Genomic DNA, 72,089 nt, shown 5'->3' with positions numbered 1-72,089 from the left:
ATTTGATTTCAGAAGTAGCTCAATCTCTAAACTGTTTATTCATTCAACAACTACTTATTAAACAAATTTTTTTCATTAAACAGACATTTACAGGAGGGGTGGTAAACTGGGTGGAGGGGGTCAAAAAGTATAAACTCCTAGTTATAAAACAAGTAAGTCCTGGGGATATAATGTACAGCGTGGTGACTATAGTTAATAATATTGTGTTGCATGTCTGAAAGTTGCTAAGGGAGTAGATCTTAAAAGTTTTCATCACAAGAAAAAAATTTTTTGTAGCTATGGATAGTGACTGATGCTAACTATACTTATTATAGTGATCATTTTGCAATACATACATATATCAAATCATTATGTTGTATACTTGAAACTAATATAATGTCAACTATAATCTCAATTAAAAATTTTTTTAAACAAAATAGAACACAGACATTTACTGTGAGCTGACTATGTGCTGGAAAGTAAAAAAGATGCTGGAAATTAAGGTAAAGTAAGTCCAGGTCTCAGTGCAGAAATCAGTCTGGAGAAAGCAGAACAAGTCTTAGACCTCTTTATATTCACCTTCCCCTTGGCATTGTGGTTGGCATCGATTCTGTGCTCAGTAGAAGTGCTAAGCATATCACAGGCACTTTGCAACTAAAAGAACTAGAACTACAAGTCCCAAGTACAGTCACGGGTGTTATAACTAACGGTGAAAACAACAGCAGAAAATAGTTCCAGTGCAAGAGAGATTATGAGGGGCTTCTGAAGGCTACATTTTCTAATTCACCAAAATATTTAACAAAAAAAGGACAAACAAAATTGTTTAGTGAGGTACATAGTATTCAGAATGTCACAAGAAGGAAAAAAGATGAGATAGCCCTTGTATTTAAAGTTTGGGTCCCGAAACAGGGCACTTGCCACTTCTTTCAAACTACAACAATAATAATTCAATAACTATGCTCAGAGTCCAGATATGCTAAATGGTATGTTAGGTGTAAATTCATTGAAAAAATGTATTAATTCAGCCATAATCTAGTTCAAGGTGTAACCTATCAGTTCTAAGGTGATAAAAATTAAATAATATTGAATCATTCCAGATTCAAGGTCTTACAGCTTCCACATGGCTGATCAAAAACATGCAGAAGCACATAATAATTTAGGAAGTTCAATAACATACAAAATGACCACAATAAAATTTAATTCAAATCTGACCCTCAGGATTTTTGAAGATTATATCTATTAGTCTGGACAGTTAAAACAGAAATTATGTTTTCAGATGTTCCCCCAAACAGCCCTCTTTTAAAATAAAAGAAACATAGGTTTATGATTGCTAGTCATAACGAAAGTAGGTCTTTGGAATCTCCATCCTTTGATGTTCTGTTTAGAGATAGTAGGAAGTAAATAGATTTGAGTTTTAGCAAATTTTCAGACAACTTGCACGTTAGGCTGAATGATATCCCTTCCCCCAAAAAATAGCATGTCCTAATCCCTGGAATCTATGAATAGTGCCTTACATGGCCAAAACAGACTCTGCGAATATAATTAAGGATTTTGAGATGGGGGAGATTACCCTGGATTATCTGGGTGGATAACTTTTATTGTTGCCATAATTTATAGTGTTATCACAGTAACACTTTGTCAGTGTAACTATTTCATTTAGAGACACAATGGATTAGGATAAATCCTGCAGTCAGATTGATGTGAAAGACAAGATTACCTGGATTATAAAAATCAACATTCTCTGCTCCACCTTTCTTGAATGAACCAGAATTCCATTATTCCCTTCTTTGGCTCAAAGGCCAGACTGTGCCTATAGGCAATCACAAGCAGTTACTCACACAGTTACCTTATTGATTCCCAGTAAGTAACTCATATGCTCTGAGTTTTAACTAGATCTAATTCAGAACCTGTCAGACTGTCAGGCCAGATTTCCAGCATGCAGCCCCTGAAAAGAACATTTAAGGATGGAGATCCCAAAGACCTCTTTTATCCTATTTTATTTAACAAAGTTTTGGAATAAGCCCTCCACCCCACACCACTTCCTGGATAGCCAGGTAAGTTCTGAAAGGTGTAGCTTTGCTTCCTGAATTGCTTTGGATGATCTGATCATCTAACATATTCTCAACTGTCCTCACTGTCATCAATCCATAGCTACACAATTTAGACTGCTAATTAAATCTCAGGTATAAACTTTAACTTTAATCTTTGTAATTGAGACATTTTTATACACACACATGCCAAAAGTCTTTTTAATTAAAACCTTTTGTGGAAATATTTTTACTTTCCATTTTGCAGATGGTGAGAAGTATATGAAACGTTTTGATTCTGTGCAGGGCATTCCTGTTTTAAATCAAACTAATTTTTCCATAGAATATTCTGTGATTTGCCCACTCTTAATACACTTCAGCCAGACACATTCCCTTTGAAATTAATTCCAGTTTGTGAAATTCGAAAGGTGAAGACTAGAAGGAATGTAATTTCATATTGGTGGTTTCTGTTGCTGGGTAAACATTATTAATGTTTTCATAATGGCATAGTAAGTGATTTAATTCACTAAGCACAGTAGACATATGGTACCATGTTCATATTAGCTATGCCCAGTACATGAAAATAAATCACTAAGTATAATCCATATGCCTATTTTTTTTTTTTACTAACCTACTGCATTTGAATATGAATTTGTCACTAGCAATGAAGATCTCCAGTTAATATGAACTATGGCAAGAAAGAATATACCATTAGATGTATAAGTTAATAACTAGAATATACAAAAAATGGTGATTAGCAATTCAGTTCTACAAATACTGGGATCATACCATGCGACAGGCCCTGTATTCTAAACTGGGGACAGAGGAGTGAATGAACCAAATCCAGCCCCTGCCCCACGGAGCCTAGTGTACAGACCAGGTTCCACTCTTGCCAGACTCACGATGCAGGTGATTGTGGCACATAGAGCAGCATGTCTTAATACGAATTCCAACCTCCTTCCTGTACTGCAGTACTTTCATGTCCTACTCAGGTTAGAAAGCTAAAAACTACACTTTCCAGACTCCGTGTAAATGAGTTTAGGATGTGATTTGGATTCCACTAATCAGGTGCATTTATCAAAGACCTGGATTAAAACTAAATTAAGTGGAGACCGGGCTAGCTACAGAATTCGTGGGGCCCAGTATAAAATGAAAGCACGAGGCCCCTGTACAGAAAGCAGGGGGTGGAACTTCTACCCTCCTTTTGTGGTCTTTTCCACAATTTAACAAGGTAGTTTCTTTTTTCTTTCTTTTTTTTTTTAAGCCCCTCTTTTTGTTTGCTATTTTGTGGTGTGATCTCAGAAAGCAAGGACACTCAGATACGCGTGCAGACACTCACCGGGCCCAGGGTCCCTGCCCACGACTGGGCGTGCACTTGCGACCCACTGGCTGCTGGGTTTCCTCTCCCACCGGCTGCCGGACTGACCGAAGCTTCCAGAAGTCCCGTCAGACATCTCTCTTTCCCAAGGGCTGGCACCCCAACCCACGGAGGATGGATGACTCTGAAAGTACTGCCATCTCCACACCCAGATGCACTAGGCACCTGGATAGAGGCAAGTAAGAACCTCTCCCTGCAACTAAGAACGCGCGCTGCTACCCGCCAGGAGTAGGAGAGCGGACCGCGCGGCGCTGCCCTGTCGGCGATCGAGGAGCGCATGCGCCTGACGCGAACCAATCCCAATCCTCCTCGCACACAGGGCCGGGTCAACCCCAGGGCCGGAGAGGCGATGGTCACTGGGCAGTGGCAGGGAAGGAGAGCCCTGGGGTGCTAGGTCGTAGGGGACAAGCTGGCCGAGAACCTGTCACAGGGAAGTGGCAGGAGGAGGGAGCTGAGGCTCGAAGCTCCCCGTGAATAATCCACTGTCCCAAAGGACTTCTCCTCAGAACACAAATTTTAAATCAAGAATTTTAGGATGGAAACCTCGAAGTGTTAAACTACAAAAGTGGCGCCCTTCTAAGGGTGGGACCTCGACTGGCTGCACAGTTTCTGTGTTCATGAAGCTGGTCCTGAGCGGAGAGAAAAGGTGGGAGGCTTTCATTTTGTGCCTGCGGATTTGGGCAAAGGCATTAAGGTTCTCCTGTCATCAGTTTCCTGCAAATTTCAAGAGCTTGTGAAGTTCCTGGCCACGCAGAAGCTGTGTGATTTTGGAAATTGGGAGTTGTTCCTAGAAACTCAGCCTAGAGCTTCCTCCTATAGCCCTTCAATAATTTTACAAACCATCAAATAACTGGCAATAATTCCCTTAGCCCAACCAGGAGAGTTCAGTTGCAAACAACAGAAACCACAATGGGTACAGTAGTAGTATTCTCTCTGGAAAGGCATGAAATAGGAAGATTCCAGGAATAAACTGACTGCAGTGGCCACTGTTCAGGCACAAAAGAAAGCACTTCATATTGGAGAAGTTCATTCTGTGCTAGAAGAAAAACCAGTTATACTAAGGGAGAAGCATTATTAGAATAGCTGTGCCATTCTTCACTGCCCTTTTATATCACAAGAGTTGGAGAGGATTGTTGAAGCAGAGCAGTGATTAGATATGAAAGTGGGGAATCTAAGTAAATTGTGTCTTTGCTAAGAAAGAAGTACAAATTGTCCCCCTGATATGGTAAGAAAACATGAAAAAAATCTACTTTAGATTTAAGTAGATCTACTTGCTTTATTACCTTGAGTAAGTAAATTAACTTCTCCAAGTCTCAGGTTCCTCTTACTTTCCTTCCAGGGTAAAGATAATATATAAAAAGAACCTGGAATAATATCATAGTATATATTCAGTATATAACGCATAGTATATATTCAGTAAAACTACTGTTATTATTATAATAAAATCAAAATTTTGTATAGAAACATGTGGATGGCTTTCCCAGGTCACATTACCCAACCAAAACTTTAAATAAAGCAACACCACTCCGATTCTCTATTGGATTCCTTGGCATCCATCTCCTATCCTCCCACCTGTCCATGCTCCAATCCAGTCAATTTACCCATCCACCCTCCCACTCACCCCTCTAACCTTTCTCTCTTCTAAAACTGGAACTGTTATGAGTTGGAATTTAATATTCAGAAGCCTTAAGATTGCCTAGTAGCCATCTACCACAGCAAGCCATAGAGTAGAGATTTACTCCAAAATATAGTCTAAAATCCATATAAAATTTTCTCCTCAAAAAGTTGCTTCAACTTTATAACAATCACAGGGATGCTACATATTTCTGGTTGGCTGGGGAGGTGAACAGTGGAAGGCCGGTCTTCATGTCAGCTCTATCCACCATACTGAATATTGATGAGAAATCTTCCTATACTTTTGCATGTGCTATTACCTCAACTTGGGATTTCTTTCCCTGCTTTATCTGATAAATGTAAGGCCTATTTCATATTTTTACTCTTCTTTGAATCTCCCAGCACCCCCAGACAACTGATCACCCCCCCCACTGCCAGTTTGTACCTTGTGCACACCTCTGCATAGCACTTCCCATAATAAACTGCTAGTGCTTATTTACACATCTATATATTTGATGTATATATTTTTTAATCTGACACCTAACTCAGTTGGGCACATGGGGGTGCTTGATACATGATGAATTAATCTAGAATTTTAAGAGGAAGCCCAAGCCCTTTGCTCCCAACTTCACCCCATGTAGGCTCAGTCTGAGGTTTCCCTCTTCAGTTATAATCAGCAGCTCCACCCATCCTTCCCTCCTCTTACCAGAGCTCCTGTGAATCCAGCTCACTGTGTGGGGCAGTGGCACGTCACCCAAATCTCATCCACCCATTCCCATACTCCTGTTCTGTCCTGGACCCTCTCAGACCTGTCCTAGCATTTTAAAGGTATGAGCAGAGAAAGACAAAGAAGTGAAAGAAAAGAGAGAGAGAAAGTTTCAGAAAGAAAAGCATGGTCAACAATGACAAATGTAGCACGAGGTAAAAGAGCTGTTGAAGTGCCTAACGTATTGTGCCCTACCGTGCTGTAGTCTCAAGCAAGACGTAAGGGGTAAAAACACCAACAAGGCAGATGAGTCCCTTGTCATTCTGGACCTTGCCTCCTACCATGCCACACACAGCAATCACAGCTCATAATTGCGACAAAGGAAGAAAATAGGGAGATGACAAAAATGTTGCCCATGATAGTAAGCAGCTATCTATAATTAATCCTAAATTACTGCTATAGGTCAAGGCTTGTTCTAAAGACTATGTGTATAATTTCATTTAATCCTTATAACAGCCGTAGGGGAGAGGTACAATTATTTCCTCACTTATAGACGAGAAACTGAACCACAGAGAGGTTAAGTGATGTTCCCAAGGTCACACACCATGTGTTGTTCAGGAAAGGTCTCTCTGAGAGTGGATATCTGAGCCAAGACCTGAGGGATGAGAATGAACCACCCATGTGAGAGCTGGGGGAGAGACTCTCGGGCTATGGGAAGAACAAGTACCCAGGCCTGGAAATGGACAAGGGTTTGTGGGGTTTGAATTATAAAAAGGAGGTTGGTGGGCTGGATGAGCCGGAGCGAGTGGGGAGAGCACAGGAGATGAGCCTGAGGGGAAGCAGGGGCTGGAACACGGGCTGGCAAGCCTCATGAGGAGACAGCTGGAGCGGCCAGAGTGGCTTGAGCAGTTGCAGTCGAGCCGTGGTAGCAGAAGGCAGGCTTAGCTGGCTGAGGAGAGAATGGCAGGTACACAAGTGGAGGCAAATATTCAAAACTGAATAAAGAAAACTAGCTTTAGAAAGGGGAGAGAGGATGGTGATGAGAGGCAAGGCGTGGGATTGACCAACTTTAAATACATTTAAATGCTGTAGAGAATGAAGTGAAGACAGAGGAGAGAGGAGGGGTGATGTCCTGAGCAAGGTCTGAGCATGCACCAAAGGGCTGGGATTCAGGGCCCAGAGGGGGGATTAGGTTCAGACAGGGTGAGGCAGAGTGATTCCAGTGTGGTGGAAGTGCTGCAAGGAAGGATGAGTTGGACACACGTGAGCTTATGGGTGGAATGGAAGAAAGCTGGAGAGTTCTTATCTCATTCTTCAGTTCTCTCTGTGAAGTTGGTTCCCCAAACACTGTATCCAACTCACCTATTGAACACTCATGTCCAAACTTTACTGCAGTTAGGGCTGAGACTCTTACTTCTCTTGGCCCTCATCCTGGGCTTGCCTGCCCACCCCCAAGTCAAGCTCTTTATGTGACTCACTGCTCCCCGTCCCTTCCCTGCTGACCAAGAGGTGTTCAGTACAACGTAATGCTTTGTGCTTGTTTTCCGGAGACCTAGTAATACCTAAACTCTTAAAATGGCAGTAATATATGCTCAAGAATTAAAAATAATACATGAGAATTGATCTATCAAGGACCTTTATAACAAATGGCTCACCATATATGCAAACCTCACCCCATGAGATGACGCCAAAGGAATTTCATAGCTCCTTTATCAAGGAAACATTTCTGTAGAGGGTGGAGTGCAATCCTCTGAAGAGTCTCCTCTGGCATCACTGATATTGTCGACCTATATTTCACGTAGACTGAATGGGATCATGGATTCTGACAGATATAAAATTCCATGGGTGCAAGACATCAGTGAACATGTTCTATAAAGCTCGTATGATGAAATGACATGTTCATTCAAAAACACCTGACCACAGCTTACCCATCTCCTTTGAGAAAACTGTAATGGTTGTGTTCCTCTCCATCAATAATCCAGATAATGACAATCCATATAGAAAAGGATGAGTTACTTACATCGATCAAAACGTGTTTTATATACAGTTTACTCACTTTTGAGAAGTAAAGTCTCTCCTCTTATGAAAAGGCTGAAATTGTAGACTTGTAACAATTATATAAGAAAACTTTCTCAAACTTTCAGCTGTAAGATGAATAAGGTCTGAGGCTCTAATGTATAACACAGTGATTATAGTTGATAACACTGCAATGTATAATTGAAATTTGCTAAGAGAGTAGAACTTAAATGTTCTTACCAAAAAAAAAAAAAAGATAAATGTGTGAGGTGATGGATGGGAGGAATTAACTAGAATAGATGGGAGGAATCTTTTCACAAGGTATATACATTTTAAATCCCCATCATGCACACTTTAAATACCTTACAATTTTATTTGTCAAGTATATCTCAGTAAAACTGAAGAAAAAGTCAAATGATTTGTAAGCATCCTTCCCCCCGACCCCTATTTTTTTTTCTTCTTCAGCAGCAAGCAATAACAACAAAAAACAACTAAAAGTGGTTGAATAATGAAGGGGCTAATTTTTATGTAATAAAATGTCTCATGTAAGGCTGTGGAGAGCTGGTACATGAACTCCCTGATTCCATCAAGAACCCAGGGGACAGGGGCTTCCCTGGTGGTGCAGTGGTTGACAGTCCGCCTGCCGATGCAGGGGACACGGGTTCGTGCCCCGGTCCGGGAAGATCCCACATGCCGCGGAGCAGCTGGGCCCGTGAGCCATGGCCGCTGAGCCTGCGTGTCCGGAGCCTGTGCTCTGCAACAGGAGCGGCCACAGCGGTGAGAGGCCCGCGTACCGGAAAAAAAAAAAAAAAGAACCCGGGGGCGGTCCTCCTCCTCCTGCCCCACCATTCTTGGCAGGTGGCTTTTCCCCACATGGTCCTGAGATGGCTGCTGTACCACCTCATTATTCATCTGCCTCCGGAACCAAGGAAGCTTAGTTTATTCCTTTAAAAATGCTGTTTCCAAGTTTCATCCAACGACTTACATCTTACTGGCTAGAATTGGGTCATACAGTCAGCTCTAGTGGAAAGATCGTTGGAAAGGTGAATATTCTAGCTTTCAAGCCACTGTGTAGAAAAAAGCAAGAACGAAAGATTGTGAATGGCTTTTAAGCCGCCTTGTCTGCCTCTGTGGGCAAGGAGATGAGGAAGGAAGTTTATTAAAAAAATATTACTAGGCCATCCAAATATTCTAAATCACAGAAAGAGAACATTTCCTTAGCAAATATTGACTTTTATAAGTGTTACTGTTTGGCAGTACAAGGCAGATTTTATTGATTTAGCGAGTCAACGTAACAGTCATTACTTACTACTGAGCTGGTTTCTCAATATGCTAAGGTCCTATTATGATTTGACCTTCAGCTGAGTTCGATTCTTCAAATGCTTTTATTTAAGCCCTGGACACTTCTAGACACTCAGACTTCAGGACAGCACAGATCTCAGCCCCATTATTCCCATTCTAAGCTGTCTCAGGAAAAATAAAAAGGTTTGTCTAATTCTCTTAAGTATCAGCTAGATAGGGAAGCAAGATGCTAAATGGGCTCATTTATAAAGTGATTCTACATATTAGAGTCACCTAAGAACCTCTTAAGAAATTCTGATAAACTGATTTTTTAAGACCTCTCTAGATAATTCTAATGTGCAGCTAATGCTGGGTACTGCTGCATTAGAACAAAGAAGGGAAAAAACCAGAAATAGCATGGAAAACCATGAACAAGTTATTGAACCTCTATAGGCTCAGTTTTCTCATCTGTTGATTAAATTAATTAATTCACATAAACATGTAGTTTGATGCATGGCATAGAGCAAACACTTAGATATTACTGTTTTGTTGATGTTAATATATTTTTGAAAAAAAATCATTTTATTTGTGATCAGATGGAGTTTTTCCAAGGTAGGCAATAATATATAAGAGCATAGATCTTGAAGACAGCAAAATTTGGTACTTAAATCCCAGTTCGGCCACTTACTAGTTAATTTGACATTAAGCAGGTAAGCCATTTGATCTGAGTCTCAGTTTTCTCACCTATTAAATGTGAATAATACCCATCTCTCAGGTTGTGCCTATTAGAAGATACTATGTATGCAAAGCATAATTTTCAAAAGAGTAAAATCATGACTCATATAAATATAAAATGGACATGTATCAAAGATTTTATTCAACTCTTCAGTTACTCAGGGAACCAATAAGATGGTAAGACCTGTTCAAGTGAGAATCTGACTTAACAAAGCTTTATAGTTTACCAGTCAAACTGCATTTGCCTTGTTATGAACAGGAATTATTTGCATTGCTATTTGTTTTTCACAATTTAACAGCTACCCCTATGGAACTGTAAAATAATCTAGTCAATTGAAGGTACATATTCCTGGAATCAGATAATGCCCTGAGGGTCGCCTGGCCAATGCCTAGCACTCCACTGAAAGACACCAGTAATTCTCTTTGCCCACTTCCAAGTCCTGACATGTAGACAAAGTGCCCGGCAGGGTGTACCTGCCATGCAGTAAGTACTGATTAAATGGTGGCTCCAGTTCTTGTTATTCTTGAGTCATATGATTATTTACCTAGAAAACCCAAGCAAGTCAACTAAATGTATTAAGACAGATTTATCATTGCTATGACACTATGCATTTGTGCTTTACATTCCTCCCTCTACTGTAAACATAGCAATGATAGATTTTTTATGTAAAGAAACATCATAGTCACATTCAAAAGCAGGATAAGAGAGAACCTGCAGCAATATGCAGGAGCCGAAGCCTCAGGCAGCCCAGCGGTTGGACTTGCGTGGGGTGACAGAGCGTGGTCCCCTTCCTAAAGCTGGAGGCAAGGACAGTCTTATCCTTTTCCAGCTCAATGACTAGATCTCTGATTATCTCCAGTCACGGAGCGAGGGACAGGAGCTCAAGCTACAACTAAGACCATATCCTGGGCTACAGATGGTGGGGGAAGAAAGGGTGCAGGCAACCAAAAAACTGATAAACATGGAAGCTTGGAGAGGAGGAGGATGAAACACCCACATAAGATAAACATTCAACTAAAATTTCAAAGAAAATGGGGAAAATTAACACTAGGAAACACAGCAAATAAACTTAACAACCAGAATATTAATAATTAACCAAGAATATGATGCAGCCATTAATTGTGGAAGACTATTTAACAACGTGAAAATATTCACATGTGAAAAACGTGTTAAGGGAAGATATATGTTTTAAAGACTGGTCTGCTTGTTGGCCATTCGCTTGTGGTTACATTTCCACATTTCTATGCTTCCCACCCCCCTCCGGAAAAACTCTGCCACTGCAGGAAGCCAGAAGTCTGTATATGCCAGTCTTTTCCATATTCCCTGGCAGAGTGGAAATGTGGAGGATTTCCCTTCTTCTGGAGGCAGCTCCCACACACAGCAGCAGCAGGTAAGCCTGAGCTCCTGACAAGCAACAGGGTTTGAACAGGAGGGTTCCTAGAATCCTGTAACATCGGCAGGATGTTTTGTTTCATTTCATTTTTAATTTTAACTACATTTCATTTCCATCCAGGTCAAGGGATAATTGAGAAAAAGGTTCTTTCCTAAATACATAACCAAGGAAGCGTAGAAGGGCTCTCGATGCCATTGTTTTGAAGTTAGCCTATCAGTAATCATGATTGAAACGTAACCCCGATGGCTTGCACAAGCGGAATAAAATGCCTCGCGTTGTAGGATGTTATAAAGGCTGCTTAGCTTCATTTCCAGTGCTGCACAACTCCCTGCTCCCTGTACATCAGCTGCAGTGGGGTTCCAGCAGCCTCAAGGCATGTGACTGTGGCTGGGGTCTGGGCAGCAGCATCTTCCTTCCTGCTTCTCCCGTCTTAGGCATGGCAGTGGCTGCCAGCAGTTACTATTCTTTAGGTAAACTTAACAGCTTCCTTTTTTTGCTCCTCCAATCTTTCCAACCACTCTTCTGCACTGTAATCCCTCTACTGGTCCTCACTGCCTGAGCAGACAATGACTGACAGTTGGCTTCACCAGCAGAATACAGATGGCATTCAGCAGTGTCATAAGTGCCGAAAAATTGGAGGAGCAATGATACTTGAGGAACTGTGAATGCCAGCAGGAACTGACCGTTTTTTCTTTTTTTTTTTGGCCACAACTCACAGCATGTAGGAACGTCCCTGACCAGGGATCAAACCCGCACCCCCTGCAGTGGAAGTACGGTGTCTTAACTGCAGGACCACCAGGGAACTATTATGCTAAAGAAGTAAGCAACTTACACAGTACAACTGTTTTAGCATATCTACAGAGAGGAGGCCGGTTTTATCTGGTTAGCAGGATTACAGGTGATTTTTATGTGGCGAGAAGATCACAAATGCTGGAACCAGCCTATCTATAGACTCAAATCCCAGCCCTGCCACTTCCTAGGTGTGTAGCCTTGGGCAGGATTTTTAACCTCTCTGCCTGGTTTCTCCAAATGCAAAGTGGTTGTGGTTGATATAATATCTCAAAAAGTTATTTGAAGAAAAAAAGTGGGTTAATGAAGTTGAAGAACATAGAAGAGAGCCTGACATATAGTATTATATAAGTGAATTTTAGAAATTATTTTTTAAATTTTTCTTTATTTTCCAATTTTAAAAAAGGATATATAATTGACCAGAAAACATGTCATATGTAAAAAGAAAAATGTGACATACGTAGAAAGTAAATATAAATGATCTTAAAGTTATTGTTAAATTTGTCATTTTTACCGTGTCACAGAGCTGTAGCAGCGACTCTGGCAGACTGTGGGAGGGGACTGCACAAGGGTGTGAAGGAGGCGGGGATCATTGTGGGCCATCTTGGAGACTGGCCACCGCAAATCTGGAATATGAAGACCACTGTCATGCTTATTGCCAAATTAAATTTTTCCTTGAGTCAGTTAGTAATGCATGCAGCTAAGAGTAATAGGAGTCCCAGCCAATGGTGATTTAAACAAGGAAGGAGTTTCTTTATTTCACATCACAAGAAGTCCCACAGTAGGCAGTCCGTAGCTAGTATGGTGGTCCAGGATACCTTCAAGGACCCAGGCTCCTGGCTTTTAGCTTTATCACCCTTAGTGATGACAGCAGCACTTCCAGAGCCCTTTGGCAGAAAGAGACCATGTGGCACCAGCAGCCTTCCTTCCCTTTACACCTCATTGGCCATAATCCCATCACGCAACTTCTAGCTGTAAGGCAAGCTGGGTCACTGAGTTTTTAGATATTCTAGCCTCTATAGTAGATGAAGGCAAGAAAAGCCAGGAAAACTGTACTGATGGAGGTCACAAGTTTCTAGCATGTTTCCTAAGTTCAGATTTTGAATGCTGCATTTTCTTTAGATCACGAGGTAAAAAATTATAGGAGCTACATTATGACATAAAAAAAGCACAGGGCCTTACATGTAACAGGTTCTTATTAATCATTTCTTGAGTGGATATGTTAGATAAGCATTAACCCTATACAAGCTTTTCCTGAAATGACTCTGTATTCTATTTGCATTCATTGGGAAAAATAGATTTTCCATCACTAGGAAGTAAAAAAACACACTAATTCTATGTAGTCTACTTTTCTCTTAATTTTAGGACTTTATTTCAGGCTTTGATCTGTGCATGAAATGCTAAGCCCAGCTACACTTCAGCTCTATGCTTCCCCTGCCACCCCCGGGCTTCCAAATCTTTTCTGCTACCCTACAGCCCTGTCCTCAGACATAAGTTCTTTTTCTATAATTGTTCTTTTTGGTTCAGAATTTTCTTTCTTAAATAACATAAAAATAAAAGTGATAGGGCAAGATGATTAAATATATTCCCTTCAGAAAAACAAAATGTTAGAAGAAACTAACTTCGTAAATAGACAACCTGAAAAACAAACTGCATTCTGAAAAGACCATGAAAGGCCAACACAGCATTTTTGTACTTCAAAAAAATGTCTTCTACTTTCATACCAAAATTGACTTTAAAATTGAAGCTGTTAAAAATACACATTTAATTTAGTAGCTTTTAATTCACAGAGCTTTTTCATGGGTGGGGTGCAAAGTGGTGAGCTTAATTTTGCCACAGAGGAATATACTGCCTGTGTACAAGTCAGGCTGTTTACTAAGAATAGACTGTGGGCAGCTGGATAATTAAAAAGTGCTTCACATAATTGAAGTTCTGGTGAGGAAGTGATTAAAGTCATGGCCTTGTCTGCTGGGTGTATACAAACTACTTTAAAACCTGGATACTGGAATGTATGGCCTTAAAAGGATTGCATTAAGATGAAAAACATGTAAAAGGCCACTGATAAACCATACTTTCATTTTTAAATAGAACTTGAATCACTAAAATTTTACACTGATTTTACATGAATAGTGAAACTTGCTACACCTATTAGAAATATAGAAAAACATCTTTTTAAAAAGGGTAGCTTATGCTTTTACTCAATACAAAGGAAAATAAATTGCAGACAAATTTTTACTTAGCCATTTCAGCATTAACAAACATTTTAAATATTATTCAGTAATCTCTAGCTTTGTGAGTTACTAAAATTTAAAAGTATTGAAAATTAATTTTTGTTACTTGTAAAAGAACCAGATACTGTTTCTTTCTTAGACTAAATTACTTAAAGAATTAGACTATCTTTTAAAGATTAAACAGTATGATTAGGCAACTATTATCAGTGGCTACTTTGGGGAGTGGAATCTGGGATAAGAAGCAGCTGAAATATACTTTTCACATCATATTCTTCAGTACCCTCTGAATTTTTTTTTAAACAAACATATATTATCTTCATAATTAAATTATTAATGATAAAATTAAGTTAAAAACTGTGTAAGACCAACAATCACTGAAGAAACTGAAAAAGAAGTCATGAAAAAGAATTACCTTGACTGAAACTTGAAAAGGAGCTTCATATATAACAAGTTTCAAAACAGTAAGGCCCAACCTAGATCTAGAATTATCTTAAGAACAAACAGAAAAACTGAAATGATTACATGTTATTTTATGTTAGTTTTTTTTTTTTTTAAATCTATCCTAAAAATCAAGAAGCCCCAAATTCCTTCTTACTAAATGTCAGTTTACCTGTTAACAAAAGGAAAGAGCATTTTCCTCATCTTCTTCATAGTAATTTTGAAGTCTCATTAGCATGCTTTTATTACGAGACTCAGGGTTTCCAGGCTAGGTGTGGACCCCTATGAAGTCAGTTAAAGATAAAAAAATAATTTAAATAATTATTTTACAACATTAAGCTTTATTTTTAAAGTAATTTTATATTGCACTATCATAAAACCAATAAATGATGGAGTTTACAGTCCCAGACTAAATTATCAAGGACTGAGAAGGGGAGAGGATGGGAAAAGTAGCAAATTCCTTGTTTCCATGAAAAGTCACTGAAACAAAATAAAACCAATGGAATAGGCACAATTTATCAGACAAATATGAAGAAAAAAGTATGCAGAGGTACATATTTATACCATCTAATTATAATTCAAGGCAAAAAAAGCATAAAATAAGACAATGAAGCCTATTTAAATAGTATAATTTGTAATAAAGACATAAGTCATCAGCCTTGTGGCTACCCTGAAAGGATTAGAAAGTGAATGGCCTTAGCCATCATTTAACAGGCATAGATAATATCCAAATAACAACATTAAATTACATAGAATAAAAATATTTCATGCAGAAGGAAAAATGGACAGAAGTAGACATGCAATAGAAGACTTTAATATACATCAGCATTACTCTATGACAGATAAAATGGACAAAATAAGGAAGATTTAGAAAATTAATAATGAAGTAAAAAAGATACTTAATGAATTCCCAACAGCAGAAATTACAAAGACCATATTTTTACTATAATATAAAAATGAAAGCAAGGAAATCTTTAAGAACACATATATGAAATAAGAAAAATACAAACAAGCCAAAAAATGAAAACCAGGCACACACACACACACACACACACCTACACACCTCACTCACTAGTACAGGAAATGGCCAGATATAAATTGAAAGCGTTAGAGTCTTTCATTACTTAAATAGAATAAAAATAAATTACTGCAATGGGTTAAAATAAACATATATATACATATATAATCTGTCTGTAAGAATATACTGAAGAACCCAAAACCTTATTTGTCACTTTTGGAGGCTGCTAGGCACTCACTCATTATTCTAAAAATTGAATCAAGCATTTCAGCTTTCTGTGTCAGGATAATTAAAGAGTTGACGAGGTAAAGTATTTTTTTTTTTTAATAGAAAAGGTGTAACGAATAAATGCAGAGTAATAATAGAATTAGAAAATCGCCATATTAAGATTTTCTAATAAAATAACAGACTTGTCAGTGATCATCAATGGCTGCTTAAAAGCATTTAATAAAAAGTTGATGTAATTATTTTTTAATGAATGAATCAGTCTGACATCATCTGAATCCACTGATCCATTTTAATGTTAATAGTAAGACAACCAGATATTACATTGCTCCTAATGTGATGCAATTGAAAGCATACAGCACCACCAATGAAGTGTTCTTGCCAAAAACACTGAAAGCTGAATTCAATCAAGATTTTGGACCTAACTACTGGTTTACAGGAAAGACAGGAGATGGAGAAACATGTTAAATAATGTCATGAGGATATAATCAGCCAAGTACAGACTGTAAGAAATTCTCTAGGGCAAATGACCCAATGTATTCCATAAATAAATGCAAATGTTCCATAAATAAATGAAAAATAAAGGAAGGGAAACTGTTATAGACTTAGGAGACATGCCCACCAAATGCAATGTGTGGATTTTGTCTGTATCCTGATATAAATAAATCATTTGTAAAAAGACATTTTAAACACAAATGATACTTAACAAAAGTACAGCGTTAAATAGTAATACTGCTAATTACAATCTTATACTGCCTATTTAGAAAAGGCAAGAGTATCAGCTGGAAAACTAACAGAATTAATTAGTAACGTGACTAAAAACAATATAAAAATTATTACTAATAGTATTCGTATATACTATTCGTCAGTAGTTAGAAGCTAACAATTCTTAATAGCTACACAAAAACTCCAAATACTTAGAAATAATTTTACAGAGAAATATATGTAAGCAGTTTGAAGAAAACTATAAAACTTATACTGATAGATACAAATACTTAAATTAATTGGGAACTAGGGTTAAGAAACTCCATTTTATACTCTCTCCCATTGCCTTAATAATCATTAAACATTAAATGTGCTCCATCTTACCATACACCTCATTCTTTACTCTTATCAATCCATTAATCAATAACATATGATAGGTAACTTATTCGTTTCTTTTAGTAAAAATGTCTCCCTTTACTTGGGAACCCAAAATCATTAACTGAAGTAAATGGTTACAGAATTGCCTCATTATTAGCAGTTGGATAGAGAATCGTAACTGGATCCTTTTGCCTTTAACGATTTGGGATTTGCTAATCTATTTCTGAACTATTTATTAGGAAGTTATTGCAGGCTCATAAAGCTTTATCATGGGGGCCAAAGTCTTCATTATTTCCTATGGCCTAGATTCATTAAACATAGCTCTGCTTGGCTAATGCTCACAACTAACATACACATAGCAGCCCATCATTTATAATGCTCCCACCATCAGCACCAACCCCATGACTGTAAATCAGCTTAGGGAATCTTGTTGTCCTAGCCATTCCAGTTACCCCCAACTGAGCATTTACGGTGAATTACTGTCTCATTATAATCTACTTATAGCAGGAATTAATGCCATAATCATAGGCTATTGCTCTCTTTACATATTTATCAAGCCATAAAAGGACATCGCATTGAATCAATTAAACTCTAATGTGTGAATACATTCTAATAATCTTGCACATCATCAGCTATCACAATAAACTCTCAATTTATTATTGGTTCAATTATTTATAAATTAAATAAAACATTTGTGACTAGACATAAGCTTACATTTTTAATAAAGCAAGAGGTTTTCTGAGAACTGTAGAGAGAACCTGCATTTATCAACTGTAAAATACTAAAAAAGTTATCCACAGACTTAGAATTTAAAAAGTTAATAAAATTACAAATAAGTGTAAAACTCAACCATACATATTATTTTGCTTCAATCATTTTCCCATTGCAAATGATAACTTTACCCCCGCTATTTCAAAGCCAAACCACACTGCTCACCATACAATGTAAACTATGTGTTCCTCTGGAAGAGAAAAAAATATGGGAACTTCCCTGGTGGCACAGTGGATAAGACTTCACACTCCCAATGCAGGGGGCCTGGGGTTCGACCCCTGGTCTGGGAACTAGATCCCACATGCATGCCACAACTAAGAGTTCACATGCCACAACTAAGGAACCCACAAGCACAACTAGGGAGACCGCCTGCCACAACTAAGGAGCCCACGTGCTGCAACTAAGGAGCTAGCAAGCTGCAACTAAGACCCAGCGCAACCAAATAAATAAAATAAATAAATATTTAAAAATATATGTAACATGCAGAGAGAGAACAGAGGAGAAACTGAGGTGGTAAACAGGCTAACAATACACCAATTTCTGCTTCCATATAACAGGTTATAAGTAGTCTGGATGAGCCATGGATTAGAGAGCCTGATTGAGGAAGGGCACAGGGATTCTGGCCTACCCATCTACCATCTCAGATCCAAAGGCATCTGGAGTTAGTACCAGTTCTCCCCCAAGGGGCATAAGAAGAAATTCACAATGTCTTTCACAAGAGAAAGGCTGGAACATAAAAGCAAATACCAGCTCAGCATGCATTTCTTAAGGCAAAGGGTCCCAATCAGTGCCACAAGTGGGTTACAGATATGGAGATACTGATCTTCTCAACCCGTAAAGTGATCTGGTCAAGACCTATGTGGGCTAGAGCTCTGGGCCAGAAACTTCTGGCTATAAGCACCCTCCTCTATTTACTATAATTTCACATAAAGAATATTATTTTCCATATGTGTTATGGTTTTTAAAAGGTTAGGAAGCACCGTTGTAAGGGAAGGAAATAGGTCTTAATCATCTTTGTATGTTCAATAAGTCATATTTTCTGAGGGGGCAGTTGCCAGTGCTGGACATGGCTAGACACTGAGAATTCAGGCTTGGCCCCTGGCAGAAGACTGCTTCTGGGGGTCAGAGAAACCAGCAGAGATTTGGGTGGGTTGGTGAGAAATGGAGGAAAACACTGGAGACTTAAGGGTCTCAAACATACAGCATGTTTGCTCATAAAGCCATTTCCTGAACTCTGAAGCCTAGGTGGGGCAAACTGGCTAAAATCTTAACCTGAAAATCTGTGAAGAACAGAATTACCTGCACTCAATCAATGCTGAAGAGAAAAAGACCCATCAGATTCTTAGTTCAAAGTCCAAAAGAGACATGTCATAGAAAAAGGGATGACCAGAGGTAGACTTGGACTGAGTCTTACCAAAACAATAGCCCAGCCTTGAATCAGCTGATTGGATTAAGGCAATTGGCCTGTCCTCACTCAGTCTACTTAACAGAAAAAGGGTAGACCTTCTTTGGTGAAATATAAAGCATCTTTAGCTTCTACAGCTTTTTTAATAGAAGAAAATTTAGAATAAATGATATTTGACTGATCTAGAAGAGGAATCAAAGGAGAGAAAAAGGAACATAAAACAGGTGGATCAAACAGAGAAAAAAGATCAATATAAATCCAACTATATTGGAAATTACATTAAATGCAAATACGCTAAGATATTCAGATAGGGATTATCAAACTGAAAAAGCAACAAGCAAACAAACAAAATATATTTTGTGACTTACAAAATAAAATATAAAGCCATAGAGGGGTTGAAAATAAAAGCATGGAAAAAGATACACTATGTAACCACTAAATGAATGAAAGCTGGTAGGACTACACTAATATCAGACAACACAGGCTTTAGGGCAAGAAGCATTATTAGAGATCAATAAAGACACTTAATAATGATAAGAGGAGTTAACCACAGGAAAACATCACAATTCTAAATTTGTATGCATATAGTAACAAAGGTCGAAACAGAAACAGAGAAAACTGACAATTAAAATGAGAGATAGAAAAATATACAATAGTAGGAGATTTTTACATACCTTTACTATTAGAAATTTGATACAACTGGGAGATGTAGAGAAAACTGCTTTCCTGACTTACTTCCTACCCCACCTCCCAACACACAGATAAAAAGCAGAATTTGGCTGCCATAAGGAGGAAGAAAAGGAACACTGATAACCCTCCCCACCATGAGGCCCTAAAGGACTGCTGAAGACTGAGGCAGGACCAGCAAAACTGAGACAGCCTCTTGCTTCATCACAAGCTTAGCACTGGGTAGCAAACAACAGTCTATTGGGGAAGGGACAAGAGAGTGGAGAATGACACCCTCTATGGTGCAGGTGTGCAGGGACTGCTGAAAGTTGAGAGGGGAGGGGCATACTGAGAAAAACTGTTTGGCACCCCCAAACCCCACAATAAACACAAGGTAACTGCTGGAGAGATTTGAAATTTGTGGGCTCTGAAGGTAATCACAACAAGGATACTCAAACCAAGTTAAACTACTGAGTACATTGATTCATCCCTCCACACTAATGGCATGACAGAAGAAGAGTTGTACCCAATCCTGGGCATAAATACTATGTATATGTCTACTATTCGTCTACCCACAATGTACATTGTTCAATCAAAAATTATAAGATGCAGAAAAAAGCAAGATTAAAAAAAATCCATTGTCAAGATAACAGAACTAGATCTAGCAATGATCTAAATGTTGGCATTATTAGACAGCAACTTAAAAATAACTATGATTACTGTGTTAAAGGAACTAGTGAAAAAATGGAGACAATATGCATAAACAAATGGGAAATTTCAGCAAATGGAAACTATAAAAAAGTTAAACAGATATGCTACAAATTTAAAAAAAAGCACAACATCAGAGATAAAGAACTTCTTCAAAAGACTTATTAATAGACCAGACCCAACCAAGAAAAGAATCAGTGAACCGAAAGATAGATCAATAGAAAGTATCCAGACCAAAACGAAGAAAAAAGAGAAAGAGACAGAAGAAAGAGAGACAGAGAGAGAGAGAGAGAGAGAGATGGGCGGGGGGGATGGGGTGGGGAGAAAGGAAGGAAGGGAGGGAGGGAGGGAGAGAAAGAGAAGACAGAGCATCCAAGAGCTGTGGGACAATATCAAAAGTCTAACATACATGAAATGAGAGTCCCAGAATAAGAAGAAAGAGAGAACAAAGCAGGAGAAACGTTTGAAAATGCAATGGCTAAAAATTTTCTGAAATTAATGAAAGACAAAAACCCTCCAAGATCTAAGAAGCCTAGAGAACACTAAGGATGATTTTTAAAAAATAAAATAAAAAGGAAAAATCTAGACACATCATAGTTAAACTAGAGAAAATCAAAGATAAAGAGAAAATCTTGAAAGTAGCGGGGTGGGGAAAAAAAACAAGAATCAATACAGAGACAAAGATAGGATTGACACTTCTCTTCTTGTCAGAAGTTATGGAAATCAGAAGACAATGAATTCCATTAGAGAAATGAAAAACAAAAGTCAACCTAAAATTCTATGCAAAGTGAAAATATCTTTCAAAATGAAGACTAAACATTTTTTTTCCAGAAAAAGATAAAGTGGGAGACCTTACTTCTAACAGAATTACACTGCAAAACACATTAAAGGGTTTTTCAGACATAAGGAGTATGATACCAACTGGAAACATAGATCAAAAAAAAAAGAAATAAAAAGTGCCAGAAATGGTAAGAATGAGGGTAAACATAAAACACATTTTTTCTTATTTTTAATCACTTTGAAAGATAACTGTCAAAGCAAATATAGTAACAATGTATTGTGAGGTTTATAGCAAATACAGGAGTAAAATGTTATAACAATAATAGCAAAATGGATGGGAGAGAGACAATGAAATTATACCATTTTAAAGTTCTTAGGTTATAGGCAAAGTGTTATGTTATTATGTGAAGGTAGACTGTAAGGACTTAAAGATGTATGTTTTAAACTGCTAAAACAAAAAAACAAAAAACTAATAAGCCAATAGTGGAGATACAAATTAAGTAGTAAAACAATATTTAATTAATCCAAAAGATGGAAGGAAAAGAGAGAAAAAGGAAACTAAACAAATGGGACAATTAGAAAACAATTAGCAAGATGGTAGATTTAAATTCAACCATATTATTAATTATATGAAAAGCACATTGTCTAAACACCTCAGTTAAAAAGCAGAGACTGTCATATTGCTATCTACAAGAAAATTCCTTTAAATATAAAGGCACAGATAGCCTAAAATAAAAGTATTAAAAGTAAATATAGCATGCAATCACTAATCAAAAGAAAGCTGGACTGGCTCTATTAATACGAAACAAGGTAGACTTTAGAACAATGAATATTATCAAAGATAAAGAGGGACATTATATAATATTAACTGTCAATTCAACAAGATATAACAATCCTACTTGTATATACACTTAACAATAGAGCTTCAAAATATATAATGCAAAAACTGATCAAATTGAAAGGAAAAATAGGCAAATTCCCAATTATAGTTGGGGACTTTAATACAACTCTTTCAGTAATTGAAACAAGTAGACAGAAAATAGCTAAGAATATAAGAAGACCTGAGAAATACTATCAACTAATTTGACCTAAAACAAATCAAAACAAACTTCAAAGGACTGAAACCATTCAAGGTATATTCTCTAATCACAAAAGAATTTAACTGGAAACCAACTACAGAAAGATATCTGAAACATCTCCATGTGTTAGGAAGTTAGAAATTAGATAAGTAGAAAATAACCAACTGCCTGGAAACTAGGATTACATTCATAAATAATCCATGGATTAAATATTAAGTCAAAATAGAAATCTAAAATTATTTTAAACTGAATGATAATGAAGATATGATATACCAAACCTTGTGGGATACAGATAAACAGTGCTTAGAGGGAAATTCCATATCCAGAGCATATATAAAGCAGACTGTCCTCTCCAGTGTAGGTGGGCATCATCCAATCCATTGAGGGCCAGAATAGAACAAACACAGTGGAGGAAGGGAGGATTCATTGGCTCTTTGCCTGACTACATGAGCTGGGACATCAATCTTCTTTTGCCCTCAGCACTCTTGGCTTTCAGGCCTTTAGACTCAGACTGGAATCTATACCACTGGCTCTCAGGCCTTTGAGGAATGCCACTGGCATTCCCAGGACTCCAGCCTGCAGACAGCAGATCATGGGACTTTTCAGGCTCCATACATAATCACATGAGCCAATACCATATATATTGTTTTTCTGGAGAATACTAACACAACCTAGAATCTGTCATACAGAGTGAAGTAAGTCAGAAAGAGAAAAACAAATACCGTATGCTAACGCATATATATGGAATTTTAAAAAGCGGTACTGATGAATCTAGTGCCAGGGCAGGAATAAAGACGCACACGTAAAGAACAGACTTGAGGGCATGGCAGGGGGGAAGGGGAACCTGGGATGAAGTGCAAGAGTAGCACTGACATATATATACTACCAAATGTAAAATGGATGACTATTGGGAAGCTGCTGCATAGCACAGGGAGATCAGCTCAGTGCTTTGTGACGACCTAGAGGGATGGGATAGGGAGGGTGGGAGAGAGGCTCAAGAGGGAGGAGATATGGGGATATATGTATACATATAGCTGATTCACTTTGCTGCACAGCAGAAACTAACACATTGTAAAGCATTCATACTCCCAAAAAGATGTGGAAAAAAAATTTAAAACTCTGATTAAGAAGGACAAACTTCCAGTTACAAAATAAATGAGTCATGGGGATGGAATGTACAACATGGGGAATATAGTCAGGAATATTGTAATAATTCTGTATGGTGACAGATGGTAACTAGACTTATTGTGGTAATCATTTTATAATGTATAGAAATATCAAATCATTATGTTGTATACCTGGAAGTAACATCGTTTATAGGTCAATTACACTTCAATTAAAAAAAAAAAAAATCTGGACTTCCCTGGTGGCACAGTGGTTAAGAATCCGCCTGCTAATGCAGGGAACACAGGTTTGATCCTTGGTCCAGGAAGATCCCTATGCTGCAGAACAACTAAGCCCGTGCGCCACAACTACTGAGCCTGCGCTCTAGAGCCCACAAGCCACAACTACTGAGCCCACATGCCACAACTACTGAAGCTTGTGCACCTAGAGCCCGTGCTCCGCAACGAGAAGCTGCCACAATGAAAAGCCCGCACACCATAACAAAGAGTAGCCCCCACTCGCCGCAACTAGAGAAAGCCTGCGCACAGCAACGAAGACCCAACAGAGCCATAAATAAATAAATAAATAAGTAAATAAGTAAATTTATTTAAAAAAAAAAGTTGTACACCTTAAACTAACACAGTGTTAATAAAAAAAAAATCTGTTACTCAGGCAGTTCCAAAGTAAATGAAGGAGGGGGAAAAAAGAACCAGAGATATGACTAAACCCCTCATGACCACAAATATTATTGATATTTATTTTAAGACTGGTTAGTTCACATCTTAATAAACTTCACGTAGAATTAAAAGACCAAACAAAAATACTGATCAGCAAGTCCTAATTAAGAAAGTGAAAAGGCAATTCACAGAGAAGTAGAAACTATTTTATATAACTCCAATGAAAATTCATATCTGGAATTCATTTTATACTAACTACAACCTAACCTGACTTTTAACAACAAAAGAAAATTTTAATACAAATGGATAATACAATAAATAGAGATGTGGGAGAATAAACACCAGCTTCGGGTATTACTTAAACTGCTAACAACTAAATATTAGCGAAAAATAAAAATATAGCCTTCTAAAATTATGAACAAATATTAATATTTACAATTACAGAATTCCATATAATTTTCAAAGCATGTTCACATTTCTACTTGACAGTTATAACTAAATCGAGAGATGATGTGACCAAATTTATATTCATTTTAATGTCGAATGAGAAGATTTGTTTTTACTAGATGCCAGGCACTGGCTAAGCAATGGAATGGCATAACAGAAGTAGTTCTGCCAGCATTGAATTGTTACTTCAGGATAAATGGCTAAATTGCAGATTATTGTAGCAAATGGCATGAACAATTCTGTGTTTCAAGAACCTTGAAATTTCTCATGGCATTTGATACAATAATTCACATCTAGGCATTTATCTTAAAGTCATAATTTGATGCAGGCAATGAATTGTACATCATGATGATATTCACTGCAGAAACATGGAAACAACTATGCAACAATGGAGCAATAATTATTATGATGTATCCAGAGGTAATGGGACAGTAAGTTTATTGGTAGTGCGTGATCATTCTCATTTTACCCTATCTTGTCAATACTAGGATTACCTCTTTTAAATTATTGTAGGGAAAAAAGATTAGTTTTCATTTACAATTCTTTACTAATAAATCTGAACATCTTGTAAAAATGTTCATTGGTCATTAGTAATTCTTATTTTATGAGTTGTCTGTTTTTATCCTTTGGCCATTTCATCTGATGGATCTTTATATTTTATTAATTTGTAACAGCTCTCTATATGTTGGGCAGGAAAAAGAAAGTATAGAAATCTTTGTGTCTGTTTTACCCTCAAGTGTTACGCTTGGAGTTTTAGCATGAATCAGATCATTAGAAATTACAATTCCTGTTTCTTAAGATGCTTCAACTTCTGATAGTTTTCAACTTCATGGATACTATCAGAAAGGTTAAAATACAATTTTTCAAGTAAGATAAGTTCAAAATAGTAAAAGCCAAGATAGACTTCTAGCATAGAAATGAAAATTTATAAAGTTTTAAGGTAATTAAGTGTGCTTATCTGTAGAAGTGAAAACAAATCTTTTAAAAATAAAAAAGTTTTAGGTAGTATTACATTCAGGTAACATTCAAGAAGTTTTATTATTTTATTATTCAAGAAGTTTAATTATTAAGATGAAATTATTTATTTTTACTTAAGGACCATTTACACATATCTTACCACCTTGGGTTTAGATGTCCTCTTTAGTTAGTTCTTTTTTTTAAATGATAGGGAAAGGTATCTATTTTACAAAAAAGCTGCAAAAAATAAACTTTAAGCTTGCCAAAAGCATTCACAGTGTATAATTAAAATGTTTCTAATCAAATAATGTATGATAGTTAATCACAGGTTTACTTTTTATAGTTTTAGCCATAATCAATTGTCAATATTTTCATCTACTAATAACAAACTAGATATAAAGGGCTCCTAACAGTTCTTCCCTCCAGTGCCCACCCCAAACTATGCCTACATAAGAAGAAAAGAAGAAAGATACTAAAGTTATTTTTAAAAATAAGACTAAACTTTAACATTTTAAGGAAATCTTAAATTTCAAGGAAAATATTATTTTTAAATGTTTGTGTGTGCATCTGTGTGTGTGTGTGTTATCTGAAAGTACTGCAACTAGTTGTAATGATCAATAAATCAAAACTACTAAGTTACACTTGGGATTTAATCAACTTCCCAATTCAGTAGCATCAAAAGAAAAGAAGACAACATATGGGATTTTTTTTATTAATTCTTAGACAAGAAAAGAAGAGCGAAATTCCAGTTAAATTATCTGAAGCAAACAGCTATTAAGTGAACCCATTCTATTGAATACCTTCCCGACTCCCAATACCAGCTCCCTCCCATTTTCCACTGTGGCCTCTGGAAAGTATATCTGATTATAAACAAGGTCTCTACACCCTAGTCTATTCAGTCTCTACCTCTGCCTGAACAGAAACCTGACCCCTCACCTAGGAAACTGCTTCCCTTGCAGCCCTCAGGAATGAAAGCTACTCATTCTCCCAGACTCCATATAATTTCCCTTTAGTAGGCAAATCCCCTCTCCCTACTTTGAAGATCAGATCTAGTGGCAATATCACTAACCCATCATCTATCTGTCCATCCAACAAATACGTACTTAAGTGCCTGTTACGTGCCAGGCACTGTGTTAGCTATAGGCTACAGAACAGTAAATCCTCATAAGGGTTAAAATCTAGTGAGACAAATATGAAACATAATTACACTGAGGAGGGGGACAAGGCCTTAAGGCCATGAATGTGAGGGCCAGGACATGCAGGGCCTTGAGGGTCATGTTGAGGACTCTGGATTTTATTCTACAATCAGAAACCACCGATAGAGTTTCAAGGCTTCATTCCTCCCTGGAGTCATTACTCATCCACTCACATTTAACCAGGATGCTTGTCCTTCAGCTCTACCCAACGCCTTCTGCATCCCAGAAAGCTTCACACCCAAGGCTTCTCAGCTCAACATCCTGGACTCCAGTGACCTCCAGCTCCTCCTCAAGCAGGATTCTCTCCACTTTTTCCTTGTCCCAAATTACTCCACCTCTGAAAATCAAATTCCAGTATTCCATTCTCAGGCCATAACCTCTCACCAAGCCTACTCTTCTTCCACTCTATACCTATCATGCCTGTCCTTCAACCTTTAAATTATTATCTGACTAGAAAAAACAACTGAAATATAATCTCATCAGAATAAGTGAAAAGTTACTACTATTTCCTCCACCCCTACCAAGGCATGTAGGCTTTTCTACGCCTTCCTCCATGCCCATATCAACATATGTGAACTTATATACACAAATGGAGAGATGCTTGTTTTGATTACAAAAAGGGAATCATACCTAATACAAAATTCTGTGACTTCTTTTACCCTAAAAATAAAAATCATGCACAAATCTCAGGCCAGTAGATATAGACTGAATTCATTCTTTAAAGTGCTGCACATTGTTCCAGGTACAGATACTGCCCGGGGTTCCCCTCCAACGTGAACTTCACTTGTTTCTGCAACAAACTTGCTGACCCCAGAAAACCTCGAAGGAGACTCTTCAGTGGAGTAAAGTGCTTCCATTACTGGTAGTTGGAAAAACACTGATACTTGTGACTGAAAAAGTCTGGGAGCAGAATGGCTGCTCACAGCACCGCAGCGGAGGGTAAGAGGTTTCAGGCCCACGAGTATTGAAGCCATCATGCCTTTCACCACTTAGTTTGATACTGCCCCAGAAATGTGCAAGGCAGGCTGCTGGCAGGTACTGAGGGAAACACAACCATGAGCAGGCAAGGAAAATTAAAACTCACTTACGGCTCTCACTCTCGGAAAGAAAGATGGCCAACACAATAGAAACAGGAGATGCCTGCTGAGGTAGAACCAATGGAAGAAACAAGAGAATTTTAATGAACACAGAATGGAATTACAGTGCTGAAAAACAAAAAAACGAGAAAAACCCCACCACTTTCGGGAACTAAACATCAATCCTGACTTATTTAGAAATTCAGTACCCAACAGAAAAAGAGAATGACTGCCCTTGAGAACCATGTAAGTGGTTAGAAAAATCAGGTGGAAGAAATACCTCACAAGAAACCCAGTGACAAACACCCTGAGGGAAAAGGTAAGCTGCGTGGAGGTCAGATCCAGGAGACAAATCAAGGAAGAGGAAAGGAACATGTGGAGAGGTAATAATCCCATAAATAATGGAAGGAAACTTTTAGAACTTAAGAAAGTCATGAGGCCCTGAGTATCAAGGATAAAGAGAAGATCCTGCCAGCCTGTTAGTACTGTGGGAACAAGGGCTTTTGGGGATGATGGGAAGTTGGAAGCAAACACTACTTGGGGACTCCAGGAGACTGACTCTGAACCTGACGCTGAGCTTGGTTCACACGTCAGAAGAGCAGAATGTCTGTGCTTAATGTTTCACATGGAAACATTAAGCACACAGATTGTTACAGTTCTCCTGGCTCCCACAAACTTCCTTTGTTATTCTGTGTCACTAGCATCTGAGTACTAACCTTAGGGACTTTGCAGTAAGACTTTTCCTTCCACAGTCCAGATGACATATTGCAGGGACCAATTTTTAAACGCCATATGCACAAATTACTTTGATAAAAATTAAAAATATAAAAAAGAGAAAGTATTCATAGATGAAGCAATGCATGCTTGTTAAAAGAAACCATTACCTTTATTTATGAAATATACATGAAGGTAGTACGGTCATAGTTAAGAGCAGAGACTCTGGATGCCTGCTACTTACTAGCTGTGTGACCTTGCGCAAGTTACTTAACTTTTCTGTGTTTTGGTTTCCTGAAGAGTAAATCTAATTAATAGCACCTTTCTCATCAGACATAAAGATTAAATGAATTAATACATGTACTACACTCAGAACTTTGGCACAGACTAGTACTCAATAAATAACAGCAATGCTGCTGCTGGGCTACTGCTGCTGTCACAGCTTACAACAGGAGAAAAGTATTGTACATAGAACTTTTAATTTTGGAGTCAGAAGGCTTGAGTTCAAATGCCAACTTTAAAACCCAAAGAGTTTTATATCACAGCCACAGAAGTTAATCCCTCTATGCTTACATTTTGTCATATCTAAGGGAGGAATATGAATACCTCCCTCTCTTAACACCCATCTATCTACCTATTCACAAACATCAACTGAGTATCCATATCAGGTATTCTGTGGTGGCTGAAACAGAATCATAAATAAGATACAGTTCTGCCCTTAAAGAGTTCACAGTCTAGTGGGATATACTCAAGAACCTTAGTTTTCTTTCACGTGAGTATTTCCTAAGGCTGTCTTTGCCGTAGGAGATGAAGAAAGGACCACAAGGGTCAAGCATGTGTTTTAGTACCACAAGTACTATGATTTAAAATTAAAAGGCAACTCTAATATTGTTGGCAATTGTTGGGAAAGAAATGTGGCCAGTTTCTGAAATTACTGTATTTTGCTATTTTAAGAAAAATACTATGAAGCAGTTGGGTCACAGGGTAGTAAGCCCCTGCAGATGATATGGCAGTCTTAGGAGTGAGGGGACCAGAGATAAGCAGGCCCCCATTTCTGGTCAGAAGTGGATAAAACACCTTGGGGGGACTGAGCTCTGTTCATAGGCTGGACTGTGTAGTACACAACTTGCCTCTTTGAACAATCTTTTGAGACCTGAGTGTTCTTTGAATAAACAGCTCTCAAGCCTTTCTCTGAGAGAAGTCACTACTACTTGATCCCTTGTCAATTACATCCATCCCCTTTTAGAGTATCCTGCCTTGACACATAGGCTAGGAGATTACAGAGAACATGTTCTTGGTAGCTCTTCTACGTCATCCCAATAACAAACACCTTATTCTAAAGCTTCCTGGGATTAAGAGTGTTTATTTTGATCATCCCATGTGAGCTGGCCATGCGTAGGGGTCGGACAAGCTATTCCCCTTTAATCTTTCACTTAACTCAGGGGTTTCAGAATGTCTACACTAATAATATCAGACAATCACTAACATAAGATGAAGAACAAAAGAGACTATGAATTTATAGGAGAGCCTAAATGCCTATTCTTTATAAAGAAACAATGCATGCCAACATATTTTCACCTGTTACCGTCAGTTGGCATTTAGTAGCCATGACTTAAAATTCTATATTTAAAACCTCACAGGAATTATAATGGCATCTCTGCATATTTGAAATAATATTAAGTACACTGAGACCTTTGGTATCTTTAGAAAGTATGCAATTATATCATTATTAAAAATAATATCCAGAATATTTTCCTTTATTATATTAATATATAAATATACAGCACCATAATGTAAAACAATTATATACATTATTTAAAATCATGTATTTGGCTCATAATTGGCCTAGGTTTATTACAAATTCACTTGAATGGTTGCTACAAAGAATGATTCTGGCTTCTTTTCTGTGTGTAAAATATTCCAAAAACCAAAATAAATTAAATAGATATTAATCCAGAGCTAAGTGAAGATTATCCAGCAAAAAAGGAATACTAACATGTATCTTGTTTTAAAGTTTCAACTGGATAATAAATTATGTTTCAAAAATCTTTACATAAAAACCCTAATAGTACCACCCATAAATCATAAAATATAGCAACAGATAATATATTTATTTAATTTTTATCTAATTACTTTTTAGACTCATAGTAAAAACCTATTGCTTATAGAAAATAAATCCAACAATTTATCCAAACATTGTTACATAAGAAGTTTTAAGAAACTGTAAATAATTCTTAATACTCTCATTTTGATTCTCCGACTTTTCAAGACTATGCTGTATTTCTTTCAAACATACTTCCTGATGTTGTGCTTTCTAAATAAAAAAAGAAATAAAGATAATTAATAATGACATTCATATCAAAGGACAGTCATAATATAAAATTTATATACACAATAATTGAATACATGGTTTTTAATTTTTTTAAAGAAAGAATCCTAACATCTGATGTGTTGATTATTAACTTAGAGCTCACTTTTCTTTAAAATCTAGAATAAAGCACATACATGGTTGATCTCTACTGTGACAGTTTGTTGTAATACACCTTCTCTTAGCCCCAAATTATTACATATTTAACATGATTAACTCAAATGAATTTTACTTAAAACTATTAATTTCTATTACATTTAACATGACATATTTTAATACTAGTTTTTGCCATTTTCTTTGCCTAAAAGAATGACTTTTGCTATCTTAAAAACTGATAGAATTCTAGTTTTGATAATATGAATATTTTATTTTTAGAATCTTTTAAAAAATAAAATGAACTCAATATCATAGGTATTCTTTGAGGAAAAAATTTTAAATGTAATGTATTTTTAAAATATTCAGCTGCATATAAATTCCCAAGAGATCTGTTCACTGAAAATACTTTAGATAGACAGGCTGCAAATATCATCTAGCTTCCAACTAAAATGTAGGCACCTTGAGAAGAAAAATCTTTTATATCCTTCCTATCAGGTGTTCAATGACACCCAATACCTTGTGAAACTGAGCGATGCCCCCAGGGGAAGTGTGGTGGGTGGTATGAAACAACTTGCTAGGCTGAGCTACACAAAGTCACAGAATGGATATAGTGAATCTTTGAGGAACATCGATTTTACTTAACAACTTGGGAGGGAAAAATATTAATACAAACACACATACTGTAAGGTAGAAAGCAAAATATACATGGATTTTAGTATAATATATAAGACTCCAAAGACATGTCAGGCTTCTTGGTCTGAGGTAAGCTGCTGAGGGTCACCCTTGGGTCTGTGCAAGCACTCCGCCCTCCCCCGGAGCACCTGGGCAGAAAATCTGTAGAGGCCTGCCACTGTGGGCAGGGCACCCTAGAAGACACCAGCATACAATTAACTATGAGACAGCCTCTCAGGGTGCTTACAGTTCAGATGGAGCTAAGCCTTGTATACAAAACAAATACTGAATTGCCAACTAAACTGCCCTCTGGAAGGGAAAGAACTCATAAACCCATTTTTCAGCAATGTCTAAATCTATGGTTAGAATTCTAGTTTCTTACTACTGTAAAAATGATCAGGTTTAGCAAAACATCAGATCTTAAATCTACCTATTTTAGCAGCTTTAATATTCCCAAGTACTGGGAATATTATAGCAAACACACCTCATCTTAATACTTATTTTATTTTTTCAGAAGTTTCAATTACACAAAGAATGTCACACATATTTTACAACAGAAAGTCTGACAGTGAGTTAAAAAAAAAAGTTTTGAAATAAAGGGAAGGCCTGTGCTAAATTAAAGATGAGAAATGTTTTGTTCTGATTAAATTGCCATGGAACTTTTGATGGCAATAAAATTAAAATATTGCACGTCAAAACTCATTTAACTTTTGAACCTTTCAGGTTTTCAATGATTTAGATGCTTGGGAATGAAAAAATAGTTTTCATGGAGTTTGGCTCCTGGAAAAAATAAAGTATTATTTCCTGTGTCACTGTTAAGTAGATAGTTTTCAAGTAATTCAGTCCCAACTAGTGCCAGCTTTCACAGTTTGTTATGCCATCTGACTGTTTCATGAATAGTTAGGAAAAAACATTAGAAGACTAATTAAACACAGCCAATTTGGTATTCTCATCTCATGGCTGAGTGGACCAAAGTATCCACTTCACATGCAGATATAAAATGTTTACTTAACACCAACTTATAACTTTCTAAAATATAATATGCATTATTTAAGACATATCAAAATCTAACTCATAATAAGTGTTTATCTTAAAAACTGAAAAACTCATATTAGAAAGAAAATAAGTCAATGATATCTGTAACTTTCATTAAGCATTTGTCATGTAAAAGTAATACGCAGGGAAAGGGCCTGATGAGACTTCGGGGGAAATGTAATAGATGCTACCAAGGATGCAGGATAATAATTCTTTGCCCAAATGCTGACTTTCTTTTTTTTTTTTTTGCGGTACGTGGGTCCCTCACTGTTGTGGCCTCTCCCGTTGCGGAGCACAGGCTCCGGACGCGCAGGCTCAGCAGCCATGGCTGACGGGCCCAGCTGCTCAGCGGCATGTGGGATCTACCCGGACCGGGGCATGAACCCGTGTCCCCTGCATTGGCAGGCAGACTCTCAACCACTTTGCCACCAGGGAAGCCCCCATTTTTATTTTTTATGATTTATATTATTTGTTATTTTTAATACTATCAGTAAAGCAATAGCCTTGATTCCCCTCACTTTGTATTTTAATTGTTTATAACTAAACTCCAAGGTAAGAATGCTAAATGCTAACTTATTTTTAATGAAAATACATTAAGCCATACTAATACTTACACTCTTCATTTTGCAAATAAGTTGATTTTGTTCTTCATTTTTCTTTCTAAGCTCAGTTTCCAGATCTAATATTTTAATTTGTAAAGCCCTTTCTCTAGATGACATTTTCTCTATTTCTTCAGAAACCTGTAATTTTAATTAAAAGAAAAAACTAAATGTGCTTTCTTTAAAATATGATTTAAAGCCTTGACATCGTTATACTGTATCACTTCTTTCCAAACAGGTATTATTTGGATATTAGACAATTTAATTAGAAAGTGTTTAAAGATGTTCTATCTTGAGAAACGCATAGTGTAAGCATGTATTCTCCTCTTTGCTGTGTAAGTACCTGAAAAATTAGCTTGAAGTGGAAGAGGTATACGTATTTGCACTGCTCTGTGACGTTGGTAGGTTTTCCCCAATACTATATTTCTATAACCTGTTGACCAATTGCCATGTTTTACAGTATTTATATTTACCATGGTGTCTGGAGTGGTGGTGGGACATATAAAGTCCACAACCAATGCTGATTATAGACTTGGATGGACAGAACTGGGGGCAGGGTAGGTGATATTTACACCACACACACACACACACACACACACACGAGATTGGTTTTTCATTCATTCACTTCCAAAATGTTCTGAATTTGAGTTTTCATATTTCTCCGATGGCTTATTTTAGCAGAAAGTCTAGCTTAGCTACATTCATCCAAGGATTCAGATACTTGGGAGCCTATCTGCAGGAATGCTGGGTTGGATCCATAAGAATGACAGTGGACGCAGGGACTAGTTCAGGAGCAAGGAGCTAGTAGAAAGGACTGCCCTCTAATCTCACTCCCATGGACTAAGTTCTAAGTTATTATAAAGTTATTTACAAAGATTTCTTGTGCACAAATTCCAAGGGTGATTGTGAGGATAGCAGGATTTGAAGCTGTGGGAGAAAGGGCCCTCAGGACAAGTATCTGTGTCCTTTACAATGTCCAGCAGTGTAGACAATGGTGACAGTGCAGTGATGGCACTCCTCATGTGGTAGGAACTAAAGACAACCCCATATTCCATTGTAGCAGGAAAGAAAGGAGAGGGCAGACACATCTCTGGGAACTGAACTCTTGTGAGAAGGAATCTGAGAGCACCTAGCATTTCCAAAGTCCATTTAGTCTGAACCCAGGATAAAGTCGCTTCTTATTTTCCTCCCAAAGGTTGGGACTGAGAAATCTGGATTACACGTCTATCATTGGCAGTACATTTTACTACTTAGCTTTCATTCAATGATGTGTCTTTCAAAGTCAATTTAAATTGCTTTCCTGGAGTTAAAAAAAAAAATCAAAATATATCTATGACACTTACGATTTAAGAGCCACATTTCAAGGATATCAGATGTTATCTCACCCTTGTGGAACTGCCTTTAACAGGCTTGGGAAAGACCATGGGTGGAAGAGAGTCTAGACAGATAGATTCAAAATTTGGTGCTGGACATGTTAAGTTTGAGATGCCTATGTTAAGTGGAGATGTCAAATAAGTAGCAGAATATATGAATTTAGATGTCAGGATAGAGAAAAGTCTGGGGCGGAGATATACTTCTGAGAGTCATCAGGGTATAGACAATCTCCTTTTGGCATCATTCAATCCTATGAGGAAATTCATCATCCCCATTTTATCAATTAAAAAACTAAAGTTTAGAAAGTAGCTTGCCCTGGGTCAGGGTATAATGTGTCAGAGCCAGAATTCAAATCTACTTCTTGTGGATTCCAAAGCCCACCTCGTGTCTTTCAAGATTACATTTTCAAATCACTTGATAAATTTACCTCTTCTTTGAGATCTTCCTGAATCATTTTCTCCTCCTCTCCAGATTGAACTAACCACACTCCCTTGGTGTACCTTGTATCTTCCCTGCATTGTAGCACCTACTTGCTGGATGACATTTGTTTGTTCACATGTTATCTCCCTACTGGACTGTGAGTGTCCTGAGAGCTGAGGCCAGGTCTTATTCATCTTTGCATCATAAGCACTAGCAGAATGCTTGACAGACAGTGAGATATGTATTAAATGCTATCCAGATGGATTTAACTGGAAATTAATTCTTGTCTGTATTTATTTATACAACAACATTTGCCAAAAGAAAAGGGAGTTGAGCTTTATAGCTCACTGAATCCTGATCAAAACCAAAGGTTCAATAATTTGCATATTTGCTGTGGTTTCATTTAAAAAAAAAAGAGGGGAGACTTCTTTAAAGTGTTTTCCATCTCTGCCCTTTACTCTGCCACATCATCATTTATTTAGTGAAGTAACTCTGGACCAGTAATCTATCTGTTTAGCTCCAAAAGGGAAAAGCAGGTAAAAAACAAAAATGTAATTGCTCCCTTCACCCTGTCATCAGGATAAAAACAATAACTGTAGGTTTGGCAAGATGAGATATTGTCTGTTTCAAAAGATGACTCTTCAGTAAACTAATTAAAAAGTTTCTGAATAAAGGCCATCTGTACCTTTTGTCTTCCTTCTTCTACAGCAGCTTCCAGCTGTCTGGCCAATGCTCTATATTCTGCAGATTTCTCTTTAAACTCAAGATTGGTATGCTTAAGACATCCTTCTTGGTTTGCCAGCTTCTTTTCAAGCTCTTTATTTTCTGCATCCATCTGTTCTAATTTTCTTTTTACAGAAGACATATATTTTAAAATTATACTGTGTAGAAAAAAAGGTAACACCAATTTTAAGTCAATTTAATACTTACTGTTTAAGGTTTTCACATTTCAACTGAATAAGATAATTTTCCTCTTCCAGAGAAAGCTTTGTCAGAAGATCATGATTTTCATCAACCTAAAGGAGAAAAAAGTTTTCTTGGTTATTTTCTTTATAATCAACTTCCAAAGAAATCTATATAGTTTATCATTAGAACAATTATAAAAAAGAAGAAAGTATAAATATTATTATTACTCCTATACAGAGAGACACCACGAAATATTACATTGTTAAAATACAAGTTCTTAAATTCCTGGTTAATTAAAAAAAAACTACGTTGCCTCACGGAAAATCTATGAAAAATTTTACTGAAAGATGGCAATTAAAACATTCTGAGTAATGTTTTATTGAAAAAGAACATTTATTAAGTAAATGTCAAGATTTTAAACAGTAATCTCCTATTGTTGGATACTTAGGGTTACTCTTACAGTTTTCTGTTTCACTTACAGATAGTGATTGATAATTGAATATCTGTGAAGTTGTAACTCTGAGTAAAAATCGTATTTGTGAGAAGCAAAATAAAATAGATAAGCAAATCAACAAAGACACACCTGCCCATGCCAAGACAGAATATTCTTCCCATTGCTTCAAAAGCTATATTTAAATAGTTTAAGATGTTTTGAAAAATAAAAATAGAATTTTTCTCATAATTTCAATTAGTAATTTAGGTTATCTATGTGATCTGACATTTTCCTAGAAAGATCTCTTTTCAGGAACTTAAACTCAGCAAAGTTTTGTTTGCCTGTTTTTAAAATGAGGATGCATTTCAATATTAAATCCAGATTACATTTGAAAGATAGGGAATCCTTCCTAAAATTATTCTGCAGATAAAGAAAAAGACTTGCCACCACCTTTGAACAAGCTTCTTTGAAAAATAATTAAAAAAAATATTTATTGTTTACTATGTGCTAGGCACTGAGTTAAGAGATGGCTGTATGGCACCCACGATCTCTCTTCTGATGGAGTAAAAAAAGTATATGTTGAAAAAAATAATTGAGAATAATACAAATAAACTTGGTACATAATTCTAATTGAAATAAATTCTAGTTTTTGTAAGGTAAATTACAATAATTTACCTTATCCTAACATCAAAAAATATACATGTAAACATAGCTTTGTTCCTTCACTCATGCTATTACTATGTCCTCAAATGTCTAAATACAGATTTGTATGAATAAACTAAATCAGCAAATTTAATTACCAATATTTTAAAAAATACCTTGAAAATAATATAGTATTTGCATGAAACTGACCTTTTATCAACTTATTTAGATGAGAGTAAAATAATCACCCCCTGACATGAGTGCCCTCAACTGGTGAAATTATTCCAAAGCATTTAACACATCTAGCAAAAATCCAAATGATGGCTGGACACCTGGCCCTGAAGCTCCCTAATGGCGTGTGCTTGGTCTGCACATTTCCCCTTGTGGTGCTGCAGGCTCTCCTGACACTCGTGAAGCCTCTGTTCTGCTGCCGTCAAGGAATTGCGGTCGTGCTCTAACTCCTTCAGATGAGACTCCATCTGGCCTCTCACCTGAGTTGTAGCATTAGGGAAATAAGTGCAAGATCACACATTCAGCATTAACGTTTCTACTATCTTAAATACTAGATATGCTTGCAATATAGTAAATGTTTTAGGTATAATAGTTTTTTAAAAAAGATTTAACCAAATAAATAAGAATAAACTTTAAGTTAGCCTCTGCTAAATAAGAATGTATGACTCAAAAGTGGGCTGGACTTCAATTAGTTTCCAAAAAGTTTGCTGAATAAACGACTATGGTAATATTAGCTTGCAGGGAGATTGTTTAAATTACTTAGGAAAGTAAACTTTTTTGAATTCTGTCATTTATATTCAAGTATAGATATTACTAAGAAAGCTGGTATGGTAGTTTTCTGCTGTCCAGCCATCAGGCTAAAGTAACTTTAGACTCTCTGTCATTCGATCTGGTAACTCAGATATTTCAATTAGAGCAGCCTTGCCGTGCTCAGCTTAGTCCAAATCAGTAGGTTTACTGTATATAAATTCAAAATAGCTAATATCATCAGTACTCAGTAGACTATAATTTGATCATTAATGTTATATGTTACTAAGAACAAATCTAACTGTATCTATATTAATCTCTTTGGCTGCTGCAATTCTTCACTGTGGCACTTTTGTGGAGATGTGACAAGAAGCAGCCCTAAAAAAATGCTTGTACTGCTAGTTAAGAAAAAATAACAAGACATAGGGCACTTAGGATGTTCATAGGGAGGGAAAACAAGAGCTAGACTCTTTCCCTGAGACAGGAAACACACAGAGCTGCTGTGCAACATCTGGCATTCTTGATCACAAAAGATAAAAGTAGAACAAAGCCTACCTCTGGGTCCCCAAACATCTAAGAGCCCATGAGAAAACCAGGAGACTTAAAACAGTAGGAAAGAAAAAGGATGCATTTCATTAGAAAAACAAATAATAATGGCTTGTCTGGTTTAATACCAGTAAGAAAACATTGTGACCTCACAGTATTTGAAAATCACAGGCTCCTGCCCCATTGGCCTTTTGAATAGGCTTTTTAAATAGACATTTATTTAGAGTGCTGCCTACAAAAGAGGAGATATTTGCATTGGTATGTCTCATGAGAAAAACTGATCAAGAGGTATGAAATGATTTCTTCTCTGCTCTGCTAAAAATAGGTGAAAAGTATTGATAATTCTAAGTAGTAAGTTGCACATTTGATAGGCTACCTTTATCTCTTTTAACCAGCAGAATGTCTGCCCTGGCTGACCTCTTTCTTCTTCACATTGGTGCCTCACTCAGACTTCTCAATTCCAAGATGTGGGGACGACCCAGAGACAGTCACCTTATTACACTCAGTTGGAACTGACCAGTAACATCCCATGATGTCCCCAGCCGGGAGTCAGGGGAGTCAGCGTCCTACAACTTTTGCTGCTTCCTTACCAAAACAACGTGAAAAGACCCAAAAAGGGATGCAGTTTCATTTAAAAACTTAAAAATATTCACAAAAACATCATAACTTGCCAACACTGAACTTCCCCTCATTCTTTGGCAATAGGGTGAAAAAAAGTAAATGATGTTGGGTTTTTTAATGTTATTTTTCTTCCATAAAAGCATTTAGCAGAGAATATTTACTTTGCTTTTGTACACAAAAGATTTACTACCAGAATAAAAAGGTAAGATTAAAAATGAAAGGTATTCAACTTTGCATGAAGCTCAGTGACAAATAACCATTTTTTCTGCTACTTAAGTCTGCTCTTGTATCAGAAAAATTATACATTTATGTTATTTCCCAAATATTTTGGAAAAAGTAAAAAAAAATATTCACACAAACAAACATTTCAAGCCTGGAAGAAACGTCATGTCCTTAGAAAACAAACTGCCACAGAAATCGAGAACAGATAATTTCTAGGTCTAAACTAAAGAAAATGACCAAAATTAAAGAATTTATATAAAATTCATAAAGTACAAAACATACATAAAACATTATTTTATTGTTTAAAATGTCAAACTTACCTTCTTTAATTTTTTATTTTTGTTTTTTGTTATTAGGTTATTCTCTTGTAGCAAACTTTCACATCTGCTTTCCACCATTTCAGCTGCTTCCTGCAACTTCTGTATCTGAAAATAAAATATATTATTAAAGTAAGATGCATTATTTTATTATTAGGACCACTGTATGAAATAAAAAGCTAAAAAATTGAATTTAAATTTTAAAATTTCAATTTTAAACCCATTATCATTTTCCTATTAATACTCTCAGTATGTTTATCTAATGTTATTCCTTCTTTTCCTATTAATACTCTCAGTATGTTTATCTAATGTTATTCCTTCTTTAAATACAGGAATCACTCAGTGCTCTACTCTAATCCACAATCCTTTTATGATTTACCTGTCTTTTCCCATCAATACTTCTAGAATCTTCACCTGAGCTCTGAATATTAGAGAGAGATCCTCATTTGCAGGCCCACGTCACTTTAAAGAATCAGTCTCTGGTCCAAACTAGCTCCCAAACCAATTATTTCACACTCCGAATCAAAATCTGCTCAAAAAATATCTGAGCACTTTATACAAGGCCCAGAGTCAAGAATATGGTAACTCATCTACAGTATTCTTGATGGGGGATTAAACCAGAACAACCAGCTGGAAGACCCAGATGACATTCCCAGTAACGCACTGCACAGTCCATCACAGCCTCCATTCTTACCTCCAGCTGGGATGACGGCAATATTCTAACTGGATGTCTCAACTCCAATTTTCTATCTAAACCATTGGGCTGGAGCGCTTCCTACTTACCTACATTATGCCCCTCCTTAAGTTTTAACCTTTAGTTCATTATTCTTCAATTCAAACACTCTCTTCCAAGAAAATCAAGCTCTTTATTGACAGTTTGTTACCAACTCAAGGACCTACATAAGTCCCATCCTTCAAATGAAGTTTTTCTTAAACTTTCTAATACTTAAGCTTTTCTATAAATTACCAATTAACACACTCTCTATTCCATACATATTGTCATCTGTTCTCTTCCAGGTCTTTCATGTGAGTAAATCTGAATTATACTTTATTTATTTGGAAAGAGGAAATATTGTGCTTTAATGACCCTTGAAGGGAGTCATTATTCTAAATCAATACCATTAAAAATACAAGACGACAAACATAACCAAAATTAACTAATAGGATTATTATAGGTTCACATTACACCTATGTAATTAATTTTAGATCTACTTTTAGGAATAACCAATATAAACACAGGATATTTAAATCAGGAATCAGCAGAATCATCATTTTATAAAAGTATTTGGGACCTTAAGAAATATTTGGGATATATCATATTTTATCACAAATAATAACTCCACCTTTCTTCAGTTCTGTTTTACATCATAAACAAATGCAGTGTTTTAAATTATCTACCAAATTTAACAAACATTAAATTAAATGCAATGATCACCTGAGCTTTATAAACTTCAATAAGAGCTTTCTGTTGTTTTTCTACTTCTTGCAATTCTAAGAGCTCATTTTCAACAGAGGCAATCTCGTCCTTCAAAGCAGCTAGTGTAGTCTATTAAGGAATATATAAATAGATTTTATAAATCATTAGAATTCATTTGTACTCCAGTGCTATAGCATTAAAAAACATAACTCATTTATCAACGAAGCTAATAAAATAATTATTTCTGATTGCATATAATTACCATCTAAAATTAGGAATTTCAGGAAGTTAGTAATATTTATGAGCAACCTTAATAAGACTTATTCAAGACCTTTTTTTTTTTTTTTTTGCAGTACGTGGGCCTCTCACTGTTGTGGCCTCTCCCATTGCGGAGCATAGGCTCCAGACGCGCAGGCTCAGCGGCCATGGCTCACGGGCCCAGCCGCTCCACGGCATGTGGGATCTTCCCAGACCGGGGCACGAACCCGTGTCCCCTGCATCGGCAGGCAGACTCTCAACCACTGCGCCACCAGGGAAGCCCCAAGACCTATTTTTAAACTTTAAAAATTTACTGATGAAAAAGACTTGGAAAATAGAAAGACCATGTTCCTGGAAGGGAGGACTCAATACTCTTGACATATCAGTTTTTTCCAAATCAATAAAACTTTACTGTAATTACAACCAAAAGTATAACAGTTGAGGGGAAGAGGAATATGACAAAATTAATTTAAAATTCATATGGAAAAATAAAGAGACTAATAAAAATTTTAAAAGATACTAGAGAATCTCAGTACTTATTAGATATTAAAATGTATAAAGAACTAAAATTATTAAGACACTAACATAATAATATAGAGGTCTATGGAATAGAAAAAGAAAAATACACTAAGATTATATTTAGTGTATGACAAAGGTTGGATTTTTGAATAAATGGGGAAAATATGGATCACTATATAATGGTAATAAGACAACCATTTATTAGGAAAAAAGCAGATTTAACTATTTGCCTTCAGCAAACATGATTTTTATATTAAACAATTATATATTTATTTTAATGTATTAAATATTTAAAAGTTAAGCTTAAAGTTTTTCACAGAAGATCCAGGTAAAATTTGATTTGATTTTAGGATAGCAAAAACCTAACTAAGCATAAAATAAAAAGATGATATCATGAACTGTAAGAGTCTGAGATTTTATCCTCCAAGTTTACCAGTTAGCCTAGCACAGTTTCATGCATGCTAGCAGAAGACACAAGACTCCTGGGTCAGAGTCTTAATTTCTTTATTACTCAAAGCAATAGCAGTAGCCAGATATTAGCATCTGTGTTCGTTTCCAAAGCCCCACTTCCCGCAGAGCAACACCAAGAGGGCCAGATGACACCTGTACATGCGGTGGGTTGTATACAGAAGCAACTCTGAGTTTAGGGAACCCAAATCTCTTATAACACGTAGTAAGCATGCCTTTTGGTAGAAGGAAACATTGTTATCTTCCAAGGATGTTCACTATACAAACATCCTTGAAAAGACAGTCTGTATCTGGATCACAGGCAGTCAGATGTGCAGAAATGTGAGACTCCCAGCAGAAGCCGAAAAGGAAAAAAAGATATACACACACACACACATACAAACACACACATGCATATATATACATGCATATGTACATGTACATATATCTCCAAAATTTCATAGCCCCTCAAAAAACTAAAGAGCCTAACAAAATGTGAAAAAAGTAAAAGATTATGACAAAAGATTAATACAGAGAGAGGTCTTATATAATAATTAGGAAAAAAGACATGTAAAAGATAATGAGTAGGTAATTCCAAAAGGCAGAAATGTAAATGATCAACAAATACATGAAAAATTATACTTACTAGTTATTAAAAAATGCTCTAGGCAATGGATAGTCTTCTAGTAGTGAACATAAGAAGCAAAAATCCCTTCCATTGTGAGCTTAATGTACTCCATGTATAGATAGACACAAATAAGGGGTATATAGACAAAAAACAAGAAGTAAAATATATCATACACAAAAGTAAGACAGTAAGGACAAGTTGGGAATGGGCCAGGGAGGCCTCCTGAGAAAGGGACTTGGGAGTAAACACCAAAAGGAAGTATGGCTCTTTGAGGGAAGAGGATTCCTGTAGAGAAAGGCAATGGTGGGAGAAAGCCTGGCCAGTTAGGGGAAAAAGCAAGAAGGCCAATGTGGCAGAAAGCAAGAAAACAAAGGGAAGCGTGGAAGGATATGAGGTCAGAGAGGTAATGGAAAGCCAGATAGTGTAATGCCTTGTAGATATTTACTCTATTAATCAAGGTATCACTGAAGGGTTTTGAGCAGAGCAGTGACATGGTCTGACTTACATTTTTATAGGAAATACTTTACTGCTACACTGAATGCTGACTGCAGGGGCAGAGGCAAGGGCAGAAGCAAAGAGAAGAGGTAGGCAGTCACTATAACAATGAGACATGATGGTGGCTTGAACCAGGAATGACAGTGATGCTGGTGAGAAGTGGTCAAATTCTGGATATATTTGAAGTAGATCTGCTGACAAACTGGAAGCAGGTGTGAGAGAAAGGAGTCAAGTAACAGAAAGGATGACTGCCATTAACTGAGACAAGGAAAACTGTAGGATGAACCATATTGGGGAATATAGGAACTCTATTTTGGACATGATAACTTTGAGACACCTATGAAATATCCAAGTGGAGATTTCAAGTAAGCAGTAGAATACATGTCTGGAATTCAGAGGCAAGGTCTAGGCTAGAGATATAAATTTGAGAGCCCCCAGGATATAGATGGTATTTAAATCCCCAAAACTAGATAAGATTACTTATCAAATTTGGAGAGATTTGTTTTAAAATTGCCTAGTACTGGAAAAAGTATAGGGACCCATTTACGATGGGTGACCTGGAAATATATAAAACTAACATTAAGAATGGGTCTTCCTTTTGACCATATGATTCCACTTGCAGAAATTTATCCTAAGAAAATATATATGCAAAAAGACTGAACGTATCCACATTTTTATTTATATTATAATAGCAAAAAAAAAAAACAACCCAAAACTGGAAGTAGTTCACAATCCCCCAAATTATATATATATGCTAAAAGAGTAACTTTACTTATTTTTCAGTTGTGAGATTATAGGTGATTTTTAAATTTTTCCTTTTGTGCTTTTCTGTTTTTCAAACTTTCTATAATGAACAAATAGAACTTTGTAACCTTCCAAATAACTTTTGTTGTTTTTAATAGAGGAGGTCACTGGGGTCCTAGAAACAGTATCAGCTAGTATCTTCTTCATTTGAAACTAAAATCTAAAATTATTCTAAAATATTTGAAAGTAACAAAATACAACATCTAGACAATTTTACATTGTGCATAACATATGCCAAATATACCTAGATGTTTTTTCTTAAACAAAATTCAGAGAGTTAAAAATACATGTTTTTGAATTATTTATAGAATATAATATATAAGCTTTAACTCAGTGATTTTTATATGTAATTTAAAATTAATTCCATTACCATGTAATTAAAAACCAGACTTAAAATTAAGGAAATATCCTTCTAATCCCCTCTCTGAAGGATATCAAGGAAATTAAGAAAATAAACATAATAAATAAAATTGCTTCCTCTTCTAGAATAAAATGTTTAAAGAATTAATTCAATAAATATTGAATAAGAGCTAACTATATGTCACACCTCCCCTGATTATCCTGTGCATACAAAGATGGGAGTTTATGAGGAAAGATTCATCCTAATTGAGAAGACTTTGGGAGGAAGCAGCATTTAAACTGAACTTTAAAGGAAAGGCAGGATTTATATACTGAGAAAAAACGCATTCCAAACTGTAAGAACAGTAAAACTACAGGAATAGAGGAAAACATAAACAAGTTGCAGGAAGTAAGAAGTATTCGTATTTGGCTAGAGTTCAGGATAACTAGAAGGCTACATTCTCTAGTCTCCCCTGTAACTAGGTGGGGTCATATACCTAAATAAGGAGAAGAGTCGACTGGTATGGAACTTTCAGGAAGTCTCTCTAAAGAGGAGAAGATGGGGAAAAAGGGGGAGATAATTCTTCTTTTGTTTCCCTCCATCCTGTTATTTGAATCTTGGCTATAATGGATGGAGCCCCATCAGCCATTTGAATGGCAGAGTAGAGAGCTAAAAAGTAGCTAGGTTCTCCGATGCCATACTGGTTTTGAACTGCCAATTCTGGCCTTCTTTTCCATTAAACAGATTCTTTTCTGTCTTCTGTTTACTGTCCTCCAAAAACAGTATTAAGGAACTGAAAATGATGCCATCATCTTTAGTCAAGTCTCATCAGGTTACATGTATCTATGACTAGGAACTCAAATACCCTTTTCCTCAGAATGTATAAAAGCTTCTTCCCCATCTTTACTCTGGGTACACATAAAAACCAATCATCCCTTGGATTTGACTAAGTTGGAAAATTCTTTCCGGTTATGAAGCAGCCAAGAACATACTTTCTGGTTTCAAACGGACCACGCCTGAGGCTATATCCTATTGTAACCGTGACACCTAGAAATAATCTTATGCATTAAAGTTAATGTAATTTTGGATGATTCGCCTAACTGCTAAATTGGAGAGTAAATAAACTTTTTTAGGTTGAGACAAAGAGACAGTTATTCAACTTCATAAATCTTAGTACTGCTGAAAACAACCTTTACATGTATTTGTATATACAACTATAAACATCTAAATATCTCTATATAAGTATGTGTGCATATATGTGTACATACAGATATATAGATATAGTTTTAGAAGTTACTTATTATAATGATATTCTAAAACTCTTGAGAAACATAAAGGAAAAAAATGATACAAGAGCACTACTCTAAACCTGCTGTTATTTCAAGTTACTTCTACTAAGTAGACTAAGTTGTCATTATACTATACATATATACATAAACACATACACATAGTACCTTTAATTTTGTATTCTCAAGATTCAGAGTTTCATTTTCATATTCAATTGAGTGAAGTTTTCTAAGAATTTCTTCGCATGAATTTTTTCCATGGTCTTCCATTTTCTTCAGGTCTTCCAAAAGATGAATAATTTGCCTTTATAAAAGTCATAGAAATTTTCATTCAAACAGTGTGTTTCTGAAATTATTTTTGTAGGGTAGTTTCAAAAGTTACTAGAACTCATACAGCAAAGGAAATAGGAAGCCGTAATCTATATATAAGGTTACTACTACTGAGTAACTGAATAGAAATAATTACCCATTGATGACGCCAATGAAAAATTACACAACATTCTCTTCACTAGTCAGTAGAACATCTAAACTATGATCCACAGGTAGGTCTGTCTTTCTATCATTCATACATGTGCACACACATACACACAATTTCAGGGAAAAGGTTAAATAAAAGGATCAAGTGAGGCAATAAATAATCTTTAGAAGCAAATCATATACACTAGTTTTCAATGATAAAACTGAAGAAAATATACAGAAAGTAAAACATTCAAAAACAAATATATAGTTATTTATTGTTAGCTTAATAATAAATTACAAAGTATAGAATATATGTATTTTTACTTCCCTGGTGGCACAGTGGTTAAGACTCCATGCTCCCAATGCAGGGGGCCCGGGGTCGATCCCTGGTCAGGGAACTAGATCCCACGTGCATGCTGCAACTAAAAGGCCCACCCACCACAACTAAGACCCAGTGCAACCAAAAAAATAAAATAAAATAATTTAAAAACTTGCTGTCGTTGCTGATGTTGCTGTTAAAAACATTTAAAAAAATCTGCTTATATATAAAAAATATACTACATATATAAATATATTATATATAAATATATGTGAATACATATATTTATAAAATATGTGCATTTTTTATTTTTCTTTGTTATGCATGTAAGACACTTTAAGGAACAATAATTTGTGAACACCAATGCAGTTTTAATGGGTAATCATATTTATTGTATTTTTAAAGTAGACTAAGAAAAGTTTATTAATTATAAATGGCAAAAATAGCCAATCATATAGAAAACAGCTTTACCACATGTAATCCATAAGAACCAAAATACAAATTACTCAAGTTGGAAAGAACAGAAAACACTTCTTATGAAACAGTAAAAAGGCTCTAAATTTTTTTTCTTACTTTTTCATTGTTTCGATCTGAACTTCCAATTCAGTTTTTTCTATTGCAATTTTCTCATAATGACTTTTCCAGACGTTGGAAGCTGAAACTATTTCAGACAACTTGGCTTCCTAAAACATACATAAAGTACTCATCTTGTAATTTCATAACACTGGTTTTGTCCAGGGTCCTAAAAATAAATACATTATAAACAAGGAAACACTCATCCTATAAAGTATGGAACTTTTGTTACAGAAAATTTCAGTGTACAAATCTGAACACAGGAAAACTTTAAAGTAAATTTTAATAATGACTTGATAATACTATTACTTTATATGCACATAGTGGCAGTTCCAACTTAACATATTAAGGATGTTGATGGAACTATTTTCAAAAAATGTTTCATAATTACTGAAGATAATTCCCTTTATATTTACTGAACTCTTATTTGTCTTTCTCTGTTGGACTTATTTCATGTAGCATAATACCCTCCAAGTCTATCCATGTTGTTGCAAATGGCAAAACTTCATTTTTTTTTATGGTTGAGTAATAGTCACCCGTGTGTGTGTGTGTGTGTGTGTGTATGTGTATACACACACACACACCCCACATCTTCTCTATCCATTCATCTGTTGATGGACACTTAGGTTGCTTCCATATCTTGGTAATTATAAATAATGCTGCTATGAACATTAGGGTGCATATATCTTTCTGAATTAGTGTTTTCAGTTTTTTTCAGATAAATACCCAGGAATGAAATTGCTGGTTCATATGGTAGTTCTATGCCAAGCTGTTTTGTAGAGTCACCCCACTGGCTTTCAAACACTAGTACTGTCAGCAAGAAAGTAAGAGTGGTAGTGGTTGGTTACCCACTTTGAATGTGAGCTACCAGAGGTAGAAATTTTTGTCTGTTTTGTTCATTACTAGGGTCTTGAACAGTGCCTGGCATAAAGCAGATTCTCAGTAAATAACTGTCAAATGAATCTACTCTTTACAAATCCACCTAGAGATCTGTAGCCATTGTACCCCTTCTCTACAGTCTACAGAGAAACAAATTCACTAGAATGACAACAGTGCCAATAATTATTAATCAGAACTCAGAAGTCGTGATATGAACAGTTAACATTTATTGGGTGTTTCCTTCTTTCCTTCCATCATTTATGCACTCACTGAACAAGTATTTATTCAGCATTTATTATGTGCAAGACATTTTTTGTTTATATTTTTAAAGCAATATTTTTAATATATTAAAAAAAGACTAGTTTTCTGTTTTTATATTGTATGTAAATGAATATTAATATGCATTATAAAGTGTAAGTTGGACAATTATATTAGAATATAAATTAAGATATTTAGAAATTTTACCTATAAAATAAGGGCTAAGAAGAAAATTTAAGACCTTGATGCAATTAATTGTTGTGGGACTACTTCTAAAGGAGTAGTCAAGGAAGGCCCCTCTGAAGAGATGTCAAGTAAAAAGATACCAGAATGATTTTTAAAAGAATCAGCTATTATTGAGCCTGAGAAGAACATTACAGCCACAGGCAACAGCACAAAACAATGAAACAAACACACTCCATGCATTAGAGGAATAGAAAGGAGGCCAATATGGCAAAAATGTAGTCTGGCCAGGCACTGTGCTTTGACATATATTTTCTCCTTTATTCCTCCTTACAATCGTATGAGACAGGCAGTATTATTATCCCCTATTTTATCAATAAGGAAACTGAAGCTTAGAGAGGTTAAGAAGCTTACCCAAAGTCACAAAGTTAACAAATGGAGAAGTCTTCCTATACTATGATCTGGGGCGTGGGTGACATGGTGCTAGTTAAACAGGAAAATCCCAAGAATGTTAATGACTCAATTAGTTTTTACCACTCAAGAATATTTTCAGGCATTCAACTAGGCCTACAGCCTTATAGATTTTGCACTTAATGCTCAATTCTTTCATCTAATTAAATTCTTCTGAATGTAGTTTAAATATTAAGAGTTTTAAAATGTTAACAGTTGAACTTATAAAATATTAGGTTGTTTTGTTTATACAAGCATTTATGCAAGTCTGTTTTCATTTCTAAAAGCCTCTGATAATTCTACAAGCCACAGCGTAAGTTCTTAAGAGGTAGGATACCAGTGAGACATTAAAAAGAGTAAATATTTTATTAACTGGTAATTGAATAAATATAATTCATCAAAAACAACAAAACGCTAAGTCCATTTTTCAACTTTGTTAATACACCCAAAGATAACTTTCACATGGTGGGTTTACGTCAGCAAATGGTTTTAAATGCATTACGGAGTTTAAGTGAAGTGAATTACTGAATAAAGTCATACGGTCTAATGACATAAATCAGCATTTCCCAATCTGGTATTCCTCAGAACCAGTTCCAAGAGTTGCTTTGTGGGTAGAACAAGAGTTCTGTGGTTAAATAAGTGGTGGAAAATTCTGAATTCAATACCCTCCTTGGCACTGCTTTATGTTTTCTGAAGGCCTTCTCAGAGCCTTTAATATTATGTTAATGTGCTTTAATTCAATGTTAATATGCTATTAGCACTGAAGTGGTGTTACCCTTAGTTGACCACAGATGCTTTGGGACTTAACATATCCTTTAAATAAAGCCCCAAGGAAATGCTGATATAATTCAATATGCAAATCTGTCATTTTACGTAATCTTTCAAAATGAAGGCTAAAGCAAAAATGTATGAGTAAAGTTTTTCTAACAAAATTATTGTATTAAGCATTATGAGGTTAACTACATAAACTAAGTACATAAAACAATTCTTTAAGTAAGAATGTATATAACTTACCTGCTCTCTAATTTGGGAAGTAAGGTTTTCCACGTCTCCAGTAAAATGTTTAATCCTTTGTTTGTAAATTTTAGATGCCTTTTTTAGAGCTATAGCTTTTTGCCTACTTGATTCTTTCATCGTTACAGCCTCATGCGTACTCTTTTTCAATTGCAAGTTCCATTCTGATATTTTGGTTTCTAAGCTCTAAAAAAACATTAGCAGTAATTAAATTATTTTAGAATGCCAATGTTTACATAAACATTGTGAAAATATGTAAAATCTTCCACATAGAATTTATCAAAAGGATTAATCATAAGATTAATAAAAAGCAAAACAGTGAAGAAAGGTGATTTCACCAATGTTTATTTGTAACCAGTTATAGAATGCAAATTTAAAATGTGTAAACCTATATAAAACTAATATTACTCTTACTAAAGATACTAATATTGGTGATTACAGTAAAAACACTAATTTCCTTAAAACTTTTTTGATTAACTAGAATTTTTAAAAATTTCCCATCTAGATTATACATAGTACTAGTTACTGCAAATCGAAAAAACATAATTTAGCTGGAGACAATTCAAACAACAGGTACAAAAAGCTCAAAGGAATCAGTAGCTCCCCAAATATATTAGGACTCTTTAGTTAAAATAATAAATGCTTAAAGGATATATGATCAAAATCTATAGATCATGAAGAGTATAGATGAGATAAACATAAACTTATCTACCAAATTTTAATTTACTAGAATTAAGGAGCATGCTTTGACATTTGAAAGAGTTACATCAAGGACAATAAAAGTACTACTTTGCCTAATAAGTAGTAAGTTTGTGGAAGTTATTATTCTAAAACTACACAGGGTTCAATAAGAGTTGGGATAAAAAAGTTAGGATTAAAAAAAGGGTAAAAAGATGTTTCAGGGCATGTTTCTATCCATTGAATTTGATAGTGTTAATTGACATAACTGTTTCCTTACATATTTCTTGAGGCTATAACCAGACACAGAACATTAGGTTGGGTGAAAGATGATTTAGTGTGATAACTCTCATGTTTTCACTTCAAATTATCTTAAGACTTTCTATTTAAAAGTATTTGAGTACTAACTATCTAAGAATTTAAAGACTTAAGATTTTAATGCCTTAACATTTTTTGAAAGTTGTGTAATTCTGAAAAGAATGTAAAATTATTACAGAATTTGGGCTTCCCTGGTGGCGCAGCGGTTGAGAGTCCGCCTGCCGATGCAGGGGACACGGGTTCGTGCCCCGGTCCAGGAAGATCCCACATGCCGCGGAGCGGCTGGGCCCGTGAGCCGTGGCCGCTGAGCCTGCGCGTCCGGAGCCTGTGCTCCGCAATGGGAGAGGCCACGACAGTGAGAGGCCCGCGTACCACAAAAAAAAAAAAAAAAAAATTATTACAGAATTTAAGTTTTAGTCTTCCATTCCTTGGACATTTTAATAAAATAATTAAAGGACAGTAAAAGATGGAGCTTTTCTACTTTTTGATCAACAAAAAGTATGCTTAATTTCCACTAAAATTGAGATTAAGAAGTACATGCAAATCAAAACTACAATGAAATATCATCTCACACCAGTCATAATGGCCATCATCAAAAAATCTACAAACAATAGGGCTTCCCTGGTGGCGCAGTGGTTGAGAGTCCGCCTGCCGATGCAGGGGACACGGGTTCGTGCCCCAGTCCGGGAAGATCCCACATGCTGCTGAGCGGCTGGGCCCGTGAGCCATGGCCGCTGAGCCTGCACGTCCGGAGCCTGTGCTCCGCAATGGGAGAGGCCACAACAGTGAGAGGCCCGCGTACCGCAAAAAAAAAAAAAAAAAAAAAAATCTACAAACAATAAATCTGGAGAGGGTGTGGAGAAAAGGGAACCCTCTTGCACTGTTGGTGGGAATGTAAATTGATACATCCACTATGGAGAACAGTATGAGGGTTCCGTAAAAAACTAAAAATAGAACTACCATATGACCCAGCAATCCCACTACTGGGCATATGCCCTGCGAACACCATAATTCGAAAAGATACATGTACCCCAGTGTTCACTGCAGCAGTATTTACAATAGCCAGGACATGGAAGCAACCTAAGTGTCCATCAACAGATGAATGGATAAAGAAGATGTGGCGCATATATACAATGGAATATTACTCAACCATAAATAGAAACAAAATTGAGTTATTTGTACTGAGGTGGATGGACCTAGAGTCTGTCCTACAGAGTGAAGTAAGTCAGAAAGAGAAAAACAAATACCATATGCTAACACATATACATGGAATCTAAAAAAAAAAGGTTCTGAAGAACCTAGGGGCAGGACAGGAATAAAGATGCAGATGTAGAGAATGGACTTGAGGACACGGGGAGGGAGAAGGGTAAGCTGGGACGAAGTGAGAGAGTGGCATAGGCATATATACACTACCAAATGTAAAATAGCTAGTGGGAAGCAGCCGCATAGCACAGGGAGATCAGCTCAGTGCTTTGTGACCACCTAGAGGTGGGATAGGGAGGGTGGGAGGGAGACGCAAAAGGGAGGAGATATGGGGATACATGTATATGTATAGCTGATTCACTTTGTTATAAAGCAGAAACTAACACAGCATTGTAAAGCAATTATACTCCAATAAAGATGTTAAAAAATTAAATTAAATTTTAAAAAAAAGAAGTACATCTTAAACAAGATCTAAAGACTTGATCTCTTTGAAAAGTAACTTGGTAGACTAAGAGAAGAAGCAAAACATTCCTCAATTGTCTTTAAAAATCTATCTAAACTAAAAAATCCCACGAAACGTTTTAATACGTAGTTGGGGAAAACATTTTAAATAAGTATGAAAAGTCTACTTAAGAGAAGCGAAGAACGCTCTCCACCAACCCAAGAAATACAGCTGTCATTCCTCTAAAAAACCACAGGGTGTCATCATCATATCATGAATAACAGCTACGCTGTCAGTTAAAAAACCTTTATCACTAAAGGTGAAATAAATTTTTTTGAACAAGGTTCCAGTAAAGACTTTCCCACTAGATTTATCAAATCCCATACCTGAACACTATTAGGAAGTGTGCTGAAACTATCAAATTATTTTTATAGTTTCAAAATAACCCCTTCACAGTCATTTGCCAAATGAATGGACGTATATTTAGAGTCAACTATTTGCCTTTTCCTATTTCCTAAGAATTATATTTGCAGCATATTATAAAGATAATTATTCTCTGTCTCTTCTAAAATGTGAAAATATTCTAACTCTAATTACTATAGTTTAAAGATCTAGGAAGAAAAATGAGTTAAAAGTACCTTTGGGGTAGTTCTCAGAGAATTATAATGTAATTAAAAATTTTAAAAGACCCAATACAATTTTTGAGTCATCAACAATACTAAAAAAATGAAATTTATATTGCTAAACTGAGTTCGTTCATTGTGTTTGTAGTCTTAAAGAAAAAAAAAACTTGTTAAACCTAAATAAACTCCAAAACTGTGTGTTAGAAGGAATGTAAAAAAATCCATGACCTAACGCAACTTCTTCTAATCATTTCTAAACAGTAGCATTTTGTAAGGGGATGTGAACTCAAAGTATTAGACGGGTGAATATCATGGCAAAACTTAGGATTTTAGCCTTATATTCACTCTCCTAATTATCTAAAAAGGAACTGTTAAACTTAACTTTAAAAAGTTATTTAATATTTTATTTTTCAACTGAAGAAAGTATTTTCAAGAACTTCCCCAACTTCTATTTGAGGACAAAATTAAAAATTGTGTAAGTAAGATAAACTGAAGTATATGATCTGAGATGTTAAATTACATGTATTCTCTTGTATTTACCATGACAGAGCAAGGCAATTTCAACTCTAGTTCATCTGCAGTGCCCTAGGACACCGATGCAAAAAACACAGGGAATCTTTGAGGGAAAGTGCTTAAAAGCACCTGTAGGCAGACAAAAGACAAAATTTATATCCCACATAAGCCTGCTTAATGTCCCTTTGATGGGCAAAAGCTTTTTGCCATTGAAGAAAAAATAAACAACCCCCCCCATGCAGTCTTGAAACATGTGCCTGGACTGCAGAAATCTGCCATGATACAGGAGGATAAAAGCAAACAGAAATTTATTAACACAGAAGTCCTCACGCTCAGTGAGGTTTGTCTTTACACACTTCTTCCAAAAGCGAGAACACTGCTTTTCCGTTGACAAAAATAACGACAGTAGATCCAGTTAGCTTGTGTCATACCACAGCAACCTCAAACTCTCATCTCAACCTCAAACTCTCATCTCATCTCATCTTGTGAGACTTCCACAAGAATATTTAAACTGCTCAGTTTAAACCAGAAAATTCCTCTTAATTATCCTGCTAAACTGTGTAACAAGGAGGTTACTCAATTATCTAAACACCAAGGCAAGGTTAACTGATCTTAACATTATTACCATTAGTATACTGTCTGCTTACTAAATATGGGTGAGAGTATGTATGTATATGTATAGATGCATAAAAGACTAAATACTATATACCAAATATTAATGGTTTCAGTATTTTAATTTTCTCTTTTATATTTAACAAATTTCCAAATTAATTTTCCAAGTTTATATAAATTAACTGATAATAGGAGAGATTTTTAAAGTAATTAGAACTTTATAAATCCTTCCCAGATTGGTACTAAAAAGTCACAGCATTTTTCTTTTTTTTATATTGGTATTTGGAGCCAAATCTTTAGACAGACCAGAAATCTTAAGATTTACCTCAAATATGTACTTCCCATGGCAACACTTAAAATTGGATTCTTTCAAAACCACTAAATTCCAGAATTAAGCAAAGACTTTATTGTTGTCCATTAGTTTTATCAATTAAACTATAAATATGGGTGAATATTTACAACCTTTATGTGCTCTTTTAATTTATCATTCTCTGCTTCCTTTTTATGAATTTGGAACTGTAGTCGTTCATGTACTACTTTTACTGATTGTGACAAACGGCTTGCTTTCAAAGCATTTGCCTATAAGAGAAAACAAAACAAAGCAAAAATGTGTTATTTGATGTATTTTTTCACAATATTAAACTTTACCGTACTAAGACATGATCTAAAAAGTTGCTAAAGAGCAAAGTACAACACTTCCCCAATTACAAATGGATTTTATATAAAACCAGGGGGATGTTTTCTCCTCCCCTTTTTTATTTAATAACTCCTAATTATCTCTTTTTAAAAGTTCCTGTCTATCCTTCTAAGTAAAATTATGGGTATGTCTAAAATGCTCCTACAAACACAGAAATTCCTTAATTTATACTAAAATTGAAATATATATTTATACATAGGTCCCTGACTTAGGCCAAGTACCCTGATTGAAATACCACAAAAATCTAAAAAGAAAAAAAAAAACTCTAAAAAATTAAGATATTATATTTGATGCATAAACTTGTAAAAATGTCCAAATAATCTAAAAATATTTCTATATGTATTTATGAGGATATGGGGGCCAGGATGGAAAGAAGAGAAAGAGGGAGTCAATATTAAGAAAATTTGACGAATTAGCTCAAAATTTGCTTACCTTTTCATTCTGAAACAAACAAGAAAGTTCTTGGATATAGGTCTCCTTTTCAAGTACCTTCGTCTTAAGATTCTTCAGCAAATATAATGTAAAAGTTAGAAATATCACAACTTGGATAATGTTGGCTAATTTTATAAAACCAACCAGCATACAAACAAAAAATTTCAGAAAAATAGACACCAAGTCTAAAAAGACTTACAGTGTTTTCACTTTCATTATCAGCTAGCTTATCTAACAAGCTGGATAAACTGTCCCCTCTCTGTGGAAAAAAGAAGTTGTAAATCAGTGTTCCCAAACTATATTTCTCTACATAAAAAAGTAGAAAATGGAATAAGCATCACTTAAGAAATTAATATGGACAACTACTATGCATAGTTCAGTTTTTTTAAAAGTTAACCATAAGAAAGATTTTTGCTTAAGTGTTCCAAATCAACTTTTAATCCATAATTTATGAAATCAATTAATTTACTAAATTAATTTCTAAATAATGCCTCATAAAGTACAAGCCAATGAAATAAAAATCTTGTATACAAAGAAGGCTCACAATGCTGACTGTAAACAGATAAAAATTATAAACAGTCTAAAGTCTAGCAAAAAGAAATGTTTTAAAGAATTACAGCAGGGGGCTTCCCTGGTGGCGCAGTGGTTGAGAATCTGCCTGCCAATGCAGGGGACACGGGTTCGAGCCCTGGTCTGGGAAGATCCCACATGCCGCGGAGCAACTAGGCCCGTGAGCCACAACTACTGAGCCTGCGCGTCTGGAGCCTGTGCTCCACAACAAGAGAGGCCGCGATAGTGAGAGGCCCGCGCACCGCGATGAAGAGTGGCCCCCGCTTGCCACAACTAGAGAAAGCCCTTGCACAGAAACGAAGACCCAACACAGCCAAAAATAAATAAATAAAATAAAAATTAAAAAAAAAAATTACAGCAAATCAATAACAGAATTCCATGTAGATATTTTAAATGAGAACGAAAAATGTTTATTCATTTTGAGGGTCATACATACTGTATGACTTCATTTATATGGAATATCTGAAATCAGCAAATCCACAGAGAAAAAGTAGATAATGGGCTAAAGAGGGGTAGTGGGGATGGGAAGTAAAATTCTAAAGAGCAATGGGTTTCTTTTTGTAGTGATGAAAATGCTCTAAGGTTGATAGTGGTGATGGCTACACAATTCTGTGAATATACTAAAAATCACTGAATTGCATACTTTAAACCAGTGAACTGTATGGTATGTGAATTATATCTCGGTGAAACTGTTAAAAAAGGAATATATGAATGTATAAATACAATGTACACAAGGGCTTAAATTCTAAGAGTATTTTATTGTAATCAATTGAAATGAAGTATAACAAATAATGAAAGTTTTTGAGATTGAAAATAAAAATATATTTTCTATAAAAATATGCTGCTTTCATGTAAAAGTATTTATGAAACATTGAAAGTGGGGGTTAATGATTGCCATTTCAAACAAAAATTCAAGAATCATTTCCATTTCAAATATACCAATATTTTAATTTCAAGAAATAATATACCCTTCAAGCGAGAAATATCGCTATTAAAATAGTGCTTAGTATTTCTTACCTGTTGGTGTTCTGTCTTTCTAAGAAGATGTTCTAAAGTTTGTTTTAAATCTTTAAAAGAGTCTAATTCTTTTCTTAATATTTCCTTCTGTTTAGAAATCTTCAAATTGGATGCAGAAAGATCAGTCTGACAAAATATAAGAAGCACATACACATTTTAAGACATAGCATTAAGACACTCTAAAATATACTACTACTATTATCAAAGAATACTTTTCCTAGTAATAAAATCATTCTTTTGCACATAGAAGTAGTAAGATATGCCAGGTTTTTCAGCAGTAAATAGTATATGTTACATGGTTCTAAAGTAAAATGAAATCAAAATAAGGGCTTAAACCCTAAAGTATTTCAGGCATTTATTTTAATAAAACTAATAGAATACAATCTATTTTTTTGTCCTTAACTCAAACTTTAGTACACTGAACTTTTAGAATAGAGGTTTCTATTCCACACAATACTATAGAAAATATATTTCATCTCTCAAGAGTGAAAGTGAAGAGTGAGAGTGAAGAATATTTTAAATTCACTCTTGAGAAAAGTTGACTCTAGTTCAACTCAGGTAAGGCAAGCATCAAGGTACTTTCTAGTCAAGCACCAAGGTACTTTCTAGCTTAGCGTCTCATCAAATACATGCCTGAGATTATCTCTGAGGAAAAGAATTGCAATTAATGACACAGGAATGAAAAACACTAATAAACCTGCATTTTTTATATCAAATACCAGTATGTGAGCATAACTACTACAAGATATGAGACCTCAGTTAATGAATTCTGACTATTATCCTAGCTTCTCATTTTATTACACATTCACTAGGCAAGTACTCACATTTTCAAAACTAATCTCTTCAATGGTGTCCTTAAATACTGGCAAAAGTAATTCTACAGAACAAGTTGCTAACTCGGCTTCCTTAAATGTTGCTTCCAATTTGGTCTTCTCAATTAGGATGTCCTGCTTTAGGCTAATTAGATATGCACAAATAAACTTTAAGTTAAAGCTGTTACATAAACTAGTTATGCTTTTAATGCAAACAGAGCATAGCATGATTAAATACTACAGTTCCATAAATTGCTCTGCAAAATATAACAGTAAATTTTCACTGAAAATGAATTTTTTCTGTACTTCCATATTTTTTCTACACTTAACTATACATGGAAAGACAGTTTTTAAAATGTTAAGATATGTAAAACACAAAGACTACCAACAGCAATTATCCCTGTGCTATTTGATAATTATTGAACATCTCTTCTCCTGTTTGTAAAATGATTTGTGTGAATGTGTTCGTGTCTTTTTTTCTTCCCTTCCTTCTCCCTTACTCCAAAGCCAAAAGATTTGTCTTCCTAGACCTTATTCCAAAATGCTTTCTTGAAACTTATTGTTTTTCACAAAAAAAATCCTCCAGAGAAATGTGTAAGCTAAACAAATGGAACACAAAAAACTAAACCTCTCCAAATATCTAAAAATCCTTCACATTTGGCTTTATAAAACATTATTATCATTCAAAACAAAACTGATAATATTTGCTTTCTTGATTACGTTTTACACAGACATTACTGTGTATCACTGTAAGATACATCTTTGGGTATGGGGGCTCATATTTTTACATCCCGAAATTGGGATGCTTCTTACAATCTCTGTCAGTCTGGAAGCAGTCCTTAGCTGTCTTTCCTGTACAGGTCCAGAACTTACAGAATGAGCATCCAATGTTTTGAAGAACATCCCAGAGATGGGGTACAGCACTTTTTTAACCCGTAACAACAAAGGGTCATAGAGAGGGATTGGAGGAGTTGTTGAAGCAGGAATGTTTAGCAACATTCTAGAAGCAAGACCCCAAGGTAGGCTTGCTGTATATTGTAAGAGCCCATCACCAATAAATTTCATTTCAGTTATAGATGCTCCTAAGAAATACCAGCACATATCACCAATACTCTTAATAGCAAGGATAACTCTGAGTCAAAAAGTAACTCATGAGAGTTGGGCTTTGAGTATAAGGAAGTTTTGAGAATACCTTACCTACTTTATTTCATTCACATTTTATTTTTATATAAGTGCAGAGTTATTTGGACTAAAAATCTATGTATAAGTTTGAAGGAGTTTTTTCAATATTTATAAATAAAATTCCAAGCCATAAGAAAGCATTGTGTCTTTCTTTAATTGACACCTTTTTTCTTTTATGGAACATAATGTAATGGCTCAGCAACAATGAATGGCATCTTAGAGGCTATGTCTCTAAGAAGTAGACTGTATTCTTAAGTACCACTTAAGATGTCTTAAAATGATGGGCCCAATGAAGATGGTTGCTACAAAAGACAGTTATCATTATTAAAAACCATGTACAGAAAGTCAAGAATGATTATATATGACCAAACATCATTTTCATTTAAGCTAAACTAGAAGTTGGACTATAGTATCCATAGCAACAAGCATGGTATTTTAAGACTTATTTTGGGGAGCAATGAGTCGTACAAATAACAAGTGCACTCTCCATACTAAAGAAGCAAAATATGACAGGTATTTGTTAGATAGCAATATCCCAAATGACAGTGAAGTAGTACTCATTAACTAAATTTCCAATATTCCATAGTATTTATATTTTCATTTACATTAGTTAGAAAGATATATACTTTACAAATTTTTTTATAGGTAAGGTTTTCATTTTTAATTGCTTTCACTAAAATTCCAAAATAACTAGGCAAATTCTGCTAAATGAGTACATCTGTAATCAGATTAAATAAATATAAATTACTAGGCTGTTAGATGATATTCTTGAAAGAATGCTGTATTTGATTCAAATAATTTACAGTATGGAAATTTACAGTATGAAACCCTGAAATCAAAAAATTAAGCTATCCCCTGCTATTGTTGAGAATACCAGCTGAGATGACTTTCACTGGCATGCCGTGGTAAATGTTCTTTCTCTGGTATACTTTTAAAATGGGAAAAGAGTTCTTCTGAATGACTTCCATCATTTGTAGGCTTCTCCATAAATTCGGTAAATGGATTTATAGGTGGCTTCCACAACAAGTTCTCCACATAAGCTGAAATCTAGGAAATATTTTAATTATTAAACATCATTTCAGTAGATTCTTTTTTTCTGCTATTACCCAATAAGATAAAAATCCTAAAGATCTGTAAAAGAATAATATTTCACAGACAAACTTGAAATTATAACTGCTACTCATTGTGATACTAATTCAAAATAGTATCAAAATTGCATAGCATAATCATTCAACGATTGCCAACTCCCATACAGTTTCCAAAAGGCCCACTATTTTCTACATACTCACAAGAATGTAGAAATTACTATTAGTCTATTTCTTGAAGTATTATAATAATATCCTAATCCAATCGGACTAGAAAATGGATATAAAAACCACAGAATAACTATCATTCTCAGTTGCATTAGATTTATCCAATAGGAAATGTATGTTATTCATGCCTGTAACAGTAAAAATTTAAGATACTTTTGGAAGTATTTGGCAACAATAGCTACAAAGAAGTTATTTTCTTAAAGTAGACTTTTCAATATTAAATTCATTTATTCCTATAAATAAATCATATTTTTTAAAAAAGCTCAATCTAAGTTATTCTTTGGTGATAATGAATGGACAGATGACATTACTTCTAAGTTTTACTAAATAATCTAATTGTTTTCTCTCAAACTTGGAGATGTCATTTTTAAAATGTGAATATTTATAAATTTCTTCAAAACGATTCCATTTTAAGTAATGAGTTAGTGCTCTGGCAATCATTAAGGCTGTAGTTTTTCAAATCTAATATATGGAAATGTGTCTCCCTAACTTTGTTTATACAAAATCAAATGTCATATTTAAGGTTTTCTGCATTTTTTCAGAGATATTTTACCTCTTTGTAATTTATTTTTATTTATCTGTATCATAAAATACATATGTTCAAGAATTTTCAATACTTTAAGTAGATGTGAAATTAAAGGTTGAAAATTATTCACTATATTTAATTAGCAATTCAGAAATCTTCAAATGTCTGTAAAAATTTATCTATTTTTTTTGTCCAAAGGTTCTGTATACCAGAAAGATAAATATTTAGGATACAGGCCAGTGAAAAGCATCCTCATATTTTTTCAATACTAGAAACTCACATCAAAATGGAAATGTTGAATAAGATACATATAGTCTAAGATGATCTACCTGAATGCTGCAAACACGCATCTGTTATTAGGACATAACAACATTTTGAGCTATTGGTAGCCCAGAAAAATTTAAAACATATGGATACACAAAATCAAATGAAAACCCAAACCTAAAGTTGAAGAAGAATATGCTTGGATAAGTCACTGCCATCAAGAAAATTATCATCTACTGATTTGTTCAGTTTTGGTACTTATCTTTTGTCCATTCACTTGTTTAAATATTCGTCTCTCTGTACAATGGAATCTCAAAAAAGAACGTCTTATTTATTGGAATCCTCAGCACCTGTAAGTCTTGTAAAAGCTAAGCAATATTTCAAGGAGAGGACTCAAGGCTTAGAGCAATTAATGAATAAGATGAATAAAGACTGCTGCTTTTTTACTTATCTTTTCAGGGATAATTAAAAGAAAAATAGTTCATATATTTAAAATAAAAGTTCACAAATCAGTGTAAGAGGGTAGAGATCTTCAATTTATTGAAAACATTTTATGAGGTAAGATTCAGTTTGGTATCAGTACTTTAGTTCTTGCTTGGCTTTGTGGGCTATTGGCAGCTATTTATATAATTTTTCTATAAGTTTTGTCACATGATAAAATCATACAACATAAGTAATTGTATCTTATCTTAAAGGGTAAATAAATAAAACTAACATATTATAAAAATAGGGATTTTTAGAATGACTTTTAGCCCAACATTCTAAAATGTATCTTCATTACTGATTTCTCAAAACGTGAAACAGAGAACTGGGTATGTCTCAAATATTTGCATAGAAATTATCAACTATCATATTCTCACAATCTAGAAGTGAATATAGGATAAATATTGTTGAGAGGTTCCAAGGTACTCCACTATTTTTGTGTTGTAACCATACTTTAACCAAAAACATATGTGTGCTGAACAATGTAATAATTTTCTTTAGCAAAAAAAATCCTGCCTTTATAAAAAATGCTATCATTTTGGGAGACCAAATGTATTCTTGAGTGGAAAAGCAGACATTTCACAAGAAAATGTTTTCAATTATGTAGAATAAACTGCCAATTTACAAATGTAATATACTTTTGTATAGCTTGTTAGTGGTGAAACAAAGACACATATTCTGCACACATACTTAATGATCAAATCCCTAAAGAATAGCAATTTAAAATATTTTTAATGTTGAAAGAATTAAATTTCCTATACAGAAATGACTTTATCAGTCCCCTACCCAAAAGGCAGTACTTAAAGCTTCTTCCAGGTGTGGTCATGGGTTTATGCTGATCCAGCTACACTCATTTAACTATGTTCCATTTTGGCCAGCAACAAGCATTTGAGGGATGGCTGTTCAGGGACCATGATGCTGGCCATGGTAAGAGAAAAGAAAGATCAGTCCATGACCTTCCGCAGCACCTAGATTGTTCTACATAAACTAACCAGCTCCAAGTATGTATTCAAAACTAATCTCTCTAAAGAGACTAGCATATGAATCTTGCAGATTTCAATTTGTTTTGCCAAACACTAATCCTTGGAAAACTAGCTCCCACTGGCTTCAAACAAAAGCACACAGCTTATACTGAAAAATTCACTATGAAATATTCAGCAAAGAATACCAAGTAGATACAGGAATGTTGCTAATTTCCCACACTAAACACTAGTCAAAAGTTTACTAGAGAAGTAACTGTATGCCTTTTTGGACTCCATAGTGAAAAAAAAAAAGGTATACGAAATTTGGAAGTAGGCAGAGTAAAAATAACCAGAAGTGGAAAACTGAACTTATCAGTAAAGGCTATCAAAACTGGAAAAAACATTTTCTGATATAGAGAGATTAACTTTGAAAAGTAATTAGCTAATGCTTCTGTCCAATGAATAAAGGAATTTAAAAATAAAAGCGTTGCAGATTGGATAATACGGGGGAAAAAAATTGACAGGAAGAGTGACTGATTTGTAAATAAAGGATACATACATACTTTCAAGGCCCAAGTCCTCCCTCCTTCTCAGAATGTTCCTCTGACTGATCCAGCCCACCAAGAATCCTAAACATCTAATAATATTCTCAGAATCATACAGTTTAGAATTTAATTGCTCCATAAATGGTAATATTTTAGTTCTTCTTTAAACTTGCTACTAAATCTGTGAGGGCAAATATACCCATCACCATCTACCCTCAAAAATTAATCAGTGAGAGGCATAGGTTAGGTTCCAATATACAAGTTAGGGTCACCAAATAATTTATTGTTCAAACTGAAACACTTTTGAGAGGAAGCCCCACAGAGAACCCAATTATCCAGAAGACGGGACCAAAGATGTTCAGAACATTGTCTAACCCCAAATAGTCAGCATCCTTTATCAGATAAACATAAAACATTTTCCTTCTCTTCAACAAAAGGACAGCATGACATGCTGCCATTTATTAACAGCATTCACTGACCAAAAATCTACACTGTTGCTATTATCATCTAAAGGCTACTCATTGAAGAAACCAAGTTTTAGAAAACAGCTTGACCAAGATTACAAGTAAGAAAGTGGTGGAACTCAGTTTTGAATGAAAGCCATCAGGTACTGATATATAAATATAAGAATCTACATAGCTGAAAGTAACATACAAACTTCCCTTTTATAAGAGTGTTTTAGCACTCTTATAAATTCAGTTTATATTAAAAAAAAAGAAAATTGTTCTGTACAAGGAAATGAAGGATGAATAAGATTGAGCTCCTTGAAGGCACAGACTACAAGTCTAAAGAGAGAGCAATGAGCAGACCACTAAAATCCAGTGTTCTAAAGACTATGACGGGGACTCATCAGGTACTGCAAAAGCAACTGGCAGGATCCTGGGAGACTTCCCAGAGATGGATCCTCAGTAGAGTCCAGAAGAACAAGTTTGAGCTTGGCAAAAGAGAACAGAAAACAGGCATTCCGGATAGAGGGTAAAGTACCAGCAAGAACAAGGAATCATGACGGTACATGATTTGAAAGGGCACGTGGCAAAAGATGAGACTGGACACATGAAAGTAGACACTGTATACCAAGCTCAAGAGCTTGAATTTTTTCCTAAAGGTTAAGACAGACCATTAAATAATTTTAAGCAGGAGAATGACAGATCAGAAGTGCATCTTTAAAAGGTAAGTACAGGGCTTCCCTGGTGGCGCAGTGGTTGAGAGTCTGCCTGCCAATGCGGGGGACGTGGGTTCGTGCCCTGGTCCGGGAAGATCCCACATGCCGCGGAGCGGCTGGGTCCGTGGGCCACGGCCGCGGAGCCTGCGCGTCCGGAGCCTGTGCTCCGCAATGGGAGAGGCCGCAACATTGAGAGGCCTGCGTACCGCAAAAATAAATAAATAAATAAAATAAATAAAAGGTAAGTACAGTGGTGTTTTGGAAAATGGACTCGGCATATGGAGGAGACGAGAGGAGAAGCAGTGATCAGGTTATTAGGGTCCCAAGAGAGATGAAATTCCAACATTCTTTTCCAACAAAAATTTTTGAAGAAATCAAAAGTTGTTGCCACTGGTGATTTAAAAAAAAAAAAAGAAAAACAATGAAGGAATTAGAATACAGGAATAGCAAGAGATCAGTATGGAAAGAAATGATCAAATGTAACCCCTCATTTACCCATGACCATCTGAATGGATTGCTCCACATCTAAGTTGCAGGAAATGATTACTTATCCTTTTAAATACAAAAATTAATTTAGACCAGTTTGAAGAAAATCTTTTAAAAGTATGTCTTATTTCTTCCTTCTCAGAGTACAGATAGACTGAACATAATTTAACCATTCCTGATGACCCAGAGGCAGCATATTAAAAAGAAAGAACACTGGGCCAGATTCATCAGTTCACAGTCCTTATGAGCCACCTGACACAGACAACCCTTAGCTTCAATAGCCCTTTGGTTCTCTCTCCTACAAAATGAGAATAAGCTTTGCCAGCCAAAGCTGTCATGAGGTTTGAACAGAATGAAGTAGAAACACTTACAGGTGGTGAGTTTTGTTTGTTTAATTTAGGACCCCTTTGGTCACTCTGTTGGGGCTGCTTTCCCACCAGGCCTTCTCCTTAATTTTTTTCATTTAAAAAAAAAAAAAATCGTCCTGAGTCATTCACCATTCCTGAAATTACTTGCAGATCTGAGTTATCTGTATAGAACCAAATCTTAACTTCAAAACAATCCTTTCAAAATCTATTCTTTGCAGAATTATTACAAGTCATTTTCAATGTAGTCAAAAATTGACTGAGTTCTATTAAACCAGAGCCCAGGAGAACAATTATTGACTTCCAACAGAACTGTGCCCAAGGGGATAGATGTTCTGTCAACCTCATTGCTATACCCAGATACTTGGGTCTCAGTCACTTGCACAAACTAAGCAGTGATTAGTAGCAATATAAACAAAGCCATTTTCTCATACCTCTGGGTGTTTGAGATGCAAAAACTATCCTATTAATACACATCAATTGTGAAATTAGAAGAAAATGAGAAGCAAAAAATGGATACCTGGCTGTTAAGGGCCATGACAAACATTGCCGTGACAATCTTATTAAAGCAGAAAGGTATCAAACACATTTTAAAAGCCGACAGGCTTACCGCAGTCTATTCCTTTAACCATAACTAACCAAGTGGTGCTTAAAACTACTCCAAGAACCTCATTCATTCAAAAACACCTGAAACCTTACTATGTGTGAGATGATAGGAAAACTTCGTCTCTGCAATAGACTTTATCCCAACACCAGCCAAAGTCTGGCTATGGTTTCCTCACTAAACAAGCACCACTTACTGACCACCTACTCAAAACCTGGCACTGGTTAACTTAATCTCTTTTATTACAACCACTCTAAAGTGACTTATCCTCCTCATTTTACAGAAAAGGAAGCTGAAGGCAGTAACGTTAGTGACCTGCCCAAACCACACACTTAAAGGAATTGAGGCTGCACTCTAGGACCCTGGAGAACGAATTATTTCCCCGAGGCCTGGAGTATTCTTTACTTAAGGAGCCCCGGAGCTTACCAGAGTCTGGCACATTATATGGTGGGCATTTTAAAAACAGCCGTATACGTAAGAGAGCACTATTTCGGTAAGCAACGATGCAGTGCCCGGGGCCGGCCGGGTCAGGGCTCCGTCCTGGACAAGCCCACCTCGGCTAAGATCTGCCCTGCTGTCCCAGGGACCACACACTTCCTCGCTGCCTTTCCCAAGCCCAGGCTGTCTGTCTGGGGGGAGAGGACGGTGTAGGCAGAAAGCGGCTGAGTTCAGTTTTGGGTGGACGCGAGGGCCTCTCACTTCCGTGACCCACCTTGGCCACCGCCCCGCCCCCAGAGCTGCCCGCGGTAACTAAGCCTCGGCCATGCAAGCCCAGGAAGCTTGCTTCCCCCTCCAAAAGCACGCCGACGTCCCTACCGCTGCGTCAGTACGTCGCCGTGACGTCAGCCCGCCGCCGCTCCGCTGTGAAAGGGGTCCGCCAGGGCCGCCAAGGCTGACGCTCGGCGAACGTTAGTGTAAGCCGCCCGTGAGCATACCTGTGTTCTCCAGCCCTGGGTCGGCTAGAACGGAGCAGGACGCGGGGGGCAGTGCAGCTGGTGAAAGCTAGGAAGGCAAGGACTCGACGCGGGAAGCAGGCGAACTCCTAGAACGGCTCGCGCTGGCAGAACGCCCAACAAGGTGCAAGCGGCACAAAGCGGAGTTGGTAACCAGCAAATGGCTTCTCTGGCAACGGTCGCCCCGCCCCTTCCGTCGGGCTCGCAGCGGCGCAGCCAATTGGCCGAGCTCGGGAAAGCGAGCGCCGGCGTCTGCTGCTATTGGCAGGAGTGAGGGGGAGGAGCCCGGGAGAGCAGCTTTGTCTTTCTGTTGGTTCTCCCAGTGAACTCCCCCGACCCCGCGACCGTTTGTTTTCCGAGAAGGGTAGCGTTTGTGTGTAGTTACTAAAATCTTAACTGAGTTCAACCAGAAAGGGAAGTAAGGCCGATGGATTCCAAATTTTCTGACACTTGGCTTCCAAGTGTCCTGCTTTTGCTATTTAAAGGAGGAGATTTGAAAAAACCAAGGCAACCGCGACTGGAAGAAAGCTCGTTATAAATGTAAACAGCTAAAATCTGTTTATCTGAGATCATTCCCTGGGCCTATTTTCTCCTGTTAAATGAGGGAACCGGACGGTGATCTCGAAGGCATCTTTCAGGTCACAAATTATTTGTATCTGTGCTACAGCCAGCTGGTATGGTTTATAAACTGAACAAGGCCAGATTCTATTTGGAAAAGTTAAAAAAAAAAAAAGTTATCTAATGCCTCAACCTAACGTTCAAAATCGTAGGCTATCACATTAGGTTCACAAATAGAGCCACTATCAACTGAGCAGTTTAACCATGGCGTACGTCTTATTGGTTTCACTAAAGAATATTTTCCACTGATGATTCCAGCAATGCTTCCCCCCCGCCGCCCCCCCTCCCCCAGCGCTATGATTGTCCAGCAAAAAGTTCCCCAACCAGTTTATTTATCTCTTGTAAAAATAAAATACAGTGTGTGTGTGTGAAAAAACACATTAGCTTCCCCAACACATTAGCTTCCCCAACACATTAGCTTCCATATATGCAAATGTTAATAAGCACGGGGAACTGCGGATATACGTACCTACTCTCTCACTGATGGATCATAACTTTCGGCAAGTCAACTAGCTTCTCTGGGCTAGTCCTCTCATCTGCAAAAAGAAAAAAGAAAAGAGGAAGAGGACAGGTAGCGTTGGGGGCAAGGAACATAATTCTCGGGATTTTTCTAGCACTAAGCTAGGATTCTAGCTAACCTTGCTAACTTGCCATAATTAGAAAAATAATTGTACACAGATGTTAGGCTGCTGTTAAGAAAAATACTTATTTTAATTAAATTGCATTGGTATTATAAGTTACCACCTGTGTAAGACATTCAAGAGGAAACATTCACAAAATCTCAAAATGATTACATAAGATTCTCAAACTGACTTATTTAACTGAATTGTCCAGGTAAAGTAAATATGGCATCCCTCATCCTCTAAATCTAACCTGTTGCTAAAATCTCGTTGGATAGTGAATTTTGGATAGAAAGATCCCTTATTCCATTTTTTTTTTTGTTTGTTTTCTTTTTGTTTGTTTTGGGGGTTTTTTTTTTGCAGTACACGGGCCTCTGGCCTCTCCCGTTGCGGAGCACAGGCTCCGGACGCGCAGGCTCACCGGCCATGGCTCACGGGCCTAGCGGCTCCGCGGCATGTGGGATCTTCCCGGACCGGGGCAAGAACCCGTGTCCCCTGCATCGGCAGGCGAACTCGCAACCACTGCACCACCAGGGAAGCCCCCCTTATTCCATTTTTACATAAATGGGAAAATAACAGTTCATTCCAGCGCATTCAAAACCCCCAATTTCCCCAAGTATCATTAAACACTTGACCACCTGTGAAACATTCCACCAAGGATTTCTGCATAATTTAAAGCAGAGACCAGCATACTTTTTCTATAAAGGGTCACACATTAAATATTTTAAATTCTGTGGGTTAAGCCTCTGTCATACTTAACTCTGCCACTGTTGCTTAAAAGATGCCATAGAGGATACATAAATACATGGCTTGGCTGTGCTCCAATAAAACTTTTTGTTAAAATAAATTTATTTATTTATTTTTGGCTGCACTGGGTCTTCGTTGCTGCGTGTGGGCTTTCTCTAGTTGCCGTGAGCGGGGGCTACTCTGTTGCAGTGCGTGGGCTTCTCATTGCAGTGGCTTCTCTTGTTGCGGAGCATGGGCTGTAGGCGTGTGGTCTTCAGTACTTAGGGCATGCTGCCTCAGTAGTTGTGGCTCACAGCCTCTAGAGCGCAGGCTCAATAGTTGTGGCACACGGACTTAGTTGCTCCATGGTGTGTGGGATCTTCCCAGACCGGGGCTCAAACCCGTGTCCCCTGCATTAGCAGGCAGTGGTTAAGACCACTGTGCCACCAGGGAAGTCCCTGTGCTCCAGTAAAACTTTATTTACAAAAATAAGTAAAAAATAGGATAGATTTGGCCCACAGGACATGGTGTGCAAACTTCTGATATAAAGCATTTAAAATATCAAGTGCCTGAAATCATTAAACTCATTAGTGGGACATTTGTATGTAAGATGCAACAATTCAGTGTTGCATGAAAACTGTGTTTTTCTTCTTCATGACAACAAATGTATGTTATAATGTAAAAATTGCAAACAATGAAATAAAAAGTTAAAAGTTACAGGATGAATAGCAATACTTAGCAAAATAAAAAAGCAATTTAAAAAAGTTTGGTGGTGTAATAAACTGTTTCCAAAATGGCATACAAACAATTCTTCTCATCCCTGTACACAAATCACAAGTGGAGTCTGTTTCCCCTCCTCTTGAATTTGAACAATAGAATGTAGTGAAAGTGATCCCAGACCAGTTCCAGACCTAGGCCCTGAGAGACCTAGCAGGTTCTGCTTTCCTCTCTTGGAAACCAGGTACTATATAAGAAATCCAATTACCCTGCTGTAGAGGGAAACCCATCCAGATCCCAGCTGTTTGAGCCACTCACCTGAGGTGGTAGACCTGTGAGCCAGTTGACTTTCAAGGCACAGCCTTGTTCCCTGAATGCAGCTGTATAAGTGACCCTAGCCAACATCGTGATCCAAGGGGATGCAAGTTGAAACAACTTTAATATTGAGGGGGTAACCTAATATATCCCAGACCACTGGGCCCAAGAAATTTTAGTAAGGTAGCAGAACCCTGAATTGTCATTTTCCCACTCCGAATTGCATGTGTTCTTTCCAGTATGTTTTGGTTTCCTTTTCTTATTTTATCGAACTTAGTGGATTGAAACAAAAACTGTTTTATTTGTTCTGAACTTCTTTGAGAAGTTCAGGCAGGGTTCAGCTGGGTGGTTTTTTTGGTTCATGTGGCAATAGCTGGGGTCTCTCACCAAGTTGAAACCAGATTGCTGCTGAAGCTGGACTAACCAAGATGATTTTATTTATGTCTGGTGACTTGGGTTCACTCAGGAGGCCAGGACCTCTTCCATTCTATCTATTGGTTCTCCATGTGACCGAACTGAGCTTTTTTCATGGCAGCTTCATCCCAAGAGTAAGTGTTCCAAGCAACAAATGCAGAAGCTGCAGCTCTATGGCCACAGAAGTTACACAGAATCACTTATGCTGCATTTTGTTATCTAAAATAAAATAGAGAGTCAGCCCAAATCTGAGGGAAAAAGTAAAACATTCCACCTCTGAATGGGATAGTGTCAAGGTCCATAGAATCTATGGGAAAGACAATTTACTACACAAGGCATCTATGGTATGTGCTATTTCCTGATCATTAGGTCCTATCAGCACAATATCATAAATGTAGTAGACAAAAGTGATGTCCCATAAGTTGAGGAAATCATCACTGTTCCTGCACACTAAATTATGACAGGGAGCTAAAGAATTAACAAAGCCCTTACATAAAGCAATAAATTCTCCCCCATTCTCTCACTTCCAAATGAAAGTGAATGACTTCAGTTGTTTCATGCATATTAGGATGAATAAAAGACATTTTTTAGAGTGATATCTGAACGTTAGGTGTTAAGAATTGTGCTTATTCACCTAATAAAAAGACTACATCTGGATGTAGACCAATTCATCTTAGGCGACCCATTCATCTTCTACACAGGCCAAATGGTAGGTTAAATGCTAGTGTGATGAGAATCATCACCCTGCATTTTTCGAGTCTTCGATGGTGGCACTAATCACTAGAATTTCCCCAGGTATATGGTATTGCTTTGGCTTACTATTTCTGTAGAAAAGACAGTTCTAGGGGCTACCAACTGGTGGTCCTATTTTAATAGCCATGAGTTAAGAAGCCAATGACAAGATATTGTAGGTCCCCACTAAGGTAATGAAGTTTAGGTCTCTCTTTATCAGATCTATCAACTTCTCATTATACAGATCAATTAGGATCCTAGCAGACTGTCCGTCCATTTCATTGTAGGGATATCATGATCAATTATCCACTGTTAAAAATCCTTCTTAGGGGCTTCCCTAGTGGTGCAGTGGTTGAGAGTCCGCCTGTCGATGCAGGGGACACGGGTTCGTGCCCCGGTCTGGGAGGATCCCACATGCCGCGGAGTGGCTGGGCCCGTGAGCCATGGCCGCTGAGCCTGCGCGTCTGGAGCCTGTGCTCCGCAGCGGGAGAGGCCACAGCAGTGAGATGCCCGCGTACCGCAGAAAACAAAAAAAGATCCCTCTTAGTCAAATGACTATGATTACTACTCTGGCGCTCCTGTCCATTATGGTAACCACCAGTACCTCATCTCTGATGGTTAAATGCAGTCATTTGGTCTCTGCCACTTTTGGATCCTACTATGTCCACTAGGGAATTGGGGATCCCTTTCAATGGCATAATCTCCTAATTTCATCCCTGTGCTTAGAGGACAGAAGCTACAGTAATTTCAAAGGATTTTGGCATTCTCCTCACTACTTTCTCAGTGCATTAGTGAAGAGAAGGTCTTCTGGGCCTTCTCAGGACATATTTGGAGATAGGTGACTGGGTCATGATGAATACTGACCTAATGAATAGGTGACTGGAATGATAAATCCATTGCAAGAATCCTATCTCCCTAAGTCTTTTAAATCAATCCTCTAAAATGTATCGAGAGATTTCTAGCATCTCAACTTTATTTAGTGCAGGCCACCACTGAGTCCAGGTTTCAACCAACCAACTAAGAAAACCTTTAGAACAACTCCCAGATGCTCAGGCAAGCGTGATGAATCCAAGGCCTCTGATAAGTATATCCATATTAAAAATTTTTGCCTCATCAAAAATTATATTCTTTCATGCCCGTTCTAACACCCTTGAATTCATTATCATATTCCATAGGTTTCTGCCAATATGAATAAGCAAAATCTTGCCTATTTTTTAGTGTGAAAGCTTTTTCCTAGGCCAGACTTTTTACTTATGCCCTGGAATATACCGGGGCATAATATACTGGGTAGGAACATCTACCAACTCTGTAGATCTATACCAGTGGTTCTTGACATTCTTTTTTGGAGTCAA

The 72,089-nt window shown here is 36.4% G+C and overlaps 1 protein-coding gene across 3 annotated transcripts; it reads right to left on the bottom strand.

Annotated features, from left to right (window-relative positions):
* Positions 1-12,358: 12,358 nt before the first annotated feature.
* On the bottom strand, positions 12,359-66,411 carry ODF2L (outer dense fiber of sperm tails 2 like). 3 transcript variants are annotated; one of them, XM_060303250.2, is made up of 21 exons: positions 66,355-66,411; positions 59,807-59,979; positions 57,763-57,895; positions 56,939-57,064; positions 55,551-55,610; positions 55,352-55,423; positions 54,685-54,801; positions 49,834-50,019; positions 47,050-47,159; positions 45,867-46,002; positions 40,940-41,050; positions 39,508-39,612; positions 37,372-37,530; positions 35,989-36,074; positions 35,744-35,906; positions 33,280-33,405; positions 28,497-30,808; positions 27,793-27,844; positions 14,761-14,870; positions 14,563-14,639; positions 12,359-12,545 (listed from the first exon to the last, which is right to left on the bottom strand). In XM_060303250.2, the coding sequence occupies exons 2-17, from the start codon at positions 59,917-59,919 to the stop codon at positions 30,680-30,682; spliced, it is 1,932 nt and encodes a 643-aa protein (XP_060159233.1). In that variant the 5' UTR covers positions 59,920-59,979; positions 66,355-66,411; the 3' UTR covers positions 12,359-12,545; positions 14,563-14,639; positions 14,761-14,870; positions 27,793-27,844; positions 28,497-30,679. The 3 variants fall into 3 exon arrangements, with proteins under 3 accessions (XP_060159233.1, XP_030721975.1, XP_069900872.1); XM_030866115.3 differs by lacking the exons at positions 12,359-12,545; positions 14,563-14,639; positions 14,761-14,870; positions 27,793-27,844; positions 66,355-66,411 and adding an exon at positions 66,069-66,334 and having other exon boundaries at positions 28,043-30,808; XM_070044771.1 differs by lacking the exons at positions 12,359-12,545; positions 14,563-14,639; positions 14,761-14,870; ... (1 more) ...; positions 35,744-35,906; positions 66,355-66,411 and adding an exon at positions 66,069-66,337 and having other exon boundaries at positions 30,669-30,808.
* Positions 66,412-72,089: the final 5,678 nt, after the last annotated feature.

Source organism: Globicephala melas, chromosome 1 (assembly GCF_963455315.2).
Source record: "Globicephala melas chromosome 1, mGloMel1.2, whole genome shotgun sequence".
Classification (NCBI taxonomy): Eukaryota; Metazoa; Chordata; class Mammalia; order Artiodactyla; family Delphinidae; genus Globicephala; species Globicephala melas.
Note: the sequence above shows the minus strand (reverse complement) of the source record. Positions and strands in the feature narration are given on the sequence as shown.

Coding starts and splice junctions, on each gene's coding strand:
- ODF2L (XM_030866115.3), bottom strand. Junction 57,896..59,806: donor AGTGAAAGTCATCTCAGCTG/GTATTCTCAACA, acceptor ATATCTAATTAG/CCTAAAGCAGGACATCCTAA. Junction 30,809..33,279: donor TTATTTGCAAAATGAAGAGT/GTAAGTATTAGT, acceptor TTTTTTATTTAG/AAAGCACAACATCAGGAAGT.